Source organism: Amblyomma mixtum, chromosome 6 (genome assembly GCF_055824585.1).
Source record: "Amblyomma mixtum isolate Tamu chromosome 6, ASM5582458v1, whole genome shotgun sequence".
Classification (NCBI taxonomy): Eukaryota; Metazoa; Arthropoda; class Arachnida; order Ixodida; family Ixodidae; genus Amblyomma; species Amblyomma mixtum.
In genome coordinates, this window is record NC_143017.1 from 92,147,400 (window position 1) to 92,218,890 (window position 71,491).

General features: G+C 48.1%; 3 protein-coding genes across 3 annotated transcripts; all 3 read left to right on the top strand.

Annotated features, from left to right (window-relative positions):
- The first annotated feature begins 7,987 nt into the window (after window positions 1-7,987).
- On the top strand, window positions 7,988-10,019 carry LOC149339671 (uncharacterized). The gene is made up of 2 exons (XM_089550538.1): window positions 7,988-8,301; window positions 9,889-10,019. The coding sequence occupies exons 1-2, from the start codon at window positions 8,106-8,108 to the stop codon at window positions 9,900-9,902; spliced, it is 210 nt and encodes a 69-aa protein (XP_089406664.1). The 5' UTR covers window positions 7,988-8,105; the 3' UTR covers window positions 9,903-10,019.
- An 11,492-nt stretch (window positions 10,020-21,511) lies between these two features.
- LOC149339672 (uncharacterized) lies at window positions 21,512-24,580 on the top strand. The gene is made up of 2 exons (XM_089550539.1): window positions 21,512-21,798; window positions 24,442-24,580. The coding sequence occupies exons 1-2, from the start codon at window positions 21,603-21,605 to the stop codon at window positions 24,453-24,455; spliced, it is 210 nt and encodes a 69-aa protein (XP_089406665.1). The 5' UTR covers window positions 21,512-21,602; the 3' UTR covers window positions 24,456-24,580.
- An 8,639-nt stretch (window positions 24,581-33,219) lies between these two features.
- Window positions 33,220-50,277, top strand: LOC149339673 (uncharacterized). The gene is made up of 10 exons (XM_089550540.1): window positions 33,220-33,339; window positions 36,199-36,487; window positions 37,251-37,412; window positions 38,385-38,614; window positions 41,737-41,879; window positions 44,476-44,630; window positions 45,055-45,133; window positions 45,634-45,802; window positions 48,233-48,392; window positions 49,554-50,277. The coding sequence occupies exons 1-10, from the start codon at window positions 33,220-33,222 to the stop codon at window positions 49,730-49,732; spliced, it is 1,686 nt and encodes a 561-aa protein (XP_089406666.1). The 3' UTR covers window positions 49,733-50,277.
- The last annotated feature ends 21,214 nt before the right edge of the window (window positions 50,278-71,491 follow it).

Genomic DNA, 71,491 nt, shown 5'->3' on the forward strand with positions numbered 1-71,491 from the left:
AGCCATACGACCGAGTACGTCTGTAACCTATCTTAGCTGATGTTGGCTGGTGAAGCCAATAGTTAGCTTCGCAACAGTCCAGGAGATCGAATTATAGATATTAACTCCGCGCTGACAAGGAAGGGCGTGTCTTGCTCGGTGAAGTGGATGAGGTCCCAGCAAGCTTGTGCGCGGGGTCATTGAGGTGTTTAGCGGCAACGACAAACGTGGATTTAGTCAGTGAGCCGCACTTTACGGGAGAAGTTGGTGATGACATACATGTTTTGCTGACGAGTGCGAGAATTTGTTACAGGACTGCCTGCGATCCTACGGAGCATGTTAGCCTGCCCAAACCCTAGAGGAGACATCTGTGGCCTGCTTGAGAAATAAAGCAGGAAATCAGCACTTCGCGACATGCAGCACTTCGCGACATGGTGTCTAATAGGGCTAGCTACAGCGGGGGAACTTTATGGTGGGGCGACAACGAGAACGCTGTGGCTATAGTTGAGCAGGAGGAAGCGAATAGACACGTAAGAATTGTCAGAGTATTGCGGAGTCAAGGATACCATCGAAAAACATTTTGCAAGTCCCTAACCTCCGTATAGCATATTTCATGGATGCTAATTGTTCTTAATCATCCGGCTGAATGCAGGGATCATATGTATGCGTGCATATCTGGACTTAAAATCCAACCACGGGTATGAATTTGGTCGTGGAGCCAGTTGAGACCAGAGAGGACCATATTTCCTTGAGCGGAACACGAGGCAAATTGAAATGAGGGTGTCTAGTCTTGGTCACTTTCCGACATTCGGGGTGGCATGTGTGTGATACAAACGTTCCGCTGCAGTCTGCACTAGTTGCACTCGTGTGTACACGTGTCAAGCATTTTTACTCATGCTGCATATTTGAACATTTTACGATTAAATGTACGATTTCAAGACAACTCGTGTCCTGTGTTTCTTTCTTGCATGTCTCTTTACTGTTTGCTCTCATTGGTTACATGAAGGCGATGACTCCGCCCACGCCCTGATAGTGTACCACACTTGTGTTATATATACTTTGATGATTGCCTGCGGCCTGCCAGATCCACGCACGCTACCACTGTCGACGGAGCGATTCCACTGCACGCTGCGAGATGAAGTCCAACGTTGCCGTCGCGATGGTCCTGCTGCTGTTGTGCGCAGCGTCTGCCCCTGCCATGGGTGCGTGCCCCAGCAACGAGGGCGTGTTCAGCGACTGCGCCTACACCGAGTGCACTCCGGGCGAGTGCGCTGCCATCGGCCTCGAGTGCTGCCCCAAGCCCTGCGGGGGCTCCTGGTGCGTCAGAGGTGAGTGAAGTGGGCGTCCTTCTAGTTCGTCTATCTCAGTGCGAGGATGCAAGTTCTGATTGGCAAAAAAGTCCGGTAACCGTTATGACATAGTTTGCTAGACCAGGGGTTCTCAAACGTTTTTGCTTGGAGGAACCCCAAAAGCCTTCAATAAGTTCCAGGGAACCCCCCCCCCCCCCCCCCCCCCCGCTTTCACTTACCAGCAATGTTGTCGAGTGCATTTTTGCAAAGAGCGAGTTGCAAAAGTTACATGTTTATTGCACCGATTAATACAAATACTAATGTGATGGGTGGTACTGCTTCCCTTTTGAGAGCAAGTCAAAGCGTGGCTCAGCAGCACTCAGAGCCAGTCTAATATCAGCTGCCGGGTCAGGGCCAGTGAGGGTTCTCGCGGAACACAAGAAGACAGCCCGCGGAACCCCTGTGTTCCGCGGAACCCAGTTTGAGAACCCCTGTGCTAGACCATAGTCGTTATGCGACACTGTGGCCACTTGGTTGGGCAAGTCCGAAATTGCCTATAAGGGAGCATAAGCCGCTCCAGCAGTACTACACAGCACATGAGTATGTTCTATGCAAGTGGGCAGGCTGTACGAATGTACAGTGTTTAGTATAATTAAGGAAAAGGTCTTATTCTACTGATTGCAGCTGCGCTGTTTTTGTTCACTAGAGGACCCGCTGTTTGAGCGAACCTAATGCGATTGCCGCCTCCAGCAACACCGACAAGTCAATATCCTCGTGTAGCCAGCGCACACGCCTACTCCACGTCTCGCAGCTGTAGTGGAATATATTCTTCTTTGCGCCAAGTCGTAACTTGCACATCCTTCTGACCGTGTAGACGGTTTTGTTCGGCTTTTAGCGAAGTGTTATACAGGACCATATTTTGGCCCTGTTGACTGCGAATGTCGCTGCCTCCATTCGTTTACTAAGTGCCCATAGAGCGCTTCTCGTTCCTTTTGTTGTCTGAAACGATAACTGCACCGAATGGCAGTGCTCACGTGCGACCTCTTCATAATCCCACTGTTGCATTTTTCCCTTTTCTAGGCATCCTGGTCTAGACCCGCCAGGACATCACCGGGACTGGCCGCGCTCCTCCAGGCGTCGTCCTTTCCTTCACATGCATCACCCAGGACCACGTAGCCTCCGATGTCTCTGGCTGATTTCAGCAAATAAAAAGGATTGAGGAAAGTTTTTGTCGGAATGGCTCTAACGTTCAACGAGACCTTCTCGTTACAAGGGGTCGCTTCGATATGGCGGCATGAACATGCGGAGATGACTTGCTTTATAGGACGGCTGTCTTGCCGAGCGCACGCCGATGTAGGCTACGAGCTGCTTGTATTTGCCTGCGCCAGCCTGTACGTCTCGCGCGCATCAAATATCTGCCAGCGAATGCAGGGCACAGGGTGGCCTATTGTCCGCGAACTCGTTCTACGGAAGCCGCGGAGGAGTGTTCTTGAGAGCTTTATGCCCGCACTGAAAGCCAAAGCTATTTCGCTACATGGAAGACTGTGCTACATGGAAGACTACCAGAAAAGACATTGCACTGCTCTAACGTACTCTAAAATCCGTACAGCTCCGTATAAATCCCTCTTAACGAAGGTGGCTTGATATTACTACTCGTACAGGCGCCGCCATAAATAAACGAAGCATGCTATTTTGTTGTAATTGCAGTTAGACCTTCAAAAACAGATTTTAATCAACGTGGGGTGTCCGTTAGAAACCTCTCCAGCGGTCACTTCCATCTTGCATTTGCCATAGCTCTAAATATCTGCAGGGAAATGCGTCAACTAGCTACGGCGTGCGCTGTTAACTTTAGTGCGCACGTTATGCCCTTAAGAGGCAAGCCTCTGGCTTTGTGCGCGCATAACAGTTGCAATGCTTCCTGTACCACGCTATAACTTCATTTTGCCCAATCGCACACATGCAATAGGCTTGGCTTTCTTTCCCTTGACACACTCAAACCGTGCGTTTCTTTTACGGTAAATGGAAAAAAGTGCGTTAGGCCTGAAGAACAACGGGTATCCTATGATCGTTTTGTGACTATTCCTGAAAACTGTGCCCTACCTACGAAGCACAGTTTTGGGCAGTTGCATGCCGACATCTACGCCCTCAGCCTTAGTGAAGCATCAACGCGGATTTGGGGCAAGCATGGCCTACAAGCGATAAAATGTGTCCTCCAACAAGTTGCAGACCATGCAGCTGTAGGCGAAGGCCCATTAGATGCTCGTAGCTTCATAGAGGTGCTTTAGAGGATTGGTCGACCACGTGTACAGTGATCAGCAAGCTTAACACGAACGCTCGAGCTTGTGTCTTCCATAAACATTAGCGCCGCTGGGCAATGTTAGGGCACCAGCTGTCTCCAACCGGCGCAAGCACACTGTGCAGCATGGTCTCGGGCCCAGCGCTGAGCGGCTCTAATGTCAGTGCGTGACGCGCATTCGAGAGTTCCTATTAAGCGTGCTGTCAGCGCGACATAGTCAAAGCTTGAAAATTTTCGCTCCACAACTGGCATATTGCTGAAATTATAGGCATCCGTAGTTTACTCCACGAGCTTATTGAATCCCATAAAATTAACTAGCTGAAAATAATAGGAGCGTACCCTTACGGGCAGGCATGTATATATGGTGTCACTTGTCTAGAGCGTTCGAGAGGTGTTCTGCAGAGGAAAGGAAGCGAAATTTTAAAGCGGGCACTGAGTTTCCCAAACAATGCATGCGCTCGAGCGCAGCCGGATACACATACAAATGGTGCCGGCATAAATACCTTGCCTTTAGCAATTAAGCAAACAAGGAAGAGGAATGAGGGGCTTGTTGTAATTATGACAGAAGCCAACAGCCAGAGAAACCAAGGGGCACAGGGGATTTTTTTTTTATTAATTTATTTATTTTGTGGTGTTGATCAATTTAGAATATTACTGAATATGTCATCGCTTAAAGCTAATTGATTAGAAAAGCAGAAGAAAAAACAACCACATGCCGCCGGTGGGATAGGTGGGATAGGTAGAGCACCGGACGCGTAATTCGGAGGTCGTGGGTTCGGATCCCACCGGCGGCATGTGGTTGTTTTTTCTTCTGCTTTTCTAATCAATTAGCTTTAAGCGATGACATATTCAGTAATATTCTAAATTGATCAACACCGCAAAATAAATAAATTAATAAAAAAAATCCCCTGTGCCCCTTGGTTTCTCTGGCTGTTGGCTTCTGTCATAATTACAACGAGCCCCTCATTCCTCTTCCTTGTTTGCTTAATTGCTTAGCGAAGGCCTCGATTTTGGCAGCCTTGATGCCATAGGAAGCATAAGAGGGTTCTCACACAGCTTCCACCCTCGCCGTTCGATGACGTTCTACGTCACACCTGCGGTAACTCAGGACGTTCTACGTCCGCCGCTTATGAACGTGGGTGGCGCTGATGAACACTCTCAAGGTTAGGTTACTTGTAAACATAAATACCCAAGAAAGCAGAAGGTTTGACAGCTGTCGCCGTAGCTCAGAGGTAGAGCACCGGACGCGTAATTCGGAGGTCGTGGGTTCGGATCCCACCGGCGGCATGTGGTTGTTTTTTCTTCTGCTTTTCTAATCAATTAGCTTTAAGCGATGACATATTCAGTAATATTCTAAATTGATCAACACCACAAAATAAATAAATTAATAAAAAAAAATCCCCTGTGCCCCTTGGTTTCTCTGGCTGTTGGCTTTTGCCTTTAGCAAAGCAGTTGTGTTAAGAGTGCACCTCACCTGTGGCGAAGCACATCGCTGGAGCGCTATAGACAAGCGGGTTCACCTCAGTACTGCAGCCCCTCGAGTACCCGATATCCAGTCATGGACCCAGGGGGCCTCCAACCTAACTTCATAATAAAAGTTTTTCTCCCTCCCTCTTAAAAAATTTCAAGATAGAAGGAGCACCAACGCGATGTCACCAAAGAGGACCAAGCATTCTACGTGCTTGCGGATAATGCTGACGAGCGTAACTATTGAAACACTTGTGGCTATGCCGGCGTCAAAGAAAAATAAATAACACAGCAGGTGGACAAACAGAGCACCCATCATATTTATTATCAACCCGACGTATAGGAACCTCGCAGTAACCAGCACGTGATCATTATGCCCTGTCCTTACTATATCAACCGACAAACGAATCTTCTCCAGCTCACTATTACCCATATAGGCGTGCCGAAGCGTCAAACCTTTCCCGCGTCCACTTTATTTGGTTAGTGAAAGGTTCTTCTTTAGAAACCTCGTGTTCCGTGAGAACATTCCGTATCGCGCCTTTTCTCTCCGGCTGATCTTCAAGGGCTTTATTGCTGGATAATTTTATTAAACTTTGCGTGAATACATTACCCCCATTCGCCGTAGATGAGCAGGAACATTCCTTCGCGTGGTCAAGCGAGTGTCATTTTGCACTATAAGACAACCGCAGAATTTTTTTTTCTTGCGTTATATGACGCTGAAATGTTTTTCCTCATGTGTCGCCTCCGAGTTGATTCCTTGGTGGCGTTAAGGAGAGGCAAGGCCTGTGGCAGGGTGCCTTCTATTCGACATTATAAAACATGTCGAGTGCGCAGCAGAGCGCTTATTTAGAAACGTGCCAATCAATACTCGGGAGCACAGAATACCTAAATGCAGCTAGGGCGGCATTGAAACGCCCGATGAAGCGCACGAAGTCCCGTTATAACAGAAAAGAGTATGGGACGAGAACGAAGCAGCAGAAATTGAAGATTATGGGAGCGAAGAAAACGGTCACGACAAACCAGATCACGTGAAGCTAGCGGGTCAGGTTAACGCCGTATCGGGAAGTATTTGAGAACGGGGTCGGCGGATGCGACTACTAATGCGGACAGATAGCTTGATGGGGTCTGTTTTTTTTTTTTTTAGTGCAGAATAAGCAGCGACCATGACGGGGAGGAAGGCGTTTGCAGTATTATAGCAATCGGAAACTAAATTGAGATACAGATGAAACAAAAAATTCAGAAATTGACTGCGTGGACAGAAACGCGACGGCAAAGAGAACATAAACAAAAAGAACACGTTGTTCGGCTTCTTAAAGCATAACCGTTGAGGGGTGGCCGAGGACGAATTCAAGTTGGCCTAGACTAAGTGAGAGTCAACTTTTCAAAGAAAACGAAGGTTTTAATTACATCCTAGAATAGTAAAAGAATAGTAAACACATCTCTCATAGAGAGTGTTCTTGCCAGTACGCCCGCAAATCAATGCTTTTCTACGGTACCGCAGAAGAACAAGAGCAAGAAGTTTCACTTTAGAATTTGTTGGTATTCGCCTTTGTTTCAGATGTCAATGTCTCTCCTAATTTTTTTATTGCATGTGGTGTTAGCTAAGACGATCTTATGAACTGTGCATACAACTAACTCTCGAGTAAAACATCTCATTTTGACAATCCGCATACTAAAGTTTATTTATAGAAAGGAAGTGTGATTTGTCTTGTTACTGCGCTTCTACCCCTTTTCGAACCTCGGCTTCTTGACTGCATCAACGGCTTGTTAACTGTCTGCTCGTAAAATCCTATAACAATCGCCATGCATTTGCCATATTTCGTTGGCATTCTGTCACGCACACGCTGTCCTGCTGCTGTGTACACATAAATGGCATTGTGAAACTCGTGTTGCTTGAAACTCCATTGTTTTCTCCCTGTTTCGTTTTGTTAAAAGTCTCTTTCCCTTTTACCTAATTACATTCTTACATCCTGTCTTTTGCTCAGGTGAAATAACAGATTTGGCGAATTTCTAATCGATATTTAGAACGAAGAATACTTCTCGACTTGAGGCTGCTCGCGACCCGAACATTAAGAATGTTATGCGTCTCGTGTCTTGCCACCGCGTTTTTTCTTCATTTACTTTGCTATATGTGACTCGTAGCAAGTTAACACAAGCATCTAAAAAAACTTGGCGATTAATTCACCGTGGTTGGTCTGGACGAATAAAGTGCTTTCTGTGAACAAAATCTTAATAATTATTTCAAAATCGTTGACTAGAAACTATGGAAACACATTGCCTATACTCACTATTGCGTAGTACAACAGCAATGCAAATCATTTCTTAGTATGTACCTTAGTTATTATTGTTTTATTTTTACCAGCTTCCGCGTTTCATAATTTTACCAAATGTGAATGTTTTCTACTGCCCTTCCATGCAAGCGCAAGCGAAGCAGAAAATAATTTTATCAAACTGCGTTGACCTTACGACAGTAACCAGCCGCCGAACCTGCTTACGTTGGGTAAGGCACGCAATATCTCAAGCCATACACCAACGTTTAGAAACTCTGCGACCTTACAAGCATCGCTGTTTTCCTTAAGCAGTAGTCACCCATACCCTCTTATTGCTAAAAGCTACGAAACTACTCAAGGTCAATATAAAGAAAACCGAGGTTTCTGACCAAGACTTCCTCTTCCAGCCTGCCGCGGATGCTTCGTGCGTATAATGGGGGGCGCCCGATAACGGCAGACGCCGCCAGCACAGCCAGGCAGCGCGGTACCAAGGCGACCATTCCTTCCGGCTCATCGCTTACAGGATATTGCAGCCAAACAAGTCAATGCCTCTACACGTGGTGACCGGGAGAAGCAAACCTGTTCAATTCACGTAGAAAACCAATTTCAAAAACTTAAGCACGTGCAGGTTTCTGCTGAGCATAGCACCGAGCAGCCAAAACAAACCGGTCCCCCCGCACGGGTTCTTCGCAAGCGACTGATAAGGCAGCGACTGTATATAAGAGAAGCTAGTTGGCAGTGGAGCAGCAGTAGCGCCCTGTCGAGGCTAAAAAGGAGCGAGCCACAACAACCAAATTCTTCGAGATGAAGTGCAACGCCGTCGCTGCCCTGACCGTCCTGCTCCTTCTGTGCGCGGTCTCTGCCCCTGTGATGGGCCGCTGTCCCAGCACCAAGGGGCAGGTCAGCGACTGCGCTGCTTCGAGGTGCACGCCGAGGCAGTGCGCCCTTCGGGGACTCGAGTGCTGTCCGAAGCCCTGCGGTGGCACATGGTGTGTCAAAGGTGAGTGCCGCTGTTCTCTTGCCATCAGTCGGTACGGAAGCACCAGAGTGAAATGGCAACCTAAAAGACTTTTTTCAAGTGGCGTAACAGGGTGGTAGAGAACGGAAAGATGGTCGCGCTGGTTCCAGGTATGCAGCTCAGGAAAACGTCCGTTTAATGCAACTGGCTGAAGACAGTTAATCGAGAATCACTGGCAGAGAAGTTTGTCCTTCATTGAACTGAACTTGGCTGATGAGCGTTTAAATTTTATTCCAAGGGAAAAAAAAACTTAGACGTGTGGGTAACGCTGAGAATATGGTCGTCGAAAATTGCGATCAAACAACCGGCTTGAAATTTTGACAACATATTAAATTAAGGACTGTCAAAATATTGCAGTGCGAGGTCTCCGGTCGCAGCACGTCAGGAAGCAGCTCACGGCGCGAATTCTCAGGTTCAAAATACTTCAGCTTTTGCTCGTAAGGTTTCCTTTTCCACGACCGTTTCCTGGCCGCCGGGAACAGACAAATGATCACAGCGCAGTCAGCATTTTAGACCATACAGGGAGGCGCCCACTTCGCTCTACTACCTGCGCACCTCAGGACAACCTGAGCTGAGTCGGTCGCGTCTAATTAAAAGTATATCGTACAATCCAGCTCGAGTTCAATCATACGCGCAACGATTTTGCGGCACGTGATCTGCACATATCAGAGGATTTTCGCCTGCTCACAAATAATAACGACCGATTCTTGAACAGAAGGTCGTAACATGAATCGTTGGTGCTGCCCCTACTACTACCGCCTGCTCTACTGCTGGCTAAGAAAACGCTGGTAGGAGTGTCGTCTCATTTTCGCTCGTGAGTTAAGATGACCTTACAGCCATAGCCAGCTTTCTTGTTGTGTCATTTTGTTCTTGACATGCACTCACTTTCTGCCACCTGCATGAGTACATTGTAGTTGTCACCTTTTATACTCGTGCGGAGCTTGATCAGAGTAAAACACTGCGCCGAACTATATTAAGTACATTTCTAAATTCTCTAAACCTTTTCGCTGCTCACAGCTTGATTGAGCGCACGTGCTTGTTGGACTGTGTTGCGCAGTAAGTGCCTGTGTGAAATGCGCCAATCAGAACGCTGCTGTCACAGTCCAGTGGTAAGATGGCTGCGCTAAAAAGGTCGAATGAGAAAAGGTCTATAGTTTATTTACGAAACAATGCAATTTCCTGTCCAGGGTGTGAAGCGACGTGTGCGACCCCGAATCACTAAGAAAGAATCCGCTTGCAGTCTCGCCTACCTTTTTGCCGTTCTGCGTAAGCGCCGTTTTCACCAGAAAGATAATGCACCAACCAGTGCCGCAGTTTGTGTACCTTGATAAAAATGTCTTTAAGCCCTGTTTCGATTCGTCAGCGTCACCACACGTGCGCTGGTATAGAATCAAGCAAAGCCGTTCTTTGGTCATTATGTACTCAAAGGTGACTTGACTCTCCACTGTCTGCAGCTTATCTAAATATTTGCTCTCAGTCGATTCATTCAAAGCAAAAGTGACTTCGAAATCTGTGATGCTGTTTTCATAACAAACCCCTCACTCTTTCTTCTTGTATTTTCTCATGCAGGAGTTCGTGGATAGTGGACCATGGCAAGCTTGGGGCTGTTGCGGGCGACACCCTGCTCCATCGGAACGAGACAGTTGTCAGCTTTGCTCGTTACTTGTCTTTTATAGAAATAAATCAGGCTGTGAACTTTTTATTCTCTGAACCAGATTCCTCTTTTTTTTCTACATATCATAATGCTTATAATAATAACATCCTCATCCAACTCAGCGCATGGTATACCCAAACAGATTTCCCACTGACCAATCCGTCTTCCTTACCTTCATTGCCCGCCTGCCATTTTTAAATCCCCAAAGTCACTTCTATAAAGGACCGGGGCAACCTCGTTAACTGTTCTCAATGTGTTGAAAGTGTTCTATTTTCTAAATCTCTGGCTTTGTATGTGTATACAGCAAATGCATTTGCGCTATAGAATTCTGCATTTGGCATAGCTAGTGTTTCGACAATACCATGAGTCAGGCTGCACGAATTCGCAAAATGTGGATTCGGTTTTTGATTCGGGACACTCTACAGAAACGCTTACTAATTTTGAAACGCCTCTAATGCTCAGCATTTGCATACTGAAAATATATTAAACAAGTGAAACAGAATCGAAATTAATTTTTTTTTTTTTCAGTTCTGCTGCGACATGCATGTTGAAGAGGCGACGTAATGGAAAAAGCTGCGGTACACAGTAGACTTCATTGGGCACATTGCTACAAAACCGTCCGCATAACACGAGCGCATGAGAAGCAAAATCACATACAGCCTATGTGATAGACATATCACAGCTGACTAGATTAAACAAAAACGAACTAATGAACTGTGAGGTTTCTTTAAAATGCTGGCAAGTGCAATGTCGTTATCTTCAAGGTCATTAAGTAAAACTCTTAAGTTAGACAGCGGGAATAGTAATTTGTACTCAAGAGCAGCAAAGGACATGCTGTATACTGGAGTATAATGATGAAAAGATTATAATGAATAAAATATTTTGAGCATTACAGTACTAATGCGTCAAAATTTTTTTTGTACATAGCTGCCGGAAAGCTTAAGAGTGGTTAGGATTCATAATGCCAAATTTTATTAAAGCATTTTCCGTATGGGTACCCGTCTTTTCCACATGGCCGCCCTGCGCATGCACACTTCTCCTCCTCGAGCTCCACTGGATGAAAACAAAACACCAGACTCTACTGCGCATGCTCATTACATTACAGACTGCCGCAATCGACAGATGGAGGCAGCTGAAAAGCACACATTTGCCGCTTCGTACGCTGAGTTGGCGTTTAGCGGGACAGGATCGCGCCTTCGTCGATCACGAGCATTAGTTTTTTGCCAGTCTACTGTGTAGCAGCCTAATTCTAGCGCATTTCCCAGAAGGTGCCATATCTCGTGAACAAGGCGGGCACCCCAGCACATAGGTGACAAGCCTTCACAAGTGCACAAGGCCACAAGTGCGTTCATGCGCATGAACCACTCTGTACAGGTTTTGTTGAGCAGTAGTCTCCTAAATAAACAAACAATATGATAGGAATGGCAATAAAAGTGAGTTATAAATTAGATTTGATTTTATATGGCTGGTTCAACTTACTGCATGAGGTGCCACTTAATTTGTTTATTTTATTACGAGCGCTTTCAGCCTGCGCGTCCCAGTTTAAACATTCAGAAAGAAGTCATACCCCCAGTTCCCTGTTTACGCCACCTTGATTCTGTTTCCACCTAGTAAAGTTCCCACATTGTCTTCATTTGTGCACGTGCGTGTGCGTACGTGTGCGTGTGTGTGTGTGTGCATGCGTGCGTGCGTGGTCTGGCCATCTAAAAACGCATTATCAGTGGATCCAAATACTCAACGACGCAATAAGTATCTCTGTAGTTAAGACATACCAACATCTTTATTTCCACGTTTTCACTGTTCTAATAACAAATGTGATTAATGAATTCAAAAGCTTTCGCAAAATCGATATACTCCTAAGAATAAGGAGCCTTCATTTAAAAAATATTTTATTGTGATTCTTTGTTTGGCTGCTATCAGTAGAACGGTTGTACCTGAACCAAATCGGCAGTGAGACAGTAAAGAAAGTTTGATGAAGGACATGCTTCCCTTAGCGTAGATATTATTCTCTAAGAATTTTGATTGCATTAGAAAAAAAAGAATTTGGTCTGTAGTTTAATAACCAGCGACTAATTATACACACCGGTACTTTTTTAAAATAGAACAACGCCACCGTCCTGTGCAATTTTATGTATGCAACGCTTGTTATTAGCAGTTGCCGGACTCGCAATCCTTCGGAATTCGTACCCGCCGCAGTGGCTCAGGGGTTAGCGCGGTTAGCGCGCTTGGCTACTAAGCCGGAGTTCCTGGGATCGAACCCGCCCGCGGCGGCGGCGAAACACAAAGGTTCTCGTGTGCTGTGCGATGTCAGTGCATGTTAAAGATCCCCAGGTGGCCTACATTATTCCGAAGCCATCCTCTATAGGACCTCTTTCTCTCTTTCTTCTTTCGCTCCCACCTTCCTAAATTCCCGTACGGCGCGGTTCAGGTGTCCATTCAGATGTGAAACAATTACTGCGCCATTTCCTTCCCAAAAAAAAATTGGCAGTGGCTTAGCTCAGCTATGCTAGTATATACGTTGCGAGAGGTACGGTATATGCCTGGTTGCGTCTAGTTGTTTTGCTTGCCGTCATGGCTACGGGTGAGACATTAAAGACGAGACATGTGGTGAAGGCACCACGTTTTATTGAACTTTATTGACTGCCAGAAAGACGGCTCAGTGATCCGGTGATCTGGCGCGCCAGCTGCGTGTCGCGCATGCGCGGTCTCTCTCTCTCGGTCGGAGACGAGCGGCGTCGGCAGCTGTGACGTCACTCGGCGGCTCCTCTCGGTCGGAGGCTGTGACGTCACTCGGCTCCTCACGCATCAAGGATCAAGGAGTTACTGCGGCATCTCGCAATGAGGAATTAGCATCGACAATGGCGTATTGCCTGAGAGCGAGTACACAAATTACAACTAAAAATGATAGCCTACCTTCAAATGATGACACATTTCAAAGGCTCTGCGTTATACGCAGGCGAGCTGAAAGGAAAGCTCTGCGCACAAAAAGCCTCGATGACCTACGTGCATGCCGACGGGCACAACGTCATATTCGACGCTATATGGATAAACTCAGTCGGCAAAAGTGGCGTGTCTTTTGTTCTACGCTGGATATGCGCCAACGCCGCCGCGGTGGCTCAGCGGTTATGGTGCTCGGCTGCTGCCCCAAAAGACGCGAGTTCGATCCCGGCCGCGGCGGCTAGAATTTCTTTGGAGGAGAAATTCTAGAGGCCCGTGTACTGTGCGATGTCAGTGCACCTTAAAGAACCCCAGGTGGTCGAAATTTCCGGAGCCCTCCACTACGGCGTCTCTCATAGCCTTAGTCGCTTTGGGACGTTAAACCCCATAAACCAAACTAAACCATGTGCGCCAACCAGTAACCAATATTTGGCGGATAGTTAGAGGTATGCGCACGCCACTTCAACAACTCCACCCGTTCGCTGCACTCTCCCTTCACGAACAAAAATCTATAAAAGAAGTCTCAGAAGAATACTGCAGGCTACTGTCGGCAGGGTCAGGGCATTCGACACTCTCCGCAGATGCTCAAACAGGCATCCCAAAGGCGGCAGTGCCAGCGTTATACCTGCCTTTCACAATGGAAGAACTATCCACAGCTATCGCGGAGACAAATAGACACACGTCTCCGGGTCATGATGAGGTGACCTATGACGCCATTGCAAAGCTACCCCACACCTCCCGTCTTCGACTCCTGGAGTATTACAATTCTTCCTGGATGACTGGTGACGTCCCCACGGAATGGAAGCTGGCGAAAATTGTGCCTGTTTTGAAACCCTGTAAGCAGCCAACAAGCTACGCATCATTCCGGCCCATTGCCCTACTCAGCTGCGTAGGTAAGCTCATGGAGCGCATGATCTGCAAACGCATAACTTGGTTCCTAGAAAGCCGAAATGAGTTCCCCCAAGAAATGAACGGCTTCCGTCAAAACAGGTCTGCGACTGACAATATCATCTCCCTCGTCTCATCAATTGAGGAGTACCTTCATGCTGGGTACATCCCGACAGCCGTTTTCCTAGACATCAAGGCCGCCTTTGACTCTGTCTTTCGCCATGCAATTCTCGCCGCCTTTGCCAGTCTTGGCCTTGGAGGAAAGCTATACAAATGGATTGGGCATTATTTGAAAGAACGGCAATTTTTTATGACCACTCCAAACGGTCCAACACGCTTTCACGCAGTGGAGAGGGGCGTACCACAGGGAGCGGTGCTCAGCCCTCTCCTGTTCAATATTGCCCTTATACACATAAGAAGAAACCTTCCGTGAGGGGTCCGTATAACAATTTATGCTGATGATATCTGCGTCTGGACCGCATCATGCTCGCGCTATATTACCCAGCAACGTCTACAGAGAGCGCTATTGCACATTTCGATGTACCTGGCTTCCAGAGGTCTTCGTCTCTCGCCAGAAAAGAGTGTTGCAATGGCGTTTACAAGAAAAACGATGACCCGATATCCGCTGCTCCTAGGTGGACGATCGCTACCATATGTACGATCTCCACGATTCCTGGGTGTTGTAATCGACTATAATCTGTCATGGACACCTCAGATCAAAAAACTCCGCGAGAGGATCACTGCAGCATCGCAAGTGTTTAGGTTCATGGCGGGAACAAGGTGAGGTAGCAACTGCCGATCAATGCTTCTGCTTGAAAAAGCCTACGTTGAAGGAACCTTGGGCTACAGTCTACCAGTGTTTTGACCAACACTGTTCCCATTTCGAGTTATTGATCAATTCGCTCTCGCCCTACCATAAGCTTGCCGTCCCGGTTAGCTCAGTTGGTAGAGCGACTGCTCCGGTGTAGCGGTGGTCCCGGGTTCGAACCCTGGACCAGGACGAATTTTTCTTTAACTACGAAGTTTCTGACAAAGCTGTATAGCTTTCCTTTGTAGCCGTATGGCTGCGCTTGGGTAGATGCCAATGAGTAATTACTCCCTTATTACAAAGATTATCTACATCAAGCAATACGAGGTCTGTTAGAAAAGTATCCGACTTTATTTTTTTTTTTGCGAACACCTGATGGATATGAAACAAGTGCGCTTACAGCAGCCGACCTTGAACCCTCGTGCGCATGCACGAATTTTTTTCCCGCCTGCCGATAGCGTCAGTCGCTGGGAAGCAGCGTTTGAGTGAGGGAATGCGCAGTGCTCTCGTCGGTTTTTTTGTTGCAAGGAAAATGGCGGAGCGAGAGGAGCGGCGCTACTACCTCAAATTTTGCCAGAAACTTGGCGATAGCCAAGTGGAAATTATTCGAAATGTTCAGACGGCTTTCGGTGATGATGCTATGAGCAGCACACAGATTAAGCAGTGGTGCAACTGGTTTAAAGACGGCCGCACATCCGTGGAGAGAGAGCCACGCTCCGGCCGGCCATCAACATGCCGAAATGACCAGGTAATTGCCGAAGTGAACGCTGTGGTGATGCGGGACTGTTGTGTGACTATCCGAGAAATTGCGGAAGAGGTGGACATCAGCAATTTTTCTGCACATTCCATTATCACCGAAGATTTGGCCATGGAGAGAGTTGCGGCGAAATTCGTGCCGAAGCTGCTGACGGTGGAGAAAAAGCTGCTTCGTGTTGAAGTCTCACAGGAGATCCTGGATTCCACAAACAGTTACCCTGACTTCACCGACGCCGTAATCACTAGTGACGAGTCTTGGGTGTACGGGTACGACCCGCGGAAACCAAATCCCAGTCGTCACAGAGGACGCATTCCACGTCACCAAGACCAAAGAAGGCCCGACAAGTGCGCAGCAATGTCAAAGTGATGCTGACTGCTTTTTTGACTCCCTCTGTGTGGCACACCACAAGTACGCACCCCACAGGGTCAAAGAATGACTAAACAGTACTACAGGGATGTCCTCCATCGCCTACGTGGTGTTGTGCGGCGCAAGAGACCGGAATTAAGGTCAACAAGAAATTGGCGCATCCCTCGCGGCATTGCTCCTGCACATTGCTCGCATTTGATTCAGACTTTTCTGGCGAAAAACCAGACTCCTGTAGTTCAACAGGCTCCTTACTCTCCTGATATGTCCCCCTACGACTTCTGGCTGTTTCCTAAAATCAAGAGGTCATTGAAAGGAGCGCAATTTCAGAAAAGAAAGGACATTATGGCTGCAACGACAGCAGAGCTAAATTCCACTCCGAAAAGGGTCTTTTCGGAATACTTCCAACAATGGCAGCACCGCTGGGAGATGCATATGGAGCCCCAAGGAGACTACTTTGAAGGTTATTAGATTTCTAACGCTCCAGTTATGCCAGTTTTTTTTATTCGGCCAAAGGTCGGATACTTTTCTAACAGACCTCGTAAGTCTCTCGTTGTCGCGCGGAACAACTGCCTGCGAATATGCCTTGGCCTCCCAAAGGGTTCCTCTGCATCAGGAACAGTAGCGGAGGCAGGATGTCTCCCACTAGAGGTGATTGCCGCCCAGGAAACTATGCGTACCCATCTCCGCCATGTTCTTCAAGGGAAGAAGCACTTCCTGCACCGTGTCCACCTAACTCACAACAACTCTAACTTTGGCCACGCAGTGCAGCTCCTGCCCATCCCTACTATTCATCAGCCACAGAAACTACTACCTCTGGCCTTTCCTCCATGGACACTCTCTCCTCTAAAGGTGAAGAAATTTGTTCCAGGTGTGAATGCAACGAGCCGCATGCCACAGGCAGCGCTTCTGCAAATTACTCTCGCCTACTTAACGGAGGAATATAGGCAGCACACCCATATCTTCACCGATGGTTCAACTACTAAAGAAACCTCTTCATGTGGCCTTTATGGGCCCTCAACAGGCCATGCCCTTTCTTACCGGCTGCAGCGGAGGACATCCTCTACGACAGCTGAGCTTCACGGCATTAAGGAAGCTGTTTCTTGCATCCTACGCCGAACCGCCGGCCGTTGGGTTATCTTCCCCGATTCAAAAGCATCTCTGCAGATCCTGGCCAACCTGCTGAAGAAAACGAATCACCAGCCAGTTTCCCTGGACATCGGATATCTACATCATTTAGCTATTGCCGCAGGCCACTGCATAACATTTCAGTGGGTACCTGCTCACTGTGGCATTCAGGCTAATGAAAAAGCAGATGAAGCGGCCCGTAAGGGCCATCAACATCGGAGATGCATTCGAACTTTTTTCACGAAATCTGATGCGTCCCATATGGCTAAAAGTTTTGCTTCCGAAGAAACGTATCGGCTTTGGAGTTTGCCGACACATCAGTACCAATTTTTTCACTCAATCGACCCACATCTTAGATCAAGACTCTCACCCAGAATTCCTCGACATCTGGAAACACTTTATCATCGACTTCGTCTGAATGCTGCATATACAAACGGCTTACGATACCGTTTTAGACAAATGAACAGTCCGCACTGTGACAACTGTGCCTCGATAGAAACTGTGGAAAATATCTTGCTTGAGTGCCCTGCGTATGCTAACGAGTGTGCGTACTATGAACATTGCATGCAGAAGCTCTGCTCAGTGCCCCTAACAATGGACAAAGTTTTAGGTCCCTTAGCCTGCCTTAGGCAACAGAGACTTGCAATGAACTTTCTATTCACATATTTAAAAGACATTGGACATCTTGATAAGCTTTAAATTCACTTGCACATTACCTTCATGCATTCTTCATGCAGTGAACTTCGTCAGCCCATTTAACGGACTATGCACTCCATCATTCCATAGGTTACATCAATACTCGCCATTGCATCCTTAGTACCCATTTCATGGCCGCATTTTATCTTCGTTTTTTTTTTACCTCTTCCACACTGCTCTCCTTCTGTCTTTATCTCCCAAATTCCCCTCCCTACGCAGAGTAGCATGCCAGCGATTTTTAAACGCCGGCTAAATTCTCTGCTCTTGATTAAAGAGTCTCTCTCTCGAGAGAGAGAGAGAGAGAGAGAGAGATAGAGAGAGAGACAGCGGGTAATGTAGCTCTCGCTACAAAAACCATTTTACAGTTTCGGAGTTCGTACAGAACTTTGCTGATACGTGAAGCTACCTCCGAAGCCGGTATGGCTCGTTTTCAAAGCCGAACCCAATTTGCTTGATCGCCGAGTAGAAATATCTCCGTATAAGAACTTATCCACTATTACCGTCTCTTAAAATGTTTGCCCGCCGGTGGGGCTCTAAAATACATCTACTGGGCTGAAATGTGCACTGCGCACTGCCATCGATACGTTGCGTCTATGTTTTGTTGCTGCGCCGAGACTGCGATTCTTTGTGTTTGGCTTTGTCTTTGGCTGCCTATAGACCATTTCATCTAGGGCGCCGCCATTTTGGGGAGGTGGCGCCGTCTATGTTCTGTTCTTGTCCCTAGCGCCATGCTGGTATGCGCGCGCGCATTTGTGCTGCGCCCACGGTGTAGTACGGCGGCGTCGCAAAGTGGCGCTTCGGAGCTTCTGATTTTTTGTGTGTGTGTGTGTGTGTGTGTGTGTGTGTGTGTGTGTGTGTGTGTGTGTGTGTGTGTGTGTGTGTGTGTGTGTGTGTGCGTGTGTGTGTGTGTGTGCGCGCGTGCGCGCTAGAAAAGCGCCTGGGTGACGGGAAAAGGTTTTCGAGCAAGACTGCCGCCGTTTGGTTTAGTGATGGCCTCGGCCACCGAGCGAGCGCGAGCAATGGTCGTTCTCGCTGCCTCGCCACTTTTTTTCGCGTACGTGTACACTCTTCACTCGTCGAAAGAAAAGTGTTGCGGCCCTAAATAAATGTCCGCACTAAAGACAGAAAGGTGAGAGGTTACATGAGTATTTGCCACGTGGCAGTAGAAATTCGCCACGCCACCCACAGCTCGATTGTGCTTTGGTGAGCAAGCGCGTTTGCGGTCGTCGTTAAGCACGCTACGCGTCTTCCCACAAGTTTTGCAGACTTTGGTATCTTGACGACTGGTGCAGTGAGCACGCTCTGCTTCTTCCAAGGCCCGTTGTACGCGGTAACAACACTGCTGCAACAACATTGCTTACTCGGCAGTGCTGTAATATCGCATATCGTTTGCTGTCATATTTAGCATGCGACAAAAACTTTAGAGAGGTCTTTTTTCTGCTTATCTGAGCTATCTACTTCCATTGCGATGATTTTGTGACCTTCATACTTGTCTGCAGGTCACTAGCTGTACAGGCATCCCAGTGTTGTCACTGACTGAAGTGGCCAAACGTCCGGATGCCACACATCATTTTTTATTTGCTAGAGAAGAAAGCATGTGACATCAAGGAGGCACAAAATCCTCTCTGTTAACGCTAGCTAGCCAAAGACATCGCTCGTCTACATCTTACGGAAAGCGATGCAGATGGAACAGGTCGCAGCCGCACTGACGTCGCGGCTGTCGATGCTGTGCACATGGCTCTGCGGCTAGTTTTTTCCGCTTGCGATAGTTATTGGTGCAGCCAAAACCGCGCAGTGGTATCCTGATGTCCTCGGCTCACGATTCATGTTCACAGTCAGCGTCAAAACACGTAAAAGCTGTTTTCTCGCGCAAAAGACAGCAGGACACGAACGTCACTCAACGCGTACCTCGCCGCACGCGCATACCAGGAGGAGAGGAGGAGGAGAAGCGGCGGCGCGGGCGCGCCGGTTCGAGGCTATTTTCCTCCTCGCGCCGAAAACGGTCTATAGGCAAGCTTTTGCTTGTCAAGGAAGCCAGGTGGGACCCCGTATATAAAGCGCAAAAAATGGCGCCACTGTCTGCGAGCTGGGCGTAAATATGTACTGCGTGCAAGAAAGCGCATTTTGCGTCATCCTGAAATTCTGGACACTGCGAATAGCAGAGAGTCGGGCTAGAATTGTTTCTCGGCCTCCGTGAGAAGCCGGATATTTTGCATACAATAACAGCAAGACCGCGCCGTGATGTTCTGCGTAATTTGCGCACAGAGGGCTAGCATGGCGACAGACGATATCATGCATATATTTGCGCAACAGCTCATAACCGCACTGACTGCTCGTTCGCCTTTAGCAAGGCAGCACGGTCTTGTCTCATTTGCACCAGTGTGGGACTTGATGAATCCAAGTGCTATAGGGCGAGTAATTTGCTCGGAAACTCTAATGTAACATCAAGCAGCGCTACGCAGCAGAACGCCAGCTTAACGTGATTGCCTGATCATCCCTCGTGCAGCCGTATAAGATTCACAGTGGCGCCCCAATAGCGCGGGAAAGCTGCGAAAGGTATAAGTTCATTATTACACCCGCACCGACCGCTAAGCCAAATATTAAGATACTTCCCGGCATTCCTAAGCCGGAGCGCTGCTCAAGAAAGTGGATTTAAGAGTGGTACCACCTTTCCTGGTAATTTTGAGAGACTCTTTCGAAGGTGCACGAGGTGCTGAATAATGAAGCAAAGAGGATAAAATTGTCGGCGAGTGCAGTGAATACTTATATGAACGTGTAACCGGACATCTTTACTTGTTACGTGTTTTTTACGTGTGTTTGCGTGTTTTCTGAGCTTAAAGTCGATTTAAGTCTACCTTACGTTTTGAGCTAACTGCCCTGCTTGCCCGCCTTTGCTTTCTGAGTCACTAAATTGTCTAAATGGTGTCTTTATGGTTACTTAATGGTCAGTATTTAGGATACAAAACTGCTCACAGAGTTAGTGTTGCTTGCTCTGTCTTTAAACTTTTAAACATTCGTTGCATTGTGTTCTTGCTCTCTCTCTCCTGCTATGTGTATCTTACTGCATCTCATAGCGAGTTAAAATATACAATCAAAAATTTTGGCCACTCATTCACTGCGGTTGGTTACATGATGAATAAGTGTTTTTTTTTTACCAAACAAAGCAATATTTTTTTATTCAAATTGTAATGAAGCATGAAGTAGTGAGCTGGTTTTCAACAAATAGACGCTGCATATCGTAGGTGCCGTTCTGTTCAGTTCTCTGCAATTACCTCAATTGTTTATGTTTTTTTAGCGTTGTATATTAGTTAACCAGATGTCAACTTAAGTCCTGTTCTGTGTACCGTTTCGCACATACACATACAAAACAGGCTATTTCCACATTTACAGAACATGCGACAGCAAGCAGCCATCGGGCCCGCTTGTACCTTGCGAAAGGCACGGAATACCCCCGGCAACCGACCAAGGTTGGGAAACTCGGCGAGCTCACGAGCAACTCCTTTTTCCTTGAGCAGTATTCGCCCATAGCCGCTCATTGCGACCTGCGACGAAACAGTAATGAAGGTCGCTTCAAAGCAGACCAAGGGGTTTCTGACCGAGAAATGCTTCCTCCTCCTATATACAGAGGGTGGCTGCTTTGTAAGTCGAGGCACGCGACAGCGGCAGACGCCGCCTCGCTCAGCCATTGCCACTCTGCGAACCAAAACCGACTCGTCTCTTCCGACTTGCGCCTACACCCGATTGCAGCCAAACAAGTCAATGGCTCCGCACGTGGTGACTGGGGTAAACAAACCCTTTCACAGAGAAACCAGTGTACTGAAAGTAATTCGCGAAACTTGGTATCTTGCCAGGCAACGCATTTCTCACGTGTTGCAGTTTCAAACAGCGGGCAACCAAAACAAACCGGTCTCGGCGCATGGGTTCCAGGTAAGAGGCTGATAAGGCAGCGCAGGCATATAAGAGACGCTAGCTGGGGGAGCAGTAGTGACAGACTCGTAGACACGTCCTGCTGAGACTGGAAGGACCGAGCCACAACAACACAATCCTACGAGATGAAGTGCAACGCCGTCGCTGCCCTGACCGTCCTGCTCCTTCTATGCGCGGTCTCAGCTCCCGTGGTGGGCCGCTGTCCCAGCACCCAGGGCCAGGTCAGCGACTGCTCTTTCTCCCAGTGCACACCGAGGCAGTGCGCCCTCCGGGGACTTGAGTGCTGTCGAAAGCCCTGCGGAGGAACCTGGTGTGTCAGAGGTAAGTACTGCTGTTCTCTACATCCTTGGCGATGTACATGCCCGTCAAAATTATACAGCCCAAGGAGTTTGTTTCTATGCTGTCTAGCGTGGTTCCCTAGCACATCAAACAGTCCAAACCTTGAGTGGATTGAGGGCGCAAAGCCATTCTTCTCTCGAGAGATTACAGTCTCTGAGGGTGCATAACAAAGCATTCTGCAGGCCCCTCAACCAAAAATTGGTATACTGGTTTCTGAGGAAAGGAAATGGCGCAGTACCTGTCTCACATATCTCGGCGGACACCTGAACCGTGCCGTAAGGGAAGGGAGGAAGGTAGGAGTGAAAGAAGAAAGACAGCAACCAAACACTTTGGGCTGTATATTTTGGCGGGGGGGGGGGGGGGTATAAAATACGGAAACCAAGTTAAAGGTATCTGGGAGGAGCAAAATCATTTCTTCCTGAAGGGCATTTTTCTGTGAGCGAGACGTAGTCTCGGTCTACGGAGCAGCAGAAAAGCTGGCCCGCTGGTAGGCAGTCGCACTCATTTATGTGTCAAACATTCGTAAGCTGGAGCAGAAAAAGCAAAGAAGCAAACCATACAATGTGCCCTGATAAAAATTTTGGTAGCTCGAATAAAACGTCTCTGCTAAGGAGTTCGACTTGAGCTCAGGTCCTCCCCTGGTGGTGGAGACGGGGGTCCGTTTGGGCGCGACACGTTGCAGGAGGAAGATGAGGCGTAGATGAACTTCTTTGCAGAAATGTACAGCTTGGTTTATTTACAAATTATTTACACTTTTTATACATCGACCAGGGTGGTAGCTAGGATCCAGAATGATCGGAAGCGTCAGGCAAGAGTTCGCCCCTACGAAACTCTGTCCTGCCTGACCGACTTGGCTAGCACTACACGTAGCGGCTCCTCGTTCTTCGGAATGTGGCCCGCGCAAAGCTAGACCCTGTCCGTCTCTCGCAACTCCGACTCTCCTCCAAGAGTCCTTGCCCAAGTCTCCCCTTTTGGTACCAAAACGCCTCCTTAAATCCGTTTCCCCAGCATTCTGGGGATCATTTTAGTGTCCAATGAGAAATGAGCTTCTTAGAACCAATCGGAGCATTTTCTCTACAATTGAACAGACCAATGACACGCCGGTACCCACGAGCTTTTTTTCTCGCGAGGACCGCATGCCTTTCATCGAGCTGATCGCGCTTTTGCGCTTTTCCACAAACTAAAAAAAAACACACTGACAAGACAACAAAATGCACAAAAGCACAACTTCCATCAGCTGTGGCTCCAAACACAGATACAGGGTGGCATCTGAGCCCTCTGGCCAGAGGCAGAGCAAGCACAACTCATTACCCGCCATCTAGCAGCGCGACCTTTCGCACGTGCACCCAGCTGCCTCCCACGCAAGCTTCCCCCCTCAAGTGTCCTTCAAGCTTTCTTTGACACTATTCGACGCCGTTTTCGAAAAGCCCTAAAACCTAACCCAGACAATAGGCAGGGGTGCGCGACGCGCATGCACTGTCCGCGGAGCGGGTCCCATTCCGGCACCCCTCACTGCCGTTACTACTTTTACTTTTTTGGGGCGGCAGTCTTCTGACAGCAGCGTTTGCTCTGTCTGTTTACGAACGGCCAGACGGCGTTCGCCGGGGTGGGGACGACGCGAAAAGACGCTTAGAAAATCTTGAGACAAAGACCAAGTCAACGGCGCCCGGGGTGATAGGCAGATGGCCCACTGCCCGGCGGCCCGCAAACTCAACTCATGGTAAAGTAGCAGTGTAGCTCTATTACCAGAAGCAAAGAGGTCTCATATGCTGCAACACCTATGCATATATTGTCTTCGTAGGTCACTCTTGCACACAACAGGGTTAGCTTGTCCAGCGAGTAAGGCACTGCATCGAACTAATCTTTGGTTTGTGGTTCGACAAACGAGGCACTGCTCTTATTCGGCTGCGCTTGGCGTGTACAACGAAGTAGTTAAGAAAATGAAAAGTGCTTTTTAATCCTGTCTAAACTTAGCAGCGTGACGTCGAAATTAGTAGGAAAGTAATCGGTTTCGCAGCGGGCCAAAAGTGATAGTTCTTCCTTGGGTATGACCATCACTTTCTCCCCAAAAATGTGGCGACCAATGATATAACCAAGGAGTCAGATATTCCCATGTATACTGGACGACCTCTGTTTGAAATCGAGCTGCTGTAGAGCGCCTTATACGGGTAGGACGAGCTCAATATATTCGCCTTCGTTTGACTCTGGCTGTTCTCTTGTATCGCGGTAGCAACGCGGTTATTAAGGTGGGCAATCGCAAGCAATATGATAGGGAACAATGTTCGAACATTCATAATTGATTACTCCATATTTATCTCCGAAAAGCACAGTTTTTCTCTTTATTTATAGTTTTCTTCTTGGCCTGTAACATCCAAATTTCATTATCAAATTTAGTAGATATATGAACATAAATTTGTACTTTTTTGCAAAAAGATTGTTTCCTCTCGTACCAGTCACGATTTTACGTCACGCTCTTTGTACTAGTAAATGACGGTCGGAGTTCTTATCATAATTTCTGCACCTTGCGGAGATCCATAGACTACAAATGGGATGTCGAACATAGCGGGTAAAGTTTTCACATTGATGTCGCTCTCTCTCACCTCCTCTTTGCTTTTCTTCATGCAGGAGTTCGTGGATAGTGCTCAAGAATACCATGGGACATCAGGGGCTGTTGCGGGCAACATTCTGTTCCACTGAAATGAGAATGGCGTTATTTTTTGTTTATTCTCCCTTTTTGGAGAAATAAAACATACCTCAAACTGTCGATTACTTCTACCTGAATTTATTTGAGCTATGTGACTTTTCATTACACATTGATCGTACCGTCATGCCAATGCTTGCTCGGTTATGCCCCACAGACTAACTGTGCACAACCTCACTCCCCCGGCTTCACCATATCCCGCCACCTTTAAAATCGGCGAAGCTTTCTGGTCGACGTCAACGACAGGATTTAAATTTCAGTACATTAACATTACCCTTTATCATTTTTCGCGTGTGACGCTTGAGTTATCGTTTTCTAACATTTTCTACAACTTTGCATACTATTTCTCTGAAGTATTTATGAGCTTTCCATCTCCAGCTAGGAAGTAAATGAAACCACGCAATTGTACGGCTTGTGTAATGTTAACAAAAAAAAAAAAAAAAGAGGAACGAAATATGTCAACCCTGCAAAAGCGGCAAAAATTTTTCCTGGACACTGAAGCCCATAAAACTGCCATAAAGCAAGCTGAAATTAGAGTCCACCGAGAACCGATTCGCCGAACAGCCTTTGCTAAAATTACGGTGCTGCCAGCTGCCCAGCATTTGCTGTTGACAACTGAACGCTTTTTTTAGAACAAACCGTGAAGCCAGATGGTGATGGCAGCTCTACCAAAGCCCATTTATTGAGGCAAGCAGAGAGATACATTCGCTAAAACACTAAGTGGTTGACATTTTAGTAAAGTTACAGATGAAACAGAAAAATATTTACCACCATCAACAAAACCCCAATTCATCGAACACCGATGAAAGCATTATACAACCAACAGACCAACAAAACGTTGGAATTGAATTTATGAGCGTGAAATTTATAGCCTGTAATTACTGAATACGAGAGCAATTTAACTGATCAGTTCTGACTTGATTGTATGTTGTTAACTGAAAAAGTGAATGTTTTATATTTAGCTTCGCAAAGCATATCTGTGGTAACGAAAGCAGTGAGGTCAAGATTGCGATACAGTGATTCGCCTTGTGTGGATGAAAGCCTTCTTTCCCTTTTCTCCTTTCTGTGCACGTCTATACAATCGCGAATGCGCTTGATGCATGCAACCCACTACTGCCTTGCGTGGCGAGCCCTAACGCCAGCGATCGTAGCCCAAGGAATGCCACATGCCCTGAACTTCGTTAACTTCGTGAACTGCAGGCGCACTCTTCGAAAACGTTGGCGCCAACAAATGCGGGAGCGCGTAGCTATTCCACGCATCGAGAATGAACATGCAGGAGTTAAGTTTTCGGAATAAATTCATGTTCAGTTCCCTTTCGGAGCGGTACAAGCGTTCTTCTCAAAAGTCAGATGTAACGACTTTTGAAAAGACGACATGGCTGCAAGTACAAACAGAACAATACAAGGACACACAATTCATAAAGCCTTGGCGCTTGTGCAACAACAAGGTGAGGGACTGTATATAAGCCGTTCCATAAACACCACCATGGAAAAGCCGCTAGCTGAAGGACGTTGAAGCACAGCTGCCATTCAGTCGCTGTGCAGAACTCAAAGCCACCAGCTCAATAATTCAAGGCTTCTTGAGTCGGAATCATATAAATTAATTCTTTTCTTAGGCTTTAACGCGGGGAGTGCTTTTAATTTGCCGTGCTATTGTTCAAACAAATAATCTCGGCCACCTTTGCCACAAGCCATAGTCAAGACAAGCTGCGCTCAACGCCTGGCAAAGCTTACGAACCGGATATCGGATTAATAAAACATTCTTGCTGCCTCCCCTCAACAGCCTCCCTGACTCCTTACAGATCTGTTCTGCATCGCTAGAGAGATACGCTGTTGCAAGAAAACAGCCCTGATCGAAGTCACGAACAAAGAGATCCAGAAGGCGGTTCTGGGTGCCTCGAAAGCAAGGCACGTGTCAATGCAAGGAAGCACCTTGACACTCGCGGAGAGAAAGCACCTCTATTGCCAAAGCGGCAGCCTTCGATTTCTGCCGCGACGAGCGTGGCGAGCGATGCCCGCCGGAGCGGACACAAAAGGGCATCGCCGGAAGAGGACTCGCCTTGACACCACCGGCGACCGCGCTCGCCCGTCTCGTTCAAGCCGGCGCTGGGGGCTCTGTGTAGGCTGCTGCAATTGTCTCGACCAACTGGGTTACCCGCCGACTACGCCGAGACATGGGAATCCAATGTCGCCGCCGCGCGGGGGAGGATGGAGAGGGAGGGGGCGTTCGAATTAATGAGGGGCTCTGTGCCTTCGGGCCTTGGCCCTTTAGCAAACTACTCATGCAAAGATGAGCAAGAAAGAAGGTCTGCAGGTGGGCGGGCTCGTGGAGACAATGAAGCCCATGCAAAGGTTACTGGTTGGTGAGGCAACTGTGTCGGTATGGGACACAAATGCATAAGCGCTGTGGGTGGTAGTGCACTGTTCGGTTCCGATCCTACTCAGGACCTGCATTAAATTTGTTGAATTTGTGGCATTGAAATTGAGGTGTCATAATTTTATGAAAGGGAACCGAGTACAGCTGAACCTCAATACTATGAAGAGGCCCGGTGACTACTTCGTTATAACCATACCTTTGTTATAGCCCGTGTTGACCTAGCTTCCAAGAAGAATCGTCATTGTTTCGTTATATCCATTATTTCGTTATAACGAGGTTCGACTGTATATGTAGTCTGCGGGGATAAGGAGGCTGCGGCTGTTAGACTCGCGCTTGTTTAAAAACTTTACGACAAACTTGCGCTTGTTTTTCGATGATTACAACCTTGTGTGGGCCAGACTTTCGCTTCTCGAGGCTGCCAGTGATCAAGCGAGAGACAAGGAAGAAATTACTGGTTGGCACTTGAAAACGGCTGGCGTGAAAGTGGAGCGGTAAACAATCGACGCGCATTTTAGAGAGCATTTAATATCAATGATGTTGGCTATCAAGACTCTTGTACAACGCCAGATAACAAAACTAGGAGCGTTAGTTCTCTGCGTTTAGCAGTACTGGTGAGCGAGACTCTGCAGCTGTCATGCTCCTGGCAACAAAAACAAAATGCTAGAAAAGCTTTTCATTCACTGGTGCTTGAGTTTGAACTAATAAAGGTGTGCCCTTTATGTTTCTTCGTTATAAATTTCATCCATCACATTCTCCTTTAGATAAGAACGTAGATTTCTAATGTGTATACAGGTGAAAAGCGAGAACACCTGGTGTAGCCTTCTCCGTGAATTCCTTTCCCAGAGTAATAAACTACGCCTTGAACCCTCAGTTTGTTTGTTATCAGTGAATGTAGGCACATAATGATTGGAAGGCCGCTACAAAACAGTTCTATTCGTTTGATTCTATTCCATTCTTACCATCTACCCGTCTGCCTGACCTGTTCTACTGAAAACGAGGGCATTGGGCAATAAAAAAAGACAAAAGATAGATAGCCAAAATTAAAGAGAATTCTAATCAAGTCATCTTGCAGCCGCCCCATTTTTCTGCTTTTACAGGGACAGCCATCAACGAATTATTCACTTTTTTAATGTGCCCGTTAGTGATGTGGGCTCAGAGATGTTCAGGATATAGCGCCTCCTCGTGTACAAATAGGCTTCTCTAATCCTCCAAGCCATATTTTTATGACTACAGGTGGTTGAGCGGAGGTGGAGGGGGGAGGAGGTGTTCTATTTGCGTAAAGCTTTTCTGTGGTATTCTGCGTCGAAATTATAGGGTTCCCCATAGTTTAGATTTCCCATTGAAAATTTCTGTCTTGCAGAAGGCAGCCTTCTTCGCCTTATCCCCTCAAACCGACCCTTAACACGACCCTTGCCGTTATCGCGTTAAATGTTCCACAACCCGTAATTTTTTTTAGGGGGGGGGGGGGGGGATAGTATTTTTTCAGCAAATTCAAATTTATTGTAATAGTTAGCTTTTGCACGAGACATGCAATGGCTTATTTTTTTCGTCCTTATTTAATAAAGTACATCGTAATTGCTGGTTGCACCTAAGAACTTAACCAAATGCGATTTTTTTCCTGCGTCCAAGACCTGCGCATTTTTTTTGCACAGATCGAAAATATTCCTATAACATCACGGCGGCCATTTTGAACATACAAAAGCCTTGGAACAGGACGTCGTTCCTAGTTCATATGGGTACTGCTGAATACAAGGACGCCAGCAAGACGCTGCCCAGTACCCGTGTTTTGAACTATGGCTCCTGAAACTTGCATTTCACAGTTATTTTTAAACCAAGTCGCTTCATGAATAACATACGTTAAAAGAGGTTTTAGAATAGGCAGAGGGTATCCGCTAATTTTTAACTCGATTTTTAAGAAACCAGTTCGGCCTGCAAGAATCGAGGAAAATCGAGTTTTAACCGAACACGAAAGGCACTGTTTATAAATTGCAATTACTATCGGTTTTGTATTGCTCACAAAAGCTTAAGCTTATCTGAGATGTCTTGATCTAACAGCTGAAATTCCGCATAATTTCTGAGTTGCTCTTCACAGAGTTTCACATATTCCTTAGCAGGCATTGATGAAGCCTGACCTAGTATGAAACTCTCACGTTTGCCGTCTCATTTTTGTTGTTAACACTGTCCCGTAGTTGTTTATATTCACGAGGTCAATATTATATTAGCGTTCCTTACTTTTTTTATAGTCATATGCAGCTAGCTAGCTGCTGTCTTGAACGTTAAGAAAGCTATGGTTATTTGATTCTAATGGTTATTTGATTCTGAAAGCTATGGTTATTTGATTCAAAGACAGAGCTTTACGGAAACTTGGGCCAGCACCTCTCAAGAATCTTTCGCCTCTATCACTACGATAGAGTTACCGTCGAAGAAAACTCAAAATAGATCTTTAAAAACGTAATAATTAAAAACAAGTTGTGCATAGGTGATTAAGAGAAAGACGTAGCAAAAATTGTGCTATGCACTGGGTCCCAATCAGCCTAGGTCCAATGTGCACTAGCGTACAAGACTGTACTAGACCATGTCGGCTTTTCAAATCTAGCACAAGAATGGTCCCAATTTGAAAATTGATTTTCTACCACGAAATAACTTTTACTTTGTCTGATGTACAAGACAGCGGTCTTTAATCGCTGTCTAGACATGCTGAAAAGTCGAGCGGAATGTCAGCGCAGAAAGATGACCCGCTTGTTTCTGCAGGAAGCTTCATAGAGGGGGAGAATGCCCGCACATTCTCTTGGGGCGGCACTGTTGCATCACGGTCAGGGTGGGAGTCACCCGAATGGCTGGTGACGCAACTCACTACTGCTGAAGTGAACGGGCACGTCCGCACACACATACATACACACTAGCGGCACCACGGCAGAAGGAGGCGCCAAGGAACCCTCCACGGCTGGCTGAGTGCGGGTCCAGCAGCGTCCAGCTAGCGGTAGAGGGGGGAGGGGGGGACGGGTTAGTATGGGCTTGCAGGGATTGCGTCGTTCATTAGGGTCAGCGCTCTTGTGGCCGCTAATTGGGCGCTGTCAGCTGCTGGAGGACGCCGCCGCTGTGGCCCCGAGGACCACTTTCGCCGCGGGTGCGGGCAAAGCAGGCACGGATCGCCTATGACCACACCACGACACGGCGAGCCGCTACGCTGGACAGGTGAGCGCCTCTTGACAGGCCCCCGTGTCGTGCACGTTCGGTGAAAACTTAGAGCCGTCAAACTCACTTCTCTTGCTCAAGAGTTCGTCGCCCTCAAGTCTCCGGCAGCAAGGATTTCGAAAAGGATACTTCTCCCCGATACGTTAGGATATTTGCTTTGAGGACAAGGTCTGTAAAGTTGCCTATTTAGAACCTCGTTTTCTAGCACCAAGACTTTGGTTACAGGTTTACGTATGGTGCTGGTCACTTGTGTCAAGGAACACTAAGCTCAGCATCGTGGGTTCTGAAACTATTTTACTCTTCCGAGGAAAGCAGCATTGTGCTGTCATTTAGAGACACGGCATAGCGGAGTTCAAAGAAATGGATTATAGCTCAAATTTGTCTCTTCACGATGGTACGCTGGCAACGCCTGCGTTAAACAATCAGTAAATTCGCGCAACCATGTTTCACTGCTAACATCTGAAACCTTTAACCCTGAAATAAACTCCAAAAGACCAGATACCGAAAATATTTCGGAGATGGCAGCGTAAAGTGCCTGGTGGCTAAAACTTCATCTGTGAATTGGGGGCTACAACTCTAACGCTGCGAATGCCTTCTCCTTTCGATTTGCTTATGGAGCTGACACCCAGGTATACAATGCAGCATGAGTTGGAGGGGCTGTTTCGCTGCCCGTATTCATTTCCTGCTTGTCTTACCTTTTGAAAGCGTTGTTTTGAAGCTGAGGGCAAGTCTTCTTCGGCATACTGCCGGATCATTACAAGCTTGAATCGAGTGTTTTACGTTGCATGTATAGTGGCAGGGAACTGGCCTTACCGTCACGAAGGCGCCTTTGACACGTCAAAAAAACAAAACAAGTAATAGAAAAAATGATTTGCAGTGTTGTCATCAAGTAGTATTATATTTGTCTTGGAGATGATAATGCGTTATATGCAGTCGATTCCTCATAAGGGGATCGTGGGTGCAGGAAACGAACATCCAGTATGCCGCGTAACAACTTATAGGCCTAGTACCCGTTGCTTGTCCGTTTGTTTCTTACTAAAATTTGTAAGGAGTCAATTGCAGCAGGTTGCTTTTGCAACTCTGCTTGTTCGAACGCTAACTTATATATACGTTACCTTTAGTAATTTTCGTTTCGTTTTTCTTCTTTTAAACAAACGCTTTCACGTTAATGTGCATTGTATTCAAGTTGATCATGCATGCAGTTGAAATAACTCCAGAACCCCGAGGGAGTTTTTAGATTTTCCAACAATACGCCGAGATATCTCAAACCAAACATACGAGGTCTGTTAGAAAAGTATCCGACTTTATTTTTTTTTTTTTTGCGAACACCTGATGGATATGAAACAAGCGCGCTTACAGCAGCCGACCTTAAACCCTCGTGCGCATGCACGAATTTTATCCCGCCTGCCGATAGCGTCAGTCGCTGGGAAGCAGCGTTTGAGTGAGGCAGTGCGCAGTGCTCTCGTCGGTTTTTTGTTGCAAGGAAAATGGCGGAGCGAGAGGAGCAGCGCTCAAATTTTGCCAGAAACTTGGCGATAGCCAAGTGGAAACCATTCGAAATGTTCAGACGGCTTTCGGTGATGATGCTATGAGCAGCACACAGATTAAGCAGTGGTGCAACTGGTTTAAAGACGGCCGCACATCTGTGGAGAGAGAGCCACGCTCCGGTCGGCCATCAACATGCCTAAATTACTAGGTAATTGCCGAAGTGAACGCTGTGGTGATGCGGGACTGTTGTGTGACTATCCGAGAAATTGCGAAAAAGGTGGATATCAGCAATTTTTCTGCACATTCCATTATAACCGAAGATTTGGCCATGGAGAGAGTTGCGGCGAAATTCGTGCCGAAGCTGCTGACGGTAGAGAAAAAGCAGCTCGTGTTGAAGTCTCACAGGAGATGCTGGATTTCACAAACAGTTACCCTGACTTCACCGACGCCGTAATCACTAGTGACGAGTCTTGGGTGTACGGGTACGACCCGGAAACCAAATCCCAGTCGTCACAGAGGACGCATTCCATGTCACCAAGACCAAAGAAGGCCCGCCAAGTGCGCAGCAATGTCAAAGTTTTTCTGACTGCTTTTTTGACTCCCTCTGTGTGGCACACCACGAGTACGCTCCCCACAGGATCAAAGAATGACTAAAGAGTACTACAGGGATGTCCTCCATCGCCTACGCGGTGCTGTGCGGCGCAAGAGACCGGAATTGAGGTCAACAAGAAATTGGCGCATCCCTCGCGGCATTGCTCCTGCACATTCCTCGCATTTGATTCAGACTTTTCTGGCGAAAAACCAGACTCCTGTAGTTCAACAGGCTCCTTACTCTCCTGATATGTCCCCCTACGACTTCTGGCTGTTTCCTAAAATCAAGAGGCCGTTGAAAGGAGCGCGATTTCAGAAAAGAAAGGACATTATGGCTGCAACGACAGGAGAGCTAAATTCCATTCCGAAAAGGGCCTTTTCGGAATACTTTCAACAATGGCAGCACCGCTGGGAGATGTATATGGAGCCCCAAGGGGACTACTCTGAAGGTTATTAGGTTTCTAACGCTCCAGTTATGCCAGTTTTTTTTCTTCGGCCAAAGGTCGGATACTTTTCTAACAGACCTCGTATGCATTATATAGTGCAGCAGTTGCCGCAAAAGAAAAAAATGCAACAATATGTATGTGAACTCTCTTTTTAAGGCGAAAGCCTCATCGTTGTCGACAGAAGGTTGTCAGCTGAGGTGTCACGCTTTTTCTAGTCAGACCAGAAAAATAGATCTTTGTGCACGATGGGAATCGAACCCCTATCCTTCCGTTCCGCAGCCTAGCGTGCTAATGGCTACGCTACTTCCTGCCAACGCATATGTAGTTCTCCTTGTCTAGGACGCTGGAGAGTGTTTGCAGAAAGGCGCCGAATGAGACGGACGCCTCATAAACGCCCTCCAGCGTCTCCGGCATTTAAGATTCACAAACAATTGTGTACTTAATTAACATCTTAACCACACATCAGTAACACAAGCAGCAACACCGCTCTAAAGGCTTTCGCCTCACCGCACTTTAGGTCAACAAATTTTTCTAGCGTTAACTGTATTTGATTTTCCGTCTCATTGCCTTTTTTTTTTCTACAGGTCTCTGGATTGTCACAAACTATGAGCGATGCCCAGTATGCAGAGATGACCAAGTATATCACTATTTCTTGGCGGCGACTACTCGACTCGCCGAAGACCGCATTGGTATTAATTCTCGCGCTGGAATGTTTCCTTCACAAGGTAAACCAACCACCAATTCTGGCGGCTGGCGTTTTATAATACCTCGGAAATATACTATCATCACGAAAACACTTGTTCTGCGACTCTAGTGCGTTTGATGGACCAAATAGTGCACCAATAAAACGCGCATTAAGTCCCGCGGAGAACCGTAGAATTTCTGCGACATAAAATTCGTCGGCACCCAATTATGCGACTGACTTGACACAACTATATTTTTGCTGACAAATAGATGATTACAGGAAAATCTAATACTAAATCTGACCGAAGGCTAAATATAAAGTGAATCAAGGATATTTATGCAAGCAAAGAGTTGTGACAGGTGAGGGAGAGAGAGAGAGACTCTTTAAGGAAGAGCAGAGAATTTAGCCGGCGTTTAAAAATCGCTGGCATGCTACTCTGCATGGGGAAGAAAATTTGGGAGAGAAAGATGGAAGTGCAGAAAAGGTAAAATAAAAGAAAATAGAAAGGGGAGAAGATGAAATGCGGCCATTAAAAGCGTATTATGGTGCATCAGCGAGTACTGATGTAACGTACGTAATGATGAAGTGAGAGACTAGAGGTGATAGCGAACACACGCGCCTGTACGTACTGTCACAGAGTTTGTCCCTCCACAGTTAACTAAGGGGCTCTTCATCATTAAGCAAATCGATGGCCATGTGTGTGTTGTTCCCTTGTCTAGAACTTAGCGCTCCCCAGTCTCAGTAAAACAACTACCTTGGAGTATCTATCGCTCAATGCCCACGGTGAAGGATATGGGGAAGTGGACCACACTTGGTCAGACCCTGCACTCGAACGAGGCACGATAACCTCCCGCCCCAAGAATCGCACAAGAGCCTGTAAGGTGCCTTTAGGGACAAGCTACATTCCAATGCTAGAGTGGCATATCCCTGAAGCTTCTACAGCCTATAGACATGATTGACATTCTGTGGCATACCTATAGTGATGAAATTTTCTGGCAAAACTATAGCGGAGAGTTTTCAACCTTGTTCCACATGATGGCCGTCTCTTCGTTACTACCGTTTAACTCACACTACCATTTGCGCGTGGTAGAATTCATGCTCATAAATCTATAATGGCCTACCACACAAAAGCACAAGGTTTGCTGCGCCAGTTATACACTGACGCATCTCTTTTCACTTTAAATTTTTCCCCATTGGAATGTTGACGTGAGTTAGTAATTGTTCCTTGTAACCAAGTCGTTAGATATTTGTGGCATTCAAAACAAACTAAACGAATGACAAACTAAAGGAAGCGCAATCCTATCTAGGTGTTCTCCTTACTTTTGGGCACATCAATTCATGACGTTCCGGACCTTCATGTCTTCAGTTTTTAGGAGAGGACTGTTTCTCGTTAAAACACTGGCTCATTACACCTCCTCCCACGTTGCTGAATAATGCAGAACATCCAAGATTGACGACGACATGTGTGTTAATTTAGACTGCATGTTTCCTTCCGTGTTTTAACCTTTTCGGCGAAATCGTCATTCGTTCCATTGCTTTATGCTCAGCACCTTCTGCCACTGGATATTTCTTAATCCTTGTTCGCAGAACAAGTTTATGACGATGGCAATGATACCGTTTTTTAGGGCGGGGCTGCAGCGGCATATCAAAAATTCTAGGCCAGCCCCGCGACAAGGCACCAACCGATCGCCACTTAGCGGCTCGCCGGCCCATATTGTTCACAACAGCCCGACAAATCGCTCGCTTTACGTCCATCTAGTTGACAAATGCTACTAGATGATTTATTTAGAATGATTTATTCGTATCATTCGAAGTCACTATAGCGTTATAAAGACCATATATGGATATACAAATGAGTGATTATAGCGGTACATGACTGCGACCATCCGACAGTATATTGTAGCGACAAATTGCTTTATCCAACAGTTATCACCTATGTCAGCGATGGCTTGTGTGTGCAGTATGGTGCTATTAGGAACTGGACCACTCTAGAATATTGGCTTGGTTTATGGTAATAAAACGTCCCAAACCAACTCAGGCTATAAGGGACGCCGTAGTGAAGTGCTCCGGATAATTCCGGCCACCTGGAGTTTTTGTTGCGAAAGCAACACTACGCGAGTCGCCGAGCCATTTCGCGGAGCTGACGAAAGGTCATACTGCGCATGCGCAGGGAACAGTGACGTCACCTTGCGCACAGCTGGCGCGCTGCCGCCGTCGCTGCGCAAGTGACTGAGAGGTGCCGCCGCGGCGCTCGCCAGTTGCTCATGCGCAGTAGCGGCGCATAGCTGTGCCGGGGCCGCCGCCGCTGCCGCGCGCTCTCCATCGCCTTTCTCTCTCTCTCCTCGTTGCTTTCGCAATCTTCCAGGTTTAACCAGAGCTAAACCACTGCCAATTTTTAACGTACACTTACACCATACAGTACACGGGCCTCGAACAATTCGCCTGCATCAAAATGCGACCGCCGCGCGGCCGGGCTCGAACCTGAGCAATTCGGGTCAGCATCCGAGCGCCATAACCACTGAGCCAACGCGGCAGCTACTTTAGGTTATTAATGACAAAAAAATGATGACATCAGTAACGCATATGACGAGCTATCGCGCTGTGAATTAGTTAATTTATCTCGCGCCGCGAGTCAAATGGCACCTGTAACCATTTAGCTTCTAGAAAGAGGTAAGCCCTGTTTAAAAAACAAGACCACCGTCAAAGGCGTCCTTTTTTCTCTATAGCTCAATGTTTACGGGTGCACTATTCTGTCTTTAAATTTTCTGCCTGAATGTAAAATCAGCGAATACGCAAGACGTTCTATCGGTCACTCAGGTACCTTTTTATTCTCCGTAAACCATCCTTGAACGTAGGTGGACGTCTGCTTGTGCAGCTATACATTCATGTTGTTCTACAGGTGTCTTCCCAAGGCGTCACCACCCCCGTAGCGTCCACAAACTATACCTTGTCAAACGACACAACGCAACCTTTGGAAACGTCGAACTTTACCTTGGTGAATTTCTCTTCAATCCTATTAGAAAAAGAGATTTCAATTACAAACTCGTCGCTCGAAGGCGAGCTCAAAGCAGAAGCCACATCGTTTTTGAAGACAAATAGCGGACGGCAAGAAAATTCCAAGAAAACAAACTCCAGCATAGATTTGCTGCAACGCGACGACCCTGTAGTAAGAGGCCCCACAGGTGAAGGTAAGTGTATACACATCAGCTTTCCTGTGATTTTTTGCATGTGGCTTCAGGAAATAAGTTAGGTACAGTGACGCCAAGCTCAGTATGTGCGTTGAATAATGGTTCAGAGTAAAATACAGCCAATGTAGCTTCGACCAGATACACAGTTTTACGTACATCGTAGTGTCCTTTGTCAAAGTAGATGCACTGTGCTGAGGAACAGAATGGAGGCTTAGAGAAGGAGAAAATGTTAAACTGGGTGGATAGCCCTAGTCAACTCCACGTAAAAACAATTTTGTATACAATGTATGGTTGCAGGTCACGAATAGTCTTTTTTTTTAATAATGACGCACAACTGTGAAAATGTGGGTTCATTGAATTCTTGCCTGCACATGTAAAGCGCTCGATCTGCGGCTTGTTTCATGCTTAGCTGCAATGGCAGACCATGCCCCCCTCCCCGTTCACTGAGGCGAGGCAGAGTCAGCTGTCATTCAAAAGTTGCTTAACTAGATGTATGGCGCAGAAAGGTAGTAGGAAAATGCAAGATGTAAATATATTTCGAAGACTTCAAAGAGCTACGAGGTAAAACAGCTATTTGGGTTAGGTTGAGCTCCGTAGACATATGCTTGCATGCTGCGGTTGTCGCAAGAGTATAATGAGGCCACATGAAGTGGTAAATGCGATGCTATATTGATAAAATTCGTCGCACAGCTTCCATCCTCCCCTTTGGGGGAATATCGACAACTGCTGCCGCTCCAAACCAAAAGTTTTTATGTGTGCTCAGGCACAGTGGAAAGACTGCCAGTAATCAAGAGGGTGAAGAAAAGGCCTACGGGAGCAGCGGGACGGAGAAAGCCGCTCTACGACCACGGCCATGGCCACATTGACGAGCCGGGATACACACCTTTCATCAAGGACGTCGGAGACGTGCCAGTCCGTGTGAAGGGTACGTGTTAGCAATGAAATTACAGTTCAACATCATTTCAAGAAGTTTTTATGCATGTAGTTCTTAAGACAATAAAAACCCGAGTCCCAAAGATATCCAAAAAACCTCCCAAGGTCTAGTTTCGTAGCGGACTTTCTGAGCACATTCCGCGAATGTGCCAGCTTGGTACACCACGGGATGGAGCTCCATGGGATATCTTCTTAGGCTCTCTCAGGGGCGTAGCCATGGGGGGTGTTTCGGTGTCAGAACATCCCCCGAAATTTCTTGAGCGCTGGATTCCCACCTTCCCCCTCTTTTTGGGTATTCGCCCATGTTATTTACACACCGCATCGATGTATTAAAATATAAATATGAAAATAATAAGAGTGAGTTTGTAGACAAAAATGGTTCCTGTTATAAAAACCAGACGACACCACTAACTGATGTTATCGTTGCGTGCCTGTTATAGTGCGCTGAGCTATAAGTGCGGATGTAACACTGTAAGTTCCCGCAAAACGGTTGCATTCAGTGTACATAATCGTTGGGACACCATTCGCTCGCAGTTGCTGAATTTGTTGTAGAACAGAAGCTTTTGTGTTGTTGTATATTAGTCGAAAGTATTGTAAATAATCGCGATTTTTCATTCGAGTGTTTTTTTTTTCTTTGGAAAAAATGAATGTTCTTAGCGAATCAAGTCCCCGGAGTCCTGTGTAGCCGCATATTTTTTTGTAGATGTTGATCGAAGCAACTAACCCTCCGGCTATATTTAAGCAGAAAAATGACAGATTTTTTCGGCGTGCGCCCTCCTTTGTTTTTATTTTTTACCGGTGGCGTATAACACCCCCTGAATAATATTTCTGGCGTCGCCACTGCTCTCTCTATTTAGGCACTCTAAATGCCCAAGCTCTGAAGCCTCCTCTGAGCGAACTCTAAATATGACAGTAACAAAAAAACCTGGTTTACTTCCCTTTCTCTACCCTTGCCCTCGCGCAGTGATATCTGCCGAATGCCACGAGGGCTTGATGCGCATCGAGCTGCGATTCAACGGCTCCTTCCTGGGCCTCGTGTACAGCACTGGCTACGCGCACGACCCGGACTGCGTGTACGTGAACGGCTCCGGTGGCGCCACCTACACGCTCGACGTGCGTGCCAACCGCTGCGGCACACTCGGCCGGAGCGACCTGCTCGTGCAGCCGGCGCAGCCTTCTTCCGCCGGCGAGAAGGCGAGGGTTTTTGGTTTCAATGACGCGCGTTTTTGCGTACGGCAGTGTACGAAGTGGCTGGAGCCGAAATGCACAATCGCCTTGGCAGCACTGCCTTGGCCTTCTCAATTAGCGCTTCTTGTATTTAACATCTAACTCGGCTCAAAGTTTTGGTCACAGATGAGCTGCTGCAATGACAGTGGCGTGTTCGGACTGCGACTGGCTTATTTTTGCGCATATATCTCAAGTACGAGCACTATCCCTTCATGCCGCAGACTGTGCGCGCTTGAAACTCCAGACCATTTAGAGATAAATATGACGAAATAAATGCGCAGTCGTTCAGCCAAAAGATTAATACCATGGCACAATCTATGGGGTGCGTTCCTACTACTTTGTGTGACGGTGACACAACAGAAATTTCGGGGCTGCGACACGCATGATCGCGTGAAAACTGCCAGCTTAAGAACTTGCAAACGTGCGACCGAGGCACCATTATAGCGATGGCTACGGAGCACGGGTATAAGATCCGTGTGGTTGCAATGAGTCGCGGATGAAGCTTCGAGAATATTTGGCGAACTGGCAGTCACACTGAGTACGACTCCACGTTGATTTCTCTACTTCAGTACCCATACCAAGAAACTCTGAACAAGGGCATTTTTTCATTGGGAAGTTGTTTAAGAACGCACTTCTTTCGCATATCTCAGCATTTTACCATAACAATCAATATATCTGCACATACCTCCGCCAGGCCGCTTGTACTTTTCTGCTATTTAATACCAGAAACGCACCCCATCTCTTTTCTATGGCAGCCTTAATTACTCGCTTCGAGTTCAGGAAAACTTTTCTGTGCAAGATTTTGCGACGGATCCGTAGACCAGACCATTTTCATCATTCTGTTCATAACTGCATCTTACAATATTCCACAGTTGCCTCACAATTAAATGGGATGTCCAAGAAAGCTGTACTTGTTACCCTTGGGGCTTCTATGCGTCGCGCATTGTCCAGTTCTTTCACGCTGTGACCAGACTTGGCACTCCACCTTTTTGAGCACATTCGCCGTGGCACCAGAACGAGTGGCCAGACTGAAGACGCAAGCTTGCTTATCCAAGCATATGTTTCCCGACACGGCGCAGGTTAGTATGAGCGAAGGGAGAAAAAAATAATCTTGGTCACATTGGAGGCACTTTGCTCTCTGCTCGGCAGTGGTTCTTTCCGAGGGCTTCCCCGTCAGGTAATTTTGCCTCTACTTTTAGGTGTTCGGCATAAAAGTTGGTATTTATTTTAAAAGCATCACCTCTGAAAATTATGGACAACTGTCCTCTGGAGCCACCTTGTGCCGCTTAGCAGTAGTGTCAACGAATCTCAATATAGAAAAATATCTTTGGCGACGAATTGCACTAAGTATTAGGAATTATTTTCATTTACAAGTTCAAGGTTTAGGACGGCGGCCTCGACTTTGCTCGGCGCAGCACTTGGTAAAGTTCTTAATGGCACTGTTTCTTCATACACCAACACTACGATGTAGCGTGGTACACATATTTCAGTTTACTGTTTCTTATGCGTACTATTAGCTTCGTGCTAAAGAATACAGCAGCCTTTTACATATTGCAGCCTGCGACACCTGAAGGAATGAACTGGTGGCTATATCAGAATTTCTTTTCATGAATCAAAGCAAGCGGCAGCTATAAGGACTGCTATATCGTACAGGAGCACGAGATAAATCCACGACTATAGCTCAGGCTGTAACTCTTCTTGCGGTTAATCGATGTACCCGGGCGCGATACTGCTACCGATAACAAGGTTGTGGGTTAAATCCTAGCCGTGGCGGCAGCATTTCGATGGAAATGAAACTAAAAAGCATTCATGCAACGATGTCCAATGGCGTCCTTCCAGATCCAGAGATTCTTAAAACCCTCCGCTGCGTCACATGCCTGACCGCCGCACTGGTCAGTTGCTCCGCAGCCGCTGGGGGCTGAGGACCGATGGTTAATTGGTTTATTCATATAGAATGTTGTGACCAAGTACTACAGTGTAGTACTTGGTACAGGGTGGCCAGATGCTGTTCTGGTGAGAGACAGGAAGAGGGCAGAGTGGGTCAAGGAACAAACGCGGGTTAATGACATCTATAGTCGAAATCAAGGGGAAGATATGGGCTTGGGCAGGCCATGTAATATGCTAAGTAAAAATAGCTGATTACCGCCAAGGGTAATGTAGTGGACTGCAAGAGAAGGCAAGCGTAACAGTGGGTGGCAGAAAGTTAGGTGGGCGGATGAGATTAAGAAGTTTGCGGGGATACGGTGGCCGCAACTGGCAAAGGATAACACTTGGAGTGATATGAGAGAGGCCTTTGCCCTGCAGTTGACATAATCGGGCTGATGGTGATGATATAGCGATATTTCGATGCATGTTAAAGAACCTGTGCTGGTTTAAATTCTTTGGGCGCTCTTACTTCAATGCAACGTACCCCGATAGTTATGGTAGAGCTGCCAACGGTGCTGCGGTTACTACAGTTAAAAGCGCCCAGAGAAAAGGTTTTCAAAATAGCAACCTATGCACAGAACTGTTTAGGCTCACATGGAAGTAATGATACCTGGAGCTCGAAATGACCAAAGGCGGTAGTGATGGGTGGTTTCGTTGCCGATGTTAATACAACGGGACTTGCTCCCTTCAGCGCTACAGCGCTGGCGTGGATCCGTGGCGTGGATTAAAGGAGGTTCCCCATGATTTACGTTTACACAGGTTAGATCATACCAGCAGTGAGTACGAAGCGGTGCAGAAAGAACAAGGGTTCCGAAGAAAAGGCGACTATGTTGAGGTTGTGAAAGATTTCCGCTCTCTTGCACTGCGCCAGCGACCACCAGGAAAAAGAACGGGACGTACACACTACAAGCGATCAGCTGAGAGACAGCGCTTGCAATGTGTGCTTCTTGTTCTTCGTCCAACGTCAACGTTCACGCTCTGTTTTTAATTCGAAATGTCTTAACATATTCTATGCATAGCCCGCATTTACAGGAAACTTTGCGGGACATTCTGCAATGAATTTGATGAGCATATTTTTCTAGGTGGCATAGATTGTAAGGGTGACGTGTATATTAAACATATGCCTTACATGCTTCCGCACTTTGATCGGCTTTCTCTCACAGGTCCGTGGCCACCAGCTGTGGAACTCGCTGACGGTGCAGTACGACCGCCAGATCGAGGACTCGGCCGACGAGCGATTCCGCGTTACCTGCGAGTACGCTTTCGACTACTGGAAGACGGTCTCCTTCCCGCTCCTGAACGTCGAGTGAGTACATAGAGTGTCTTGCGGAAAACCTCGAAGAAGTTAAGAGTTCTGCTGCCGTTTCAGGAGACGCGTAAACACCACTGTGGCCCCGCTTGTGGCCCCGCTTGGGTTTGGTATTCAACGCAACATTGCTACTGTGGCTCGGAAGATTGTCTGTCGCAAAGAACTTCGAGACCAAACTCTGACAACTCTCTGAAAAAGAAAGCAGGAGCTCTTCATATAGTGTTTACCTATTGCATACATTAAAATTGGGTCCTTGAGTTAACACTAGCCGGTTTTACATGAAGGCGGCAAATAGCGAGTCGCAATGCTTGAGTTTTCTAGCGCATCGTGGCCATGTGAACGGAAACAACGCGGCAAGAAAACGCAGCGCCTAAAACTCATTGCTCAGTTGTAGACTGACAATGTCGTCAACTTTCGCGATGCATGCGAATGATGCATGCAGACGATGGGGAGAAACAAACCTCAGCCATCTGCGGAATCAATACTTGTACTCTGCCTCGGAGCGCACTTTATTACTTATCTAATTTCCTGAAGGATGTTTCGTGAAGATTTCACGTAGCTAACATAAAAGACTTGACCTTATGGTTGCACTTGATGCGCCCTTCCTCGGCAGGTACACATCGCCAAAGAAGTGGGAGATTTTTCATGGGTAGAAGACTAACACTCTTAGTTCATGCACGGTGCACTAACTATACCACACTAGATCGGACTTGAAGGAAAAGAAAGTAAGCTGGAGTAGTGTTCGAATGAAGAGCGCGTAATCTATAGCACAATGCGATCCGCCTCAAAATTTTTAATAAGGAGTTATAACGCTTCCGTAAATTTCTGCCTCGAAACCCCACCGCCAGCCGCCAACAGCGCATGCGCATTTACGGCTGTCAGCTAAAGCTCTCTAATATTAACTCATGTTTGGCGTCAACTTATAGCGTTTCCACTCGGCGCGTAGGCCCTCGCGTGAGCAAAGGGAATCGTTACCACAGGCTTTTTCTTCCAGGGCAATTTTCCGCGTCGCGTCTACGGCCCGACACATGTGGAGCAAAGGTTAATGGGAGAGCTCTTACTCAACGACTGTCCCCGCACGGTCGTCCTGTTATGCAACTGGGAGCGTTCGCGCTTACTTTCCGCGCTGCCTACGAAATCGTGAAACATGCATTTACGAGTGCGTAGTTTGTCATTTACTTCTCCCTTTGCTCGCGGTATTCCTTTCTATTTTATGATATTTTCTTTTCTCCCGTCCTTCACGCCAACTCCGGGAAACCGACTTCGCAAGAGGCAGATACTCTTTTTTTTTTTCTCTCTCACTTTCCCGTCTAGATGTCTTCCTCGTGTCCTTTTCTTCCGGATGCCATTGCATGAATCGCGGGTCGGTGCCAGCTTCCTTCCTCCAGAGTTCCGTCCTTGTCGGTGCGGAAAGGAAAGTTGTGCGCTGCGACGGTATTGCTTTTCCCGCGAATAAAAATACTCGCGAGCAGTTGAGGCCTCCTTACGTGACTGGGATGCATCGAAGAATCGCAGTTCCCCCAGAACGTGTTTAAGTCTCATCGGAGGTTTTTAGCAAAGTTATGGGATGGTATTTATAAGTTACACCTTTATTTCCTGTCCCCTAGGCGCTAACAAGTTGGGATATCGCTACTAACCTACGCAGAGAGCAAGCCGCGTATCGGAAGCTTTTCTTTATGATGACTTCATTTTAATGGCGCATCCGCTGCTTGGCCGTAAACAGAATAGCTAAAGTGTTTCTGGTGTGTATGAGGGCTGGCGGTCGAAGACCGTTTTCCCCCAAAGCAGTTCATCCCAGAATGACCGAGGACCCTGGCATAGGGAAAACATATAGGCCCAATAGAGCGGCATGGATTAGTGGCCGGTTTTGAAGCACGCCAAGGTAGCTCCGGCGGTTTTTTTATATACATATATATAACGGTATTTATTGCCTCAGGGCATAAAGATAGTTGCGAACTCCCTTGTTGTGGAAGCTCCAGCAGTTTGTCGGCGTTGTGAGAACGGGCGGTACACGGATAAACAAACAAGCGCCCGCCTTCACCGAACTAAATGTATGCATGCGCAATAATGAGCAATACCTTACGAATACACTCACAGCAGAGTAACCCTGACCAGCGCAAACCTACTGCTTCTTCCCTATTACAGTGACCGCCGTAACAATGCAAATGGTTCAGAAATTCGTCTCCCTGCCAAGCCGCCTGGCCGAGTTTGCGTACCTAGTTTATTCGAAGATACTTGTTTCCAATCATGAAAAAAAAAAACTGCTAGAGTCGGCAGCGAAACTAAAATAAAAATTAGTTGTGTGCATGACGCTCACGAGTAAGATGAAATTTACTGTTACTAGCACACGGCTTGTGACCTCAGATTTGCGACACAAACAAATTGGATGGCGGCAGTCGTAGTACGACGCTGGACTTTTCTGAACTGGGCACAGAAAAGTTGTAGGTAAAAAATAAGGTTAAACAGGGCGAATAAAGGAACGGTTTGCTCAAACACGTAGAAGTAGGCGTTCGTGGTTGGTCAGCCCTATCAGCGAAAGTGTCAAGCGAAATGTTCCATTTCCTCTGGCGTCGTGCCACTCCTCCTCTCGCAGGGTGAACACGGGTACGGCGGTGGTGTTCACGCTGCCGCCTCCGCAGTGCAGCATGGAAGTGCGTCTGGGCTACGGACTCTCGGGACCCCGGGCGCAGGGCCCCGTGACGGTGGGAGACCCGCTCACCCTCGTAATCACCATGACCAGCGTGCTGCGTGAGTACTATGTGGAATGCAGAGAGCCTGGGGTAGTCGATGTAGCGCAGTCAGAACAGGGTCTGTCCTTCCGCAAAGAGAGGCTAGATGCAAAGAGAAGCCATAAAGAAGAGGGGAAGGTTGGAAAATTTGGATTAAGCTTCCTGGCTGAGAAAACAAAACATAAATTTTACGGCTCTTAGTAACAATAATGGTGGTGATCAGTGGGAATTCATTTGACTAGGAATTTGAAATGCGGGCAGACAATCCGAGCAGATCGTTTTCATTCAGTGTTCATTCTGGCACCTCCTGAAGTTGTTTGGCTCAAACAAAGGTTTCGCCAGCAATACCTATACTTTTATTCCCTCATTTACTATTGATGCTCTATGAAGAAAATCAGATTAATGCTTTTTGACGACTACCCGCTGCTCTCATATACCCGCAGGTGACGTTGACATCCTTGTCAGCAACTGTGTGGCTCACAATGGAGCCGACCAGAAGCTTCAGCTCGTCGATGTACACGGGTGAGTAGGTGCTGCATAGTCACACGCAGCATATGTATTAAAAGCTAACTAAGAAGGTAACTAGATTTAATTTGAAGCCTTCACTACCAAAAAAAATGCGTTGCGAGCAGCAGGCAGTTCACCGTACACTTCGATATTTTACCAGTATGCATCTCAACGCAATTTTCGGAGAAAATTGTCGCAGATACAGAGCAGAAGAACAACTTAATTTTGACGTTTTCTTCAAGCTCAGGCTCGCTTTGTCCTTTTGCCAGCTCAAGAACGTGCTGAAGCGTGAAAGCAGCTAAGAATGTAAGCCTGCTGTGATTACAGCTGCTCACCTAAAATAGGTCGTCGGCCTGCGACGGTGCTCTACTGCTTCGAACCATACCTCTTACGGACAAAGCGGGCAGAGCTATTGCGCAAATATTACAATATTTATAGTTGCGCCTGGATTTCGGAGTGCCTGCTCGAAAGTGTGTTTATTCTTTCGAGCCCCCTCTTCCCGTCTGCACTCGCAGGTGCACCCTGCAGGAGCGCCTCCTGAGCGCCTTCCGTGGCTCGCATTCCACTCGTGCGGAAGGGGGTCAAGAGGTGGCGCTGTTTGCCTTCCTCAAGGCCTTCCGCTTTACGGGCAGCCGGGCGCTGTACATCGAATGCGATGTGCACATGTGCCACAGTTCGTGCCCGGTAAGCGCGCGGGTGCGCTTTCTTCCCCACCGCTGCTCTCTGTGTGGAGAATGTATTCGCTGTCTTCCTCCCCTGAAGCCATTGAAAGGTAGAATACAATACGGTGATATGCGCATAAACGGTTATACAGGGTGTCCCATGCCGCATAATCTATGGGTTGAAGAATAGAACTTTTACACGCTGATGGAACACAAGTTGTGATGATGATGATTTATTTATTCAAGTTACCCCTAAAGGCCCTCCAGAAGAGGGTATTACATAGGGGGGGGGGGGGGGGGGGGGGGGTACAATCATAAGTAATCGCGATACATTTTAACAAGTAAGTGTAACAAAAAAGCGTTAATTAAAACATAAGGCATCACACAAAGAAAAATTGAACACTAACAAAAACAGCAAATATTTACACATTTCCGTCATAGCGAAGAAGCTCATGGAATTTTTTATTGTCAGTTTCTGTGGCAATGACTGATGGCAAACTATTCCATTCAGTGATAGTACGGGATGATGATGATGATGATACTAGGATGATGATGATACTGATGACGATGATGTTGCTGATGGTGTGGTGATGATGATGATGTAAGATATTTATTTGGTTCCGTAAGAAGTTTGCCCCATCTGGGAGGGGCCCTCAGTCTAGGTATCTTGCAGCAGCATCCGTCAGCCTTGTCCGGTTATATGTTAATCAAGTTAGGTCATCAAGGTCCGAGCTGGAGAGCACAGCTTCCCATTGGGCAACGTTGGGTTGGAGATAGGTTGTACTGCCGCGATAACAATGGCACCATCAGGTGGTGTCGAACAGGGAAGGGTCTTTGTTCGTTACAATGTGAGCATATGTTTGGGTAGAGTTTGAGGTGTAGTGTATGCGGGAAGCTGAAATGAGTCCATATATTGGTTTGTAGCTGTCACCAGGCGGCGACGTCGCGTCGCTTGAGTTGTTTGTGGGGTGGCGAAAGAACTACGTGCTCCCGCCTAAAGCGGAAGTAGGATTACAGTTTCCTTGATACCAACCAAATTAATCAGGGAAAACCAGCTATATGACTCATAAATCAGCAAAGAAACGCGAAATGTTTCCATTGGCAGTTCAAGGCTCAAAATATGCAAAATGCACTTAAAACAGTGGTTAGCATTATACTACTTTATATATGTCCCAGCCGCCACGGTGGCCCAGCGATTACGGTGCTCAGCTGCTGACCCGGAAGATGCGGGTTTAGCCTCGGCTGCGGCGGTCAAATTTCGATGGAGGCGAATATAGGCCCGTGTACTGTGCGATGTCAGTGCAAGTTAAAGAACTGCAGGTGGTCGAAATTTCCGGAGCCCTTCACTACGGCGTCCCTCATAGCCTGAGTTGCTTTTGGACGTTATTCTCCCATAAACCTTATATAAGTACCAGGCAATAACTAAAAATATCTAACGCGTTTATAAGCACTGGTTACCAGCTCGACCAAACGGTGATAAAAATTGAATATATACATGGCCGTGTGTGCCCGTAGCGTAATTATGGGCGCTAACCTGGGCGCAACCAGAGTTACTCCATTTAACAACGCACTAGTGGATTTGAAAACATAACACAAAACACGAAGAAAATTGCGGGGGGGGAGACGAACTTACAAGTAAAATAAGTTTTGTACAATTTGCCGTCTGATATTTGCCGGGGTGAAAGATTGTCAGTGGCTGCAAAATCACACACTGTAAAAACATCCATTAGACAGACGCTTCTTCGATACACGGCAGCACATGCTTTCACAAAGGATGAGCCATGAATTTCTTGCGCCTCCGAAGTGCATGCGTTCTGGTACAACGCTCTCTACCACTTTTTCCTAACAATGCTGATCAGTTAAAGAGGACGCCAGATTTCGACTCCGATGATTATTTGCGAAGAGAGCCTCTTGCATCCCATTGAAAGACGGGACAAAACTTATGAACAGCTAGCCTAATGTCTAGGTGCGTTGAAACGTTTTGCACAGCGTTGCACAATTTCAAAACGAATTTGAATATCGTGCGTTGCAATAATTATGGCCAGCATATATAACTTTTGTACTGCTACCTGCGCAGTTATTTTCAAAAATACAGCCTTGTTCATCATCATTAGGCTCTTGCTAAAAGATAAGAAAAGTTATAAAAAAAGTCATTCCGTCGTATCCTGAGTTCAGATGGCCTTCACATTACAACGCGCCTTCACATTGCACCCATGTCGACAATACGCCCTCCACCATGGTCGAACTCTACGAAGGTTGCAGTGGCTATTCACAATTCTCATGGGCAATCATGAAGAACAGCACGTGTTATCAAGCGTAAAATATGTAGGCGTACCGTATCAAATGAATTCAGCCAGTGCACAATAGTTGGGCATTACGCGCCCATAATAACGGGGCGTATCCGTAACGACCACTTCGTGACTCTCACCCGCCCATACACTTTGTGTTTCAGACCCAGCAATGCTCGTGGCGTCAGCGCCGGAAGAGGTCGGCTTCGCCAGCGCTCGCAGCGGCCAACGACTCGGCTACGCCGTTCGAGACGCTGAACCTGTTCCAAGCCCTAGAAGTGCTCCACACCGACGCTGACGCGCAGCAAAGCTTGCCCTACTCCGGTGCGTTGCGCGCTCGGGCGATAGTAAAGAAGGGAGGGACTGCGCTCGGCCTTTTCAGTTTTGTGACCCAGCCCTGTTGCACCGCCACGCCCTGACAACCCTTTCTTTGCTTTTTTTTTTTTTTTCACCCTTATCAACCGCGGGGCCCCGCTAACCCGGTTGTTTTCCGCTGGTCACGTTTTATGTGCTTCCGGTCGATGTCTTGCCTACCTCGCCGATGCATTTTGCCTGTATCGCTCCAGTGCAACCTAGTCACGTGCAGCCATGGCTGAAAACGCGTGACGGTTGCAATTCTGTATGCAGTGTCTTGGCTTGGGTTAGCTGGTGCGTGTGCTCGACCGTAGAAAACAGTTCGAAAAACGTTAGAGACTACTGGGGTGGCCCGCACTGGGAGAATGCAAAAGCATTGATACCTCCTTCGCACTCGTCGCCTCTCTTTGCATCACTTTAGACTGTTTGCCTCTGTTTTTGCCTCTTTTTCTCTCTCTTTTGACTGTTCGTCTCTCTTTTTCTACGTCTTCCAATTTTGAAGTCTACAGCTATTTTCACGTCCTGGGCTATTTTGACGTCTAAATGACCTTTTGGTCTATAATTAATTACTCCAAATCAATCAAAGTTTTTGCGGAACGACATTTTATCATCCTTAGTCAAGTGGCTTCGTTTTTCCCCAAACATTTTTACGTCTAGTACTGTTTTCGCATCCTCGCACTATATCGACGTCTGATACTATTTTAACGTCTAAGTGATATATTTGGCTCTAATTAATTAACTAATTACTCCACATCAACCAAATTTTGACGTGCATCACCCCCACATTATCCTCTATCATGCACAATCATTATATTTCGCTTAACTCTCACATGAACGGAGAAATCGCTACCGACACGTTTTGCAGACACGAAATCGTCGACATAGCCAAGTAATGCCTTCGCATTAATAAGACGTACAGACAGGGGACAGTGAAAAGCCCAACACAACTTCTGAAAACGTTGCGAAACGCTAGCAGCGTCGTACCTCTCTGTATCGCTGTTCTACACAAAAAGCTAAGCCAAAACAAATCAGCAGTACAGGGGTCATGAACAGATGCAATGTTTAAACAAAAAACGGTGGTGTAATTATCTCCCGTTGTTTCCTTTTCTTTTTACCTTCGCACATTTGCAGATCCCAGCGGCAGCTTAGTGTGCCTCAAGGCGACGGGCTTCGCAGCAGGAGTGGCCCTCGTATTCCTGATGATGTCCGTGTGCTTCGGGCTCTCGGCTTGCACCGTCATTAAGCTCAGGGGGAAGAAGCCGGAAAAGGGAGATCCACTCAGTGACGGCAACCAGCCACCTGACTACTGACCGAAACCTTCCCTGCAAGCAGACAACCCACCAAACGAACGAATACGACGAGGACGTTTACCGGAAATTGCCTGGACACTTGTCACCAGTCATACGCCGCTAGAACTAATACTGTATAATATACTGGTAAGCTAGGCCACTGAATATGGATGGCACACAGAGCAGGCCTCTGCTATTAGTTTTTGGTCTGAGTTGAACAAAGAGGTGCGCAATATATATGTTTACATACCGTGCACTGTTCGGACTCTGCAACCCTCAGGCATTTCCTGCTTCAAAGTCAGGTCTGAGAACTGGAACGCTCATCGTTTATGAGCATACGAGTGTTTACAGCTTCGTCATGTCTCGCGCAGCGGTAAACTGCACAGATGCATGCACCTCATTTACGACACTCTTATTTCTAAATGGTATTAGCTCCAGCGGCGTTCTTGGTTGTTGATGGATAAGCCAACACAATGTCTCTGGCCTTCATTTAGTGCCGCACATTTTTTTTCCGCGCCTGGGCCTCTGTGGCACTGCCAAAGAGATGGTACTATATTTTTTTCTTGTATTTTCTTGCACAAACACCGTTTTAATCAACAGCGCTAAATGAAGGACGAAGGCATCAAGTTCGACAGCAGCTTGTTCGATATGGAATGACGAATGCCGACGACGTTTTACAAGTGTTTAGATTTGTTTTTAAATGAAGTTTTCAAGTTCTGTTGGCAGAAAATGCATTACTGCGTGCAAATAAAGGTCAAATCAGAGCATACGACAGTCGAGTGAGAATATATTGCTAAAAGGACCATCGATGCAACGGAATTAGTTTCATAGTTGCAGCATTTCTCTAATTTTTTTATGATCGAAAAGTTCTAGGAGAAAAAAAAAATTAGTACTTTATTCTCGTCACACTGCGAAGATTAAAAGGCAAAGTTGAAGTTGACCCACGGGTCAACTTCGTAACTGCAACGGTTCCGGTGCAAAGTAACAAACACAAAAATTTGGTGCACCTTTCCTCGTGTAGACCCATTTCCGTCGCATTGCTCGGGTATTACGCTCATCGGCAGCAAAGTGTGAAAGCGCGGTAGAGAGATTAACATCGCCTCGTTAAGCTTCCAGATCACGTGCGCTCAATAAAGACGTCCCTGCGGCTAGCTACGGACGTGCCTGGTTGTTTGTAAGTGTCTTGTTTTTGATCAGCGAGCAGCGAGATCACCATCCAGTGCTATATATGGTCCGAGAAAGCGAAATCGAAAGTATGGGGCAAGGACGTTGGGAAAGGGCTGTTCAAGCCTTGCTCGACGTTCGTACTACATTCTACGCTAGCGGTATCCGCCAGTGGGCTTTTCCCAAACATCCTTATGTGTATGTGACGATCATCAAAGTAGGAGCGTAACGGCGACAACACAATCATCCCCCCCCCCCCCCCCCCCAACCTCCGGTATTCGATAAAAAGAGAGAGATTGAAACAAGAAAAAGAGAAAGGAAGGGAGAGGGCGCGCAGAGAAGGTACGCCGCCCGGCACAGATTCCTTCCTGCTATACCAGTCGACCGGTAGGGCCCTTCGAACACAGGCACGTCGCGCGTCTCCAGGAAGTGGGCCGTACACAAGAAAACAAGACGGCGGGGTTGCTTCCACCGTGGAACGCGCCGCGTCTATGGAGCTCCGCTCGCTCGATTTAGTAACCGCTCTTATAAGGCCAGTATTGCCAGTGCCGGAACTCTGTACGCACACATACACACACGCACACGAATATACTCGTACGCGAACTCTCACCCGCACAAGGGCGGACGAGACGCGTGCATACGCATACGCTTAGTCGTGTAAACCTGACTGACGTTTGTCATGAAGGCTCGCGTGCTTAAGTGTGGCCGGGAGACACTTCGCGAGACACGGGAGGGAGTGACCCGCTGCTCTGGCGTTTTGAGGCCTCCGCACGCCTCAGTACAGGCGGGAACACCCTAACTGATTCGACGAAACCGCTTTTTTCTTTAATAGCTGGCAAGGACTCTGCGGCGGCGGCGGCGTCAGCGTCGCCGCGCTGCCGTGATGTGGGTCAAAGCCCCCGTTTCTTTCTGGCGCCGTAATGGGTTCCGCTATCGAGTGCGAGTGAGGGAGCGACGTATAGTATACGTCCGCATGCGTTCCTATCCTGTCACTGCTTTAGGAGGACGGCCAGCGACGGAATACTGAAAATAACGACTGCTGACTGCCCGAATCGGACTCGACGACCTCCGGAAGAGGATGACCGGGTCGTCGTGCGGTAGGCTGGGGTCAACAGGAAAGGCCAGATGGAGGCGATCGACGGCAGCGACGTAGAGGGGAGAAGCTCGTTATAGGAGCTCCTTTTTTGCCTCTCGTGTCCTGAGGACACACGCTCTCGAAGGAGAAACGTGTAAGGCCTGTCCACTTTCTATGCATAGACGTGTTGCGTTGGTATACAGTTGGGAGGCCGCTAAATGGGCGTTCTGTCAACGGGCATTGTATGCGCATGTGCCGATGAGGCTCTATTTTTTCTATGCTTCAACCACAGTACTACATCTCAAATATATGCCTGACATTCCGCAATCGAGGCTTCAAAGAAGCTTAGCTCGACCACGCACGCCATCGCTTTTTCTGGCATCCGTAGAGATCGACGCGTCACACCCCGCGAGCCGCTCTAAAGCGGTTTCCGTCAGCAGCTTCAATCATCCGGACTTAAAGATAGGAAAACGTGGGGCATCACCGGTGGCACTTTTTTTTTTATCTTTTTCGCTTCGGTGTCTACTTTTGACACCCTGCGTTAAGTGCAATAAAAAAAAAATGCACAGTTAAAAAGATTCCCCTGTATGAGGCGAGGAATATTCGTCCGCCTTCCGATACTTTACGGAGATTTAATCTCAGTGTCTCGTTCCTATCTCCGTATTCCTCACCTATGTACGAGAACCGCACTTATTTGTTTGGTCTAATGCGAGAGATATCTTTACTTCCGACACGCCCTCACTCTCGAAAAAATAGGAATTCTTAATCAGCCGTTTTAAAACACGACGTAAAAAGCTACCTGCGATGGAAGAACAGGGGTCGTAGTCTGTGGGGAATTACCTCATATATTCCTATTTCGTGTGCAGAGATTTAGAAACTGATCAGTGGGTACTGGCGCTTGAAAAGAGAAACTTCAATGTCAGTTCTGTGCAGTCAACTTTGCGGACTCCCGGTTATTTGTAGATTTCCTACAAAATTGCAGCAGTACCTAACGTCCACAGTCAGCATTATAATTCCACGGGACGCATGTTCTCGGAAATAAGTCCTGGAAGAACTAATCGCCTGGAATTGACGCCATCAGATGGAGCATGCAAGTGCCCTCATACTTACTGGCATTTTATGCGACGGACATGCGTAATGCTGCTGAAATAACTCATTTCCTGCCCTCTCGCATCCCGTAACCTTTTGTTGCCGGCTGCGCACTACACAAAATTCAATAAGCACGTTGTGCAAGCGTTAGTTTTCGGCCGCCAACCGATAGTGAAGGGGCCAGACAACGAAAGGCCTCCTGAGCACTTTGGTATCATCGTACTGTCTTATATCATTACTTATATCTTCCGCCAGTGTTTAACGCAACTAACCTGCACGCGTGGGAAGGTTTGGAAGAGTTAGCGAATCGTTACAATCCGGTCGTGATGACGCAGGCCGCACGCATGCGGGAAAGGAAACAGGAAGGCCTGCGCGCGATATTAGCGACACGCTCGACGTAATTTCGAAAGTGAATGCAGGAAGAAAAAGAACACGGCACTTCCGGAAGGCCGATCAGTTTCGTCTTTGCATGCTGCCTGCTGCGGGGATCACGCCAAGGCATTAACATATGCGCATAACATAAAAAAAAGGCTAAAATTGACGCGGTGTCGCAATGATGTCACATGCACCGTATTTCGCTTCGATGCTTTTCAGCGTAATGTCGTACAGAGGTTCTTGGTAGCTGCCTGGAAACCGGTAAGAGGTTTGGTTGCGCAAGAAATTTATGCTGCAGGTAGTTGATTTGTCTTCAAAAGATCGTCTCATTACATATGCAACGGCGCCGCCGTGTTGGCTCAGTGGTTATGACGCTCGCCTGCTGACTCGTGAGACGTGGGTTCGAACCCAGCCGCAGCGGTCGAATTTCGATTTAGGACAGGCAACAAGATTCGAAATTATTCTGAAAATTGAAAAATGCTCTGCGAGGAAACGAAAGAAGCAGCAACTGTCGCTTCTCGGCGCACACCTCAACCGCGCCTTTAGGGAAGAGAGGAAGGTGAGGGTGAAAGTAGAAAGCGGTGCTATAGTGGAGGGCTCAGGATAAATTTCAACTCCTAGCCGCCGCGGCGGCTCTGTAGTAATGACGATCTGCTGCTGCTGACCCGAAAGGCGCGGGTTCGATCCCGGCCGCGGCTATCGCATTCCGATAGAGGCTAAATTCTAGAGGCCCGGTTACTGTGCGATGTCAGTGCACGTTAAAGAACCCCGGATAGTCGAAATTTCTGGAGCCCTTCAGTACGCCGTCCCTCGTAGCCTGAGTCGCTTTGGGTCGTTAAACGACCATATAAACCGTAAACCCGAACTCGTGCAACGCTGTCTGTTTATACGGTATTGGTTACGGAGCAGTTAGTAAGACAATTTCTAATAAATGTTATCATTATGTAATCTGTGGCATTCGGTGCATTCCCGGTCGCTCGCAGTGATCACCTTTCGCTGGCAGCAGGCTCCAAGGTGGCGGATCGAACCCGCTACCTTGGGATCAGCTGCCGAACGCCAATGCCACTGAGCCACAGGAGGTGGTTGACGCACGATTGTAATACTGCACAAAGTATGGATTCCTTAGCCTAGTCTTCATTCGATATACATCACCCCGATAGCCATATCACTCAAATACCATTCTTATTAATACACAACCACGCAAACTCTCCCATACGTTACCAACCCAGGCATGGCCTCCGCATTGCAGGAAAAAGAAAGAAAAGTGATGTACACGCACTTTGCACTTTAATTTGAAACTTCAGTGTGTGCTAAATTAATTTCTCGCACGCCATCAGCGTTGTTTCAAGCGTCGTGTAAAACCTAAATCACCAATGCAGCCACGGGGTAATATAGGAAGGCAAGTGCAGTGTGTCCTGCGTGTCCGCCATTAGCACTCTCCGGATCACGATGACTCCATAGAAAGTATAGCGCAGGCAACGCGCCATGAATAGGAGGCTCGTTGATTGTTCTGCAGCTCACACACAACGCGCGTTACTGCGTTGTGCAGGACGGCGGCCTGCGAAGAAGAACATAACAATCCTTGGCGCGTGCAGGCGTTCCGGAGAGTGGGCAACGCGGGCGCCGGGCACCGCCGCATGCAAATTACACGCGCGTGGCTCGGCTATACCCGGTGACCGCCGAGTGGATGACCTCCTCCGTCACGCAGGGTGCGGAAGACGCCGGGACGCAGCGCCGGCCTTTTCACCCACCTGAAGCTCGCTCCCTTCGCATTGAACGGACACCACCAGCGCTCTCTGATTTGCCCTTATGTATGGTTTCTGTTCATATATTTGGAACGTTTGAGTCAGCTGACGTTATTAGGGGGAGGTAACGGACGCTAGACAACTTCTTTTATGACAGTTCTCGCGATGGCAGAGCCTTGCCGCATCCACTTCTGAGTATAATCATTGCCAGGGTAGCCTCGCTGAAGTGGTGAAACCAAATCTTCGGGGCTGTGAGCAATGAAGCTGCCTGAGTGTGTAGCCTCAAGTTGAAGCTGCCTGAGTGCGCAGCCTAAAGCTTGAAGGTTCATTATTTGCATACATCCAGTCTGCTACTATAGCCAAAGAAAGAAATTATGGGAGGGGGGCATACCTTCTGCGCGACGTCTTCAGTGCTTCTACACGTGTGCTGAGTGACACCCACAGTAATCAGCATTAGAGGGATTTAGCATGGAGCGAATCACCACCGCTGTTGCTCAGTGGTTCTGCTCACCCGAAAGACGCGAGTTCGATCCCGGCCGCAGCGGTCGCATTTCGATGGAGGCGAAATGTTAGATGACCGTGTGTTGTGCGGTGTCAGGGCATGTTAAAGAACCCCAGGTGATCGAAATTATCCGAAGCCCTCCGTTATGGCGTCACCCATGGCCTGAGTCGCTTTGGGATATTAACCCCATAAATCATAAACAATAAACCTTAGCATGGCGCGATCCGCGACCCGCTACAGCGAACCGTTTTTCGATGCGCTAACTCCGCATGCACAGGTGTCTTCGATCCGCCATTACTTTGGCTGTTTCACATGCTTATGGACAGCCTCTGCCATAAGCATGCTGCCATAAGAGGCTTGTTGTTAGTAAAGTTTTCGACTACGGTTACTACTGCAACCCTCAGCAGTAGATGCTTATGCAGGCAACTGCCATAGCTAATAAACTTACTGCTTCCAGCAATTGCTGTAGTAGGAGATACTGCTACTGCTGCTGTCGCTGTTAACCATCTTTATAACAACACTACTTCTTCTGTTGAATAGTACTGCTATCCTGCTAACCGCTATACTGACAGTACTACTATGAAACAGGACCCCACTCCTTATAAAGCTACGAACTCACGCTGACTCTTGATCAACCTTGGCAGACCTGTAGCATTCGACGACCTCGGCACTGTGGCGCTCGCGCGGTTCTTTGTAGAGAGCCTCCCTGTGTTTGTAAACAGGCGACGTGTACGAAGGGATACCGCCGGCCCGCCAGCTTTTCCTGCAGCGGGTCATTTACGGGCTCTCCCTTCGTGGCGGCATAAATACCAGCGTTTCTCGGTCAAGCGGTTCGTCCGAAACGCGGGGAATGATCACGGAAGCGTCGTTCGGGGGAACGAACTGGTCGGCTTGCCCGCGCGCACGTACTACCCGCACTACACACACCGCTGCAGCTCTCCGCAGCGCAACAAGGTTTCCCTTGTTGCGCGCAAGTCTGCAACATTATCGACGATGACTCGATGTGGGCTTCTTTTAAAAAAGAAGGCAACCTTTTGTGAGGGCAGGTGGAATGCGCAACCGCGGAACTGCGTCTGGCCGTGTATTACGGGTGGTCGCCGCTCATTCTTGCTATCGAAGGATAGGGGAATCCCCGCCGCCAAGCACTCCCAGAAACATTCAGCTCGGCGAGAGCCAGCCGCCTCAAAGACCTCTGATGATATCGCCCTGTGCTGGCATGAGGAAGTGGCTCAAACGCAAAGGGTTTGCGGCCGCTTATAGCAGGAATGCTTATGTGCTATAGGAGAGGTTTGACAGAAGAAGGAACCCTTGGGCTGGTCTATTTGTGCCAATCTTCGGCCTGCACAAATCCCTCGCTTTTTCTGAAATGAAGACGGATGGACCGAGGCAGTATTTCTCTCACGAAGTATAGTAGTTGATGTACCTAGCTCATCACCTCGTCAGGCAATAAATATATGAGGAGTTATAGGCCGTTGCCTACTTTAGTTAGCACTGCTTCCGGATTCTTTCATTCACACACTTAAAACAATGCAAGGTCGAGCCGGGAAGAAAAGAGACCCTCGTTGCTCTCGCAACACTAACCCCCCGGTTCTGTTTGCGTGAATGAACGCAACAACGCCGTAACACGACCGGCGACGCAGCTGGCCTCGACGCTTCGTCCGTGTGCCCGGCGGCGGCCCCGCCTCATTAAGGAGACGCCGTGGAGGCCACCGCGGCCATCGGCACCGGTTCCGCGAAAGTGGACTACATTCGCGGCCGCCGCCGGCATCGGCCACACGCTGCCAGCAGCAATCGAGGAAGCGACCAGCGACGCCACGGCGCTTCCTGCTGCAATGCGGTCCGAACCAGCGCCGCCCCAAGTCACGGTCGCCCTCGCCCTGCGCCAAGCCGCTCGACGCCACACGCAAGGCCACTGCCGCCGGCCGCGGGACACGTGCCTCTGCGCCCTCGTGCGTCACGAAGTCGCCGACATCGTCGTCGTTCCGCGGAAACGGTGCGGGAAGGATGTGCACCTCACTCTACATGTCTGGCTTTCTCTGCGTGACGTCGTTATGTCTACATGTCTGCACAAAGTATACAGTTCCCTATACGTAGTATAAAGGCCATGACGTTACCACGCATGCCCAGGACACAAATCGCTCTGGAAAACCGGAGCAACTTGACCGGCGCGAGAAAGAAGTATGCGTGAGGAACAGAAACCAGTGTGTTGCTTTTGCCATTCAGGGGCCCTTTCTTAATTTGTGACCTGTCACTGAAGTGAAGGAAGAAACAGCGCGACGAAACACGGACACACGAAGAAATGACACACACTCGAGCGCTGACTCACAACTGAAAGTTTATTCTGGTGGAAAGACCCTTAAATAGAAAACATGAGGGGGTGGGTAACTGGGCTGCTCAGCGATAACCGGCAATCAGTGTGGTCGCGTCACAGGATGACACAAAAACACAACAGGGAACAAAAGAAAGTTATAAGCGATAAAAAGACGGTGTAAAGGGCCGCGTAACAGTGGTCAGGTAGGTAACATTAACAAAAACTATGAAAAAGTAGCCAAAAGGGCGGCGAAAGGTAAAACCTATGAAGGAAACAGATGAAACCATAAAAAATATAACAAATGTAAAAACGTGAAGAAGGTAAAAGTTTTAAAAAACGTGCCCAAAAAGGGAGTGTGGAACTAAAAGCAAGATAAAAGCGGTAGCAACGAGGATTCCGTGAATTAATCAGCTGTGTGTGGCTCACCAGAACCTTCGGCGTTAGTCAACACACCCAGAAAACCTAGCTCTTTTTTTGACAAGGAGAGGGATGGAGTACTGACGCAGTACACTTGACACAAAACTTGTCAAGCGTGGCATAGTGAAACTGGGCTGCCAAAACGCGCTGCAAAAATCATGTGAACATTTCTTCCTGGATAGCTTCAATAACCAGACCGATCGCCTTATAGCAGCAGGCTACCCTTTACACCTGCTAGTCTCCGTAGCTGGCTCCATGATAAAGAAGTCCCGGCAGCACATCGAACCTGATACATCAAATAATAAGCGTAGAAATATTGTAGTAATGCCCTACCTCCACACAGTTAGTCACCGTCTAAAAAAAGTCGCACAGCGCGCCGGTGTGGATCTCGTCTTCACGGCTCCCAACAAGCTTTCCGCCCTCTGTTCCAAAGTGAATAACCCGCAGGAACCCCGAGGGTGCAGAGTGACACACTCTGACCCGTATGTCCCCTGTGATTCAGGAATAATTTATTCTGTGCCAGTGTCATGTGGGAAGAGGTATATTGGTCAAACGGGAAGGTGTATCAATATCAGACTCCAAGAACACCACAACAATGTTAAAAGTATAGCCATTTCTGGGCACCTGGCTAAGCACTGTAAGAAGTGCAAAATCGATGAAAACACCCCTGAAAGAATCTGTACCCCTGACTTTAACCGTTGCACCACTATTGGGCGAGGACGAGATAAGTTGACAAGGGAAATCGTTGAAGCCCTCCAAATCCATTATGCCGGTCAAGACTGCGTCAGTACTCCATCCCTCTCCTTGTCAAAAAAAGAGCTAGATTTTCTGGGTGCGTTGACTAACGCCGAAGGTTCTGGTGAGCCACACACAGCTGATTAATTCACGGAATCCTCGTTGCTACCGCTTTTATCTTGCTTTTAGTTCCACACTCCCTTTTTGGGCACGTTTTTTAAAACTTTTACCTTCTTCACGTTTTTACATTTGTTATATTTTTTATGGTTTCATCTGTTTCCTTCATAGGTTTTACCTTTCGCCGCCCTTTTGGCTACTTTTTCATAGTTTTTGTTAATTCTACCTACCTGACCACTGTTACGCGGCCCTTTACACCGTCTTTTTATCGCTTATAACTTTCTTTTGTTCCCTGTTGTGTTTTTGTGTCATCCTGTGACGCGACCACACTGATTGCCGGTTATCGCTGAGCAGCCCTGTTACCCACCCCCTCATGTTTTCTATTTAAGGGTCTTTCCACCAGAATAAACTTTCAGTTGTGAGTCAGCGCTCGAGTGTGTGTCATTTCTTCGTGTGTCCGTGTTTCGTCGCGCTGTTTCTTCCTTCAAATGCATTACCAACTAGCCCGGAACCTTGCTCTACTGAAGTGAAGTCACCGGCAGTTAGTCCTGCGTGGCCGGCTGTGTTAAGTGTGCGGTATATGTACACGAGAGCAATTATTTTTAGCAGTATTACTTTCCCGCTGAGCAAACTAGGGTGCCTCAATCAAATGCTCGATTTAGGCGCTCTTGAAAAAACTGGGGTCAGAACAAATGTTCTTGCATAACATATTCGTTTATACGGTATTCTTGCATAAATAATATATTTGTTTATATTGGTAACTGTCTCACTGCTCGGCATACACGCCGCGGTGGCTCAGTGGTGATGGTTCTCGACTGCTGTCCCCAAAGACGCGGGTTCGGTCCCGGCCTCGGAGGTCGAATTTCGATGGACGCAAAATTCTAGAGGCCCGTGTTCTGTACGATGTCAGTGCACGTTAAAGAACCACAGGAGGTCGAACTTTCCGCAGCCCTTCACTACGGCGTCTCTCATAGCCTGAGTCGCTTTGGGACGTTAAACCCCATGAAAACCAAACCAAACCAAACCGCACGCATGACGTGCAATAAACTTTGCGTTGCTTCCAGATTTTCAATCACTCATATTTAACCAGCCGCGATGTCGAAATATTAAAACATGCTCAAATTTAAACCGTTGCAATGATTTTTCCTGTTTTCAATGAGCACGATTTCGAGGTTTAAATTATGTCCTAACTGGGCGCGTTTCTACGGCGACGAAAAATAATAAAAGCGCCTGTTTATTGGGTGCTACGTGTTTGTAGACCCGATGTACCCTAAACCAATATTCTCTTCTCTAAGGCGTTTCTCGTAGCGTAGAGAGGTAGTTTTTGGAGGCGAAGTCAGACAGCCAAAGGTTATCTTGGAACAGACAGCTGCCCGTCGACAGTCGAAAGAAGGCCTTTCAACAGCGTTCCTTATGATATTTCAATTGTACAGTTGTGAGCGGCAACACAAAAATGGGCAGATGGGGAGCGCCTTCTGACAGTTCTGACGGCGTGTGTTGCTGATAGCTGAAACAGCCAAGCCAGCGGTGCCGTGTACTTTTGGTAGGCGATGGCACTCGCGCAACGAGCCATGAGTCAGTTGTCAGAAAGCTCCAATACTAAGGCCCCTTAGTGCAGTGCACTGCTAGATTTTGCAGATTTATAGTTTTAACCTTTGCATCGTTCAATGCGGCAAGGCGTGCGCGTACGAAATTATTTGGGCACAGCACAGTGAGTGACACTGTATTGAGTCGGTCTACAAATGAGCTGAGCTTTCTCTCATTAGTCGTGGGCAAAAAAAAAAACGTAATAGCAGCAGTTAGCTACAACGACCCAGACAGGAATATAGAGTCCTGGGAGACTTTAATGGTCAGCCAGAAAGAAAAAGACCAAAAGAAAGTCATCCATCAGGTCTTGGGCACCGCTGAATCTCAAGCGATCCCAGCAAGTCTTCATCGTCCTCTTATTCTTTGACGGGTGCTAATAAAGTTATTTCATCAATAGCAGTAGTTTATTAATAAACCATCGGCAAGATTTTAGCCCCGGGACTCTTTAATTTCCGATTTGTTTCGGAGAACACTCGAAAGCAAAAATCGTCATTACTTGTATCTTTTCTCGTGTGAGGAACATGAACATAGCAGATGCCAAAAATAAGTAAGTTACTAGTAATATTTTGAGCAATGAACACGACGGCCCTATTTCATCTGTGTCGTTGCTAGAACACCCTAAGTGTATTTCACCCTACTATAATGAATCAGAATCGAACGCAGCCCCTCCATGTACGGGCCCGAGCCCGGGCCCGGCCCGGGCCCGGCGAAACAGCACATTTTCCTGCCCGGGCCGTGCCCAGGCTTCGTGCAGTGCTTTAATGCCGATGTGTTTTACTCCCACGAAAGCCCCATGCTCACCTGTAGCTGTGGAGAAAAATAGAAGGGGACGAAGACAATCAAGGTACGTGGAAGCGTTGCCGACGTCGAGAAGAATGGGCGGTGGAGGAGACACGTGCCCTTTAGGGTCACGCAGCTGTCACGTAGTGCGAAACCCCCCCGGCTGCGGTTACGTGCGTAACAGACCCCCGCGTTGTGCTCCTCCTCACAGCTGCTGTCATCATCTTAAGCACACGGAAAATCACGCACTCGTGTGCTTCGCTTCCGCAGTGACGGGGCAGACACCGGAAGCCATCGAGGCGTTGCGTTCCGCCAGAAACCAATAGCCTCGTTTCGCCAGCAGGCCTCGCTTTATGCCTCGGGAGACCCCGGAGGACCTCCCTGCTTTGTTTGCAGGGCGCTTTCTTCATCGCTTTCCAGGTTAACTTCCTGGTTCTCGCGCCATAGTTCCGAGTGGCAGACTGTCCCTGCAATGTAGGTTATGCAATCAGATACAGGCGACTCGAGTTGGTCGTCGCTCATTCGCCTCAGAAAGCAGCCGTTCGTTGCATACTCGCTTCATCTCAACAGCTATCAAATGAGCGTCAGTTCCACCCCGTATGTTTTGGTGTGTCAGTGACGCTAAAATGAATTAATAAATTATTCAATTAATCAATGCTACATAGAAACGAGCTGGCAGTCAGCGCTATTCCGGAGACCTCCACTACGGCACCTCTTTCTCTCTTTCTTCTTTCACTCCTACCTTCCTCCATTCCCTTACGGCGCGGTTGGATGAGACCTGAGTCAGTTCTGTGCATGGACAGCGGGCTGATCAAGTGTTCGGCAATATAGAGTTTGTCTAAAACACCAACAGCCTCTAAATAGGCAAGTAAGATTAGCATTGCATGTCGCTGCTATCTGTAGCAGCCTAAAGGACCTACTACACAGTCTACTGTGAGTGGCACTTGGGTGACGGACTGCATGCATTTTTCATAGTGCGCTCGTTCGTTGGCGTACGCTGGACATTCGAAGAGAATATGAAGCACAGTCTCAATTGAGGTGCAGTTGTCACAATACAGACTGTCTGCTTCCTTGAAGCGGTATCGTAGACTGTTCGTAAACGCAACATTAAGACGAAGACGATGATAAATTCTTTCTAGATGACGCGGAAGCCCGAGTGGTAGTCTTCATTGGAGCTGTGGGTCGATGGAATTGAGAAAGAGGTAAGGATGACTTGGCTAGTTCCAGAGGCGGTTCTTTTGATCCTGGGTATATCGTTTGGCAAGTTGGGACGCATCTGATTGTGTGAGGAAGGTGCGCTTGTAGTTACGGTGCTATAGACCTTTGCGGGCCGCTTTGTCTGCTCTCTCGTTGGCCAGGATGCCGCAGTGAGATGGAATCCACTGAAAAATTATACAGCGGCCTTCAGCAAGAGCCAGGTGGTGCAGGTATCCAATGTCATGAGAAATTTGCTGGTGATTTTTTCCCTTCAGTAGGTTGGACAAGGTTTGTAACGCTCCTTGCGATTCCGTGAAGATTACCCAGCGTCCTGGGTTATGGCGCGGGATATAGGAGACAGCTTCTTTTATTTCGTATAGCTAATACGCAAGAATCTGGCAGCAAGCGTCCTAAAATTACGTGCTGGAGTTTCTTTGTTCCCGCGGAGCAGCGTCTGAAAAGAAAAACTAAAAATTCGTTTTTCAATTGTAATTGTCTCACATATCTCGGTGAACATTTTTCGGAAAAAACTTTTCTCTAGACGCTACTTTGTGAAAGCATTATTTATTCCAACTTTTTCGTGGCGCCAGAAGGCGCGCCACCTCCCCGCTGTCACTCGAGCAGGCCCGGAGGACATGACATAAATAAACGAAAACGAGGCATCCCCTGACGTGTTTTGCGTCACATGGTTTCCTGGCGGCACCATTCGCCAGACTCTTTCAGCACTCGCTGACATGGCGAAGTCCCCCAGCCCATCGAGTGGCGGCCGCCGTCAACATCCAAAGCTTGCAATCACGAGACCACCCCTGCCTCATGCTAACTTTAGTCATCATGGGGTGGGGGGCCGACTCTAAGCACCGGTCGCAACAAGACGCTGTGACTTGAAGAACTGCTAAAGAAAAATGAAAATTCATATTGAGCAACAGATCCGCACGGAATATAGCTCCAGTACGGGCATTTAATGACGTCTACATTGCCCCCATCTGCGCATTCGCCACAGCCGGAGCGAACGGCATCTGGGAAGGTATTGGTAAATATGCTATATGGCCACTATAAAGCAATGTAGTGCGTGGCTTGACATCCTAGAACATCCCCCCATGTGTCTAATGGTGGTGGTGAAACTTTTTATTCAGTGAAAGGAGAGTTTGCAGGCAGAAATGACCCTTTAAATAGGTAAAGTCCTTAGTCCGGGACCCCGTTGGATGAGGCCGCTACTCGCGCCCGTTGGACTAGAGCCCTTGAGACCACAGCCCTGAGCAGCTGAGCAGGGGTGCCTCCCATGCCGCTCGGGAAGGGGAAGAGTTTGGAGGAAGGGAAGGATTCTCCTCATAGGCCCAAACTATGTGGAAGTTATAGGACACTTCCCCACAATGAGGGTGGTGGTGGCGAAAATTATCAACGATTAAATAATTACGGAGAGGTGATTGGGGTAGTGTCCTATTGGCCCCTTCCCCTCATAATACTAGGTTGGCAGTGCCCATCAATTTTGGGGTAAAAATGTTTCGATATTGCACGACACAACAGTGTTGGTCTGCAGGTTCCTCAGAGCTCGCTCATCAGCTTCAGTCACGCCCTTAGCAGAGACCGCGAAAAGCCGCTGCCGTTCGCAACAGTATTCGAGAATTTCCCTGAACAGCAGAAGTGGTTGCCTAATCTCTGATACGCAGGAGCCTGGATAAGGTTAAAGCATGCTGCGCGAAAAGACAAGGACAAACGAAGAAGTGGACAGGACTGGCGCTGTCCCGGTGCCCGGTGAGTATGCGCTCGGGCCCTTCACACAGACGCATAGTTTGGACTCCGGGCCATCAGGGCGCTCGGGCGGCCGCGTCCGCCCGAGCGCCCTGATGGCCCGGAGTCCAAACTATGCGTCTGTGTGAAGGGTCAGACTCCCTTAATGCCAGCTTTAGGATATGGTAGGCTAAAGGTGAAACCTCACCAGTCAGGTAGTGTTCATAGGCTCGACGCGAATCAGAATTCGGGTCCAATGCGGCAAGCGCAATGACTACCTCCTCGGCATGCACAGAATTTGGAGCTCGATTCTGGTGAACTACGGCGGCCGTATAAAATCCAATGGGCGACGGCCCCGCCATCTCAGCGTTACCCCGTTTGAATACGTGGTGATGTTCGAGGGCCCGAGCACGTGCCTTTTGTCTGTCTTCGTCTGTCTGCGTCTCCATGTTGCGCGGGAGTGGAAGGACCCAGAGTTTGTGCCACCATAGTTCCGAAATCCGACACCCACCCTCTGAATACGTCTAATCGGTCCCTGCTTTTAAGAGCGTTAGCTCTTATTTATCATGTTTCTCGGTGTCTTGGGGTCTGCTAGCTACCGCCCCTCTTCGGCGTGAAACTTTCCAAGTCCGAGGAACTCAAGATGGCGGCCTCCCAAGTAATTCGATATAGCAACCAAGTTGGTGATTGATTGGTGTCGTCATTAGTATATCAAATTGGTGATTGGTGACGTCACTGATTTTGTGACGCCATAATTTACTAGTCACATGACTATGTTTAATCTCTTTTAACTCAGTAATGCCTCATTAGGCATCATAAAACGAATGAGATACTTGGAATCTTCCATATGAGTAGAACAGGTTAGACACCAAAATTAACCAATGAAGCTAATATTTAGTTATGGTTATACTTATATTAATTGCTTATAACGTCATGATCTAACTAACCCATAACGCCATGATCTAATTAATAAATATTCGCGACGGATCGGTTAGTAGGACATGTTAGGAGGAGGAGGAGGTTGTAGAAGAGGAAAGGCAGGGAGGTTAACCGAAAGAATAATCGGTTTGCTACCCAACACGGGGGGGGGAGGAGTGAGGGGATAAAAAAAAGAAAGAGAAAGGAGAGTAACAGAAAATTGAAGTCATTCTAAAACGTCACTGTTCGTTAAAGTCACAGCCTATCGTGCAGGCCAGAAGTTCTTAAGAAGCTGATCAGTGCCTTGCAGGCCTTCTCCGCCGACGACCGCCGCGGCCAGTGGTCGAGAATCTTCATTTCCTTGAGTGGGCGCGGATCTAGGCGCTCCAGCGCACGGCTGAGAGACTGCCTTTCGATGGTGCAGGCAGGGCAGTCACAAAGAATGTGGGTTATAGTCTCGTCATACCCGCAGATGGCACATGCAGGGCTATCAGCCATACCGATTAAGAATGAGTAGTGGTAGACACCAGTATAGTCTAATTAGGTTAATATTTACTTATGGTTAGGCTTAACATGGCGGCCCTGTCGTCAGCACTCGGCAGCTCACAATTTCTACCTCATGGTGACCGGGCGCCTACCGCATTGAGATAAGGAAAAATGGCCCTCCAAAGAGTCGAAAAACCTTTTCAGCCCAAATTGGTCAAAAATATCCGACCTCAAGGCGGTAGGCGCCCGCTCGCCGTAAGGTATGGAAAAGTAGCCTAATCATGTGGAAATGCCTTACATGGACGTAGATGGCGCTACCGAACAGCTTACGCTCGTTACTTCAACGTCTTCCAGACGGTGGCCGCGGTGGCGGCATTTTATTGCGAAAGCAATACTACACGCACTTTCAAGCCTTCGCGTGACCCGGCCGCAGTTACGTATGACCTTTAGCGGAGTGAATATGGGCGACCAACTCGCTCCTTCAGATAGCCCGGCTGCAGTTACGCCGCGCCGCGCACCTGCGGCGCTACTGCCGCTGTGACGTCATACCAGCTGTAGATTATGGGTGTTGTGACCGTACTTCTAACCACGTGGGCCAGACCAGCAGCAATCGTGAACAATCGACGAGGCCGACAACCTCGCGACGGCGGTGGTGAAGTGGGATGCTTGGAATGCCCCTCCGAGCCTCAGCAGATTAGTGTAGCAGAAAATGCAAGGGCCATTGTCAGCAGCAGGATTGTCAGCAGCAGGAATGTTAGCAGCCAATGTCAGCAGCAACCCCAGCGGAAGCGGAGTGCAGGTGACTGGCAGCGGCGACGAAGGCAGGCGATGCCCAGGAGCTATTGTCCGAGCAACCACCGTGGATGCGGAGGCGACATGGCGGCGCCGGTCACGCTGGCGGTTAATTGAAGACTTCTGTGTCCCCGACTCGCGTTCTGGACAATCGGCGGGGAAGCAAGTTCATTCACCTGCTGGAAGACTTCGGGAGATTCTTTTCCAGCCGGGCTGGATGAGTCAGCATCTCCCCTTTCCCATCGACCCAGCTGCGAGAGAGGGGAACAGCCCGCACCTGCCGTGCCGTGGGTGGTAACACGAACATCCCCTTCGGTCCATCCGATTGGACAGTGCTCGTCGAACATTATTCCCCAGCCAGGGATCTGGGGAATCCGAACGATATTTAACTCGGCTGTGAGTGTGGCCGAGAGAAGCCTGCTAGCTCCAGTCGACTTCGGTTGACGAAGACGTTCCCCTTCCACTGAGAGTCTTTCTCAGTCCTGCTCTATGTAAATAATGTAAATAAGTGTATAAAGTTTTTCGTTACCTTCCTCCGAACCCAGTCTCCCATACTCCTCGTCCCATCACCGGTCACCGGCCATGCTACCCGGGTCGCAACATGGGCGACCAACTCGCTCCTTCAGAGAGCCCGGCTGCAGTTACGGTGTGTGTTTGCCGCGCTGCGCACCTGTGGCGCTACTGCTGCTGCGACGTCATACCAGCTGTAGATTGTTTTCTTTCTCTCAGTCGCAACAACATCAAAAACAAAATATTAAAAAAATTACCGAAGACGCTTTCAGTCGTCGCGCAGCGGCGGCCGGTAGCCGCGCGTGACCTGTAGACGCGGCGCACTGCGTTCCTTCAGTTGGAGGTGCTGCGCTTTTGCTTTCGCAACCTACCAGGCTTAACCAAAGCTAAGTCCCCGCCAATTTTTGCTTACCGAATTACCAAATTCCCCAACAAACAGCATGAGAATGCATAATACCTGGGAAGAGATTGCCAAAACGGTCAGGGAGGCGCAGATCTGGCGGCTCAACTACACAGTGACGGGCCGAAAAATAATACAAGAACTATGACTTCCGTCAGGAGTGCCACCCTATGTCGCTGAACCTCTGGTGCTTGAAATACGGAAACTATTCAAAATTGCACCGATTCCTAAGAATATGCACCTGACCCATGACAAGGAACGAAGGGGGCATAGAGCAAAATTTATTCAAAGTAAACTAATGAAAGAGAGAGAGAGAAAGTTTATTGTAAGAGGACCCTCCTCGGGAATCAGCCTATTGCGATGCTGCCTGCGGGCTAGAAGGGGCCGCAGTCATAGCGGTAGTAGATGGGAACCACTCCCAGAATGTAAATGGACGCCAAACCGGGAGGTCTCAGTCATCTGGGTTTCAGCTCATGAGGGTCGACCAAGCAATGAGGCTGCCATCGCCTTGCTCGAGATGTATACACCCGAGAGGCCGTAGAGACCCCGCTACCCGGAGACAAAGACCCCCTCATCACCTACAAGGAGCTCTCTAAGACTGTCAGACTAGGCCGAAGGATCTATCCATCACCAGATAGGTCCCTAACACCCTCAGAATATAGGGCCTGGCGAAAAATTCAGGCCAATCGCCTCTTCATTTATGTTGCTCTGCATAATGAGCTTACAGGCGACCCGGAGGCTTGCGACCTCTGCAACGTACCTCTGAGTCAAAATCATCCAGTCTGGCAATGCCCCGAATCTCCGGAAGCTAAACAGACTGATTCCCTTGATAAGTTACCTGGGAGTCCTACATTCCCAAATGCGGATGTACAAAAGATCGTCCTTCGCCTGGAGGAGGAGGCTTACTCCAAGACCTTCTCTGACCGCGCAGGTGGTGGTGGCGAAAAACATTTTTAATACTCAGAGAGAGTTTGGGGATCAGAAGACCCCGCTACATGGTCGGTATCCTTAGTCCGGGACACCGCACGACGAGGCCCCGTCTCGCGCCCGCTTTACTAGAGCCCTTTGGGACTCCAGTGTGGAGCAGTTGAGGAGGGAGACCCTCCCTCTGGCTGAGCCCCTTCCCCGAGGCCCATGTCTGTGTGAATAAAGTCGTCTCTCTCTCTCTCCTCAACAAACGGCCTCGAACCTCCTTTTCTAAATAAATAGCTCATTCATTCATTCATTTTGAGGAAAGGAAAGGGTGCAGTAACTCGCTTGTCGGCCGTCGGCAGAAACCGCGCTGTGAGTGGAGGGATGAAGGAACAAGTGAAAGAAAGAGGGGCCGTACTAGAGGGCTCGATTAATTTCGACCTTTGTTTCGACAACCTGGGTGTCTTAATGTGCGCTGCCACTGTACAGCAAACAAGTGTACTTTGCGTTTCGCATCCATCGAAACCTGCCCGACATGAAAATTTACTGAAAATTTAAAAAAAAATACAGGAAAGGAAATTGCGCAGTGTCTGTCTCGCATCTCGCTGGAAATCTGAACCGCGCCGTAAAGTAAGGGATAGACGAGGCAGTGAGAGAAGAAACGAAGAAAGAGGTGCGGTGGTGGAGGGCTCCTCCGCAAATTAGTTTTTGATTTTTGAGGAAAGGAAATGTCTTACATCTCGGTGGACACCCGAACCACGCTGTAACGGAAGGGAGGAAGGTAGGAGTGAAAGAAGAAAGAGAGAAGGAGGAGCATCAGTTGTAAAACACAGGCATACGTGGTACGCCCATACCGGGTTCATATATGTATTAGTTTGTAGCCGCCTCCACGCAACAGCTTCTCTTAAAATTGTTTTGGGAAAGGAAATGACGCAGTATCTGTCTCACATATCTCGATGGACACCTGAACTGCGCCGTAAGGGAAGGGGTAAAGAAGGGACTGAGAGAAGAAATGAAGAGATGCCGTAGTGGGGGGCTCCGGAATAAATTCGACAACCTGGGGATCTTTAGTATTATTTAATTTTGGGTCAAGTGGAGGTAGGAGCCTACCTACGTTCCAGTTTGTAATGGTCAATAATTTCTCAGTATTTTGTAAAAGCTCCTTTTTCGCCCAGTGCTCGGGAGGATCTACGGCTACCTGGAAGTAGAGGACTCGGGCTAGCTCGTGAGCCGCCTCGTTGCCGAGGACGGAGGAGGAGGAGGAAAACTTTTATTTCTATTTACAGTGAGAGGTCGATGGGGCGAGCCGGAAGGGCCCGCCCCTTACAAACACTAGGAGGGATCCCTAGTCCGGGATCCCTGTAGCTTCCGCAGCGGCCCGGGCTCTAGCTACCAATGCCTGTTGGGCATGGAGTTCGGAGCAGCCGCGCAGGGCAGCTTCCCAGTCCTCTCGAGTGGGGTGGAGGTGGGGTGGGTAGGCAGGATTGGAAGGGCATGCCCACACCATGTGGTAGGTGTCCGAAAACTCCTCCTCACAGTGTGGGCACGCGCCTGAGAAAGAAGAATTGAAGTGCTTAAGTACTGCCGGGCACAGTACAGTATTGGTATAGAGGCGGAGAAGCCAGCGCTCCTCCACCCTGGTGAGGCCTTTACAGGGAATGGGATAGAGACCATGAAAATTTTGATAAAGAGAGGTGATCTCTTTAAAGGTGATGGCCGGATTGAAATTGAATTCCGGATCAGGCTGCGGATGAGGCGACGCCCGGTGAGTAAGCGCGCGGGCGGCAGCGTCGGTTGCCTCGTTCCCCTCAAGACCCGCATGAGCCGGAGCCCACACGATGGTACGATGGGTCGGAAACCCTGTGTATTCGCATGCGTGGAGAATTTTGAAAGCACGGTCTGGAATATACCCTTGCTCAATATTGCGGCAGGCGCCCCTGGAGTCCGTAATAATGACTCGGGACTCTGGATCTGCAGCGGCCAGTGCAATGGCGATCTCTTCCGCAAATGTAATGTTTGGGGCACGGAAAGTAATGCCCTGAGCTGTAGTGTTTTGGTGGATGACGGCCGCCGTGTACCAACCCCCATGGTGTGGGCCGGCCGCATCCACATAGAAGACACCTGGCTTATGGCCATATTGTTAAGAAATAGCCTTCGCCCGCGCGAGACGGCGACCATCATGGGTGTCTGCAGTCATGTTCTTCCGAAGGGGTCGCACCTGGAGTGCAAAGCGCCAGGCTTCAGGGATGCGGACCCGTTCTTCTGTATGTGTTGCGTAGGATATGTGTAAGCGGGTCAGAAGGCGGCTCCCCGCAGGTGTTTTGCTTAGACGCAAGTATTGATTGTTAAGATGAGCTTCTCGTAACTCCCCAAAGGTGTTGGTCATCCCCAGACCGAGGAGACGCTTGTTGGACGTCGTTATGGGGAGGTCGAGCGCTCTCTTATAAATCTTGCGGAGAACTACTTCTAAGGCATTCTCATCGCATTTGCGTAGGTGGAGGTAGGGAGCCGAATATAAAATCCGGCTGGTCACGAATGCATTGGCCAGCCGCAGGGCATCTTTGCATCGTAGTCCCCCCCTTTTATTGGACACCCGGCGGAGCATCCGACCCACCTGGTCCCCCACCTTACGTAGCTTGTTTAGGGTAGTGTCTATCTTGCGCCTATGATGAATGAAAAGCCCCAGTACCCGGATCTCCTCGTGTTCAGGTATCGGTCCGCTAAGTAGGGAAAGGGCAATTTTGGTTGTGCACTTTGAGTTGGGGCGTATGTGCACAAATTCCGATTTGCTCGGGGAGCATTCAAGACCACAGCGACGAGCGTATTCGTCCACTATAGCTGCCGCTTGTTGCAGGTTGGTCTCGATGTCTCCAACCGATTGTTGTGTTGCCCAGAGGGTGATGTCGTCCGCATACAGAGCGTGCTGCACACCGGCGACCT

Coding starts and splice junctions, on each gene's coding strand:
- LOC149339671 (XM_089550538.1), top strand. CDS start 8,106: ATGAAGTGCAACGCCGTCGCTGCCCTGACCGTCCTGCTCCTTCTGTGC.
- LOC149339672 (XM_089550539.1), top strand. CDS start 21,603: ATGAAGTGCAACGCCGTCGCTGCCCTGACCGTCCTGCTCCTTCTATGC.
- LOC149339673 (XM_089550540.1), top strand. CDS start 33,220: ATGAGCGATGCCCAGTATGCAGAGATGACCAAGTATATCACTATTTCT. Junction 36,488..37,250: donor AAGAGGCCCCACAGGTGAAG/GTAAGTGTATAC, acceptor ATGTGTGCTCAG/GCACAGTGGAAAGACTGCCA. Junction 48,393..49,553: donor GCAAAGCTTGCCCTACTCCG/GTGCGTTGCGCG, acceptor GCACATTTGCAG/ATCCCAGCGGCAGCTTAGTG.